Source organism: Gordionus sp. m RMFG-2023, chromosome 2, assembly GCF_954871325.1.
Source record: "Gordionus sp. m RMFG-2023 chromosome 2, tfGorSpeb1-WG-v2, whole genome shotgun sequence".
Taxonomy (NCBI): domain Eukaryota; kingdom Metazoa; phylum Nematomorpha; class Gordioida; order Chordodea; family Parachordodidae; genus Gordionus; species Gordionus sp. m RMFG-2023.
Window position 1 is genome coordinate 50,935,858 of NC_088776.1, and position 72,089 is coordinate 51,007,946.

A 72,089-nucleotide genomic window follows, 5' to 3' on the forward strand; every position below is an offset into this window, starting at 1 on the left:
AATACATCTATAAAGGCCAAATGGAATTTTGTGAAATATATGAAAATATTTTTAGAATGTATCAAGTGGACTGTGAAAAGGGGGTGTATCGTAGCTATCTATATTTACATCATACTTAATTTAATCTAACGTCATATGAGAATCAAATAACTTATTAATGACAAAAATTACCATTGTCAATCATTATTAATTATTATAAATTCCTTTGTTTATTTTAGTGATTTTTATAAAATGTAAAATTTAAATATATATATTAATAATATTTTAATTGTAAAGTATGATATAATATTAATAAAAATGATTTTATCAAGATTATTTATGCAATTTGATGGTATAATATAAATTTTTTTAAATATAATTCTGTTTTTATTTAATGTTAATGGCAAAATATAATATTTACCAGCTTATCATAACTCAAATTTTATTTTTTAATTTTAAAGTACAAATATATATCCAAAAGAGGGCGTTAAATACATAAATATGAAAATATCATATTAAAAACCTCGAATGTATTGGTTAATGTGTATACATGTGTAAAACCTAAAAATTAAAGAAAAAATGATAGGTTTCTTTATATATCCTTTATATTATATAAATCTTTCACCGAATTATTTACCCCAAGCCTAATTCTCTTTTACTACCTTGAAATCAGAATTTAATTATATACTTTATTATTTTTTTTAATTGGCTCAAGCCGAATTAATTATAGAGGACTTGCTTCAACATAACAACTCACAATCGTTTACTCCAAATCCATAGGAAAGTCCGACTTTTCTTATATTTATTTTTTAAAATTTTATTTTTAAATAAAAATTTAATAATTTCTATAAAAATTATCTTAAAAATCCTTATTCTAAAAATTATATCCTATATTAAAAAATTTTCCTATCATGATCCTTAAAATTAAAAAAAAAATGAAAAAAATATTTTTTTAAAAAAATTGTACACTGCGGTGTCGAATTTTTATTTGATTTTTATTTAAAAAATCTAAGATATATAAAAATGGTTTTTTTTACCTCTTAAAATTAGGTGAACTCCGCCTACTTCAGACCTCGCATCATGGCCATGTAACAACAATATTGAAAACCTAGAAATTTTCCCCAAAATATAAAAGAATTACCAAATTTATCCCAGAATAATTAAATGTATATATTTCATAGTCAATCATAAGCTCTTTATTTCAAGTTATGTTCAAATGGTATAAATCAAGACTCTTTTAATTTAATTTATTTATAATTAACATTAATTAAAAATTTAATTGTTTTAGGAAAAAACTCCTATTTTAAATTTAATTTATATGTTGGCAAATTGCGACAATCTTGAAGTAGGTTATTAAAAATCTTGCCTTGCATAATAATGGCGAAATTCATCAGGGATTTACGAAGGACAAAAATAACCTGGGGAAAAGAAAAAGTTATGAGCGAAATTTTTTAAAAAGTATACAAGACTAACAAAAATGCCCTTTAGTGTGGTAACCCGGCCTTAATATAGGGACGGGACTCAAGTGCTAGACTCAACAAAGGACAAGGAAAAAGGTTGAGGAGATAACAACAACAAAATATTTAAATATATGCTTGGGAAATTTAAAAAAAAACATGGGTAATGAAATCAATAAGAAGAGGCGGTTGAAAAGAAGGTTACGTGGGTTTCGTCATACTGAAGGAGGAAAGGTGGGACGAGAATTGAAATCAGAGATGGGCATAAGAGAGGATTAATTGTCCAAGACTGTACATAAAAGCGTGTCTCTTAAGAAATCTAGCGATTTATATCAATAATATTAGATAGGATTATTCTAATAAATTGATTATTTGAGGTTTAGTCGCATGAGAACTAGGTTATTCCATGTTTTAGTTTGTCAAATATGACTATTACATAAATTCGTTTTTTAAAATTTTACTAAACTTTGGAATATAATAATCTGTTTTTTTAAATTTTACTAAACTTTGGAATATTTATAAAATAACTTGAATTATAGTCAATATAAGGTTAACCATCTTTTTGAAAATAATAGAAACTTAAATTTGAAGTAAAATTGTAAAATATGGAGATGAAATAGTCTTATGCTGAGACAGGTTTGTTGAATATAAAGAGGAGAAAGGGAGGACTAAGAATAATATTTTGACCCTAATGCTCAATTGACATAAACTGAAGTTATAACCTTATAATCATCATGCAACAATAATCTTATAAATTTACATTATTCTTTAGTTTTATAAATCAAAATATTCATGTTAATTTGGGTATCTTTCTATTTATTTTTCTATGACAATGACATCTGCAAAATTATAATCACATATAAATATTATTTAAATAATAAATGTAAGACGCCATCTAGAAGATATTATTTTATTAAATATGAGATTCATTTTTAAAAAGCATTTTAATTCTGTTATTTATATATAAAGTAGTGGGGCTTCAGATACTGGTTAAACTGGTATACACCGACGCGTGTGGCTCGCACATAGGCATCTCGTTTTGGGGGATAGATAACTTGTCCGTATTTCCAGGAAGCTTGCTTGCTGTTCAACATACCATCACACGCCATTGAGCATATCAACGCTAAAGACGTACTGGCAGTGGACACTGGAGCCATTGGCGCTGCACAAGGACAGCCAGCCGCCGTTCATCTTCACGGACTCGTCGGTAGATTACCATGTGTATAGGAAAGGAGGATCTAGATCCCCTACTATTGAGATGGTTATTACGCAGGTTCTCCGGAAAATTGAGTTAGCCAATTTCACCGCGGTGTCCCAGAACATCAAATAAGTCCACACAAACGAAAACCAGGCGGATGAGCCCTCAAAGACCTGGATGGCAGCAAGAGAACATATGGATCTCTTCACCGGATAATTCTTAGGAGGATCGATCTTACTATAGAATGAGGAAACCTCACTCTTTGGAGAAGAAACGACTCCGTCTCTTTTAGCAACAACGGTCACGTCCAACAATACGCCCTCCCTCATATCGGGCATTACCAACCTTTCACCCGTGACCGACAATGATACAAAGATCACCGTAAATTAAGAAGTCCTGTCAATCAACTCTCAGGAATTAGGCTAACCGGCAAAAATCGAAACAATAACAAAGAAAATTATGATAATTATAAGAACGATTCATTCGGCAAAATTTATTTATATAAATACATGTATATTACTAATTATTAGCAATTATTGTCTTTGCCAAATATCCGCTTTTGTTATTATAATCTACTATTTGATTTGGATTTTTAAATAAAAGCCGAGGAATACCAAAGCCATAAAGGTCGAGGTATTTGACTATATCCACATCGCAAAATAAAGGGGACGTTCAAGGTTATAGAACCTTGATATCTGGTAAGGGTCATGATTAACTCGATATTAATTTTATTTAACCACAAAAAAATCTAAAATAGACTTTATTAGACACAATTAATTAGAACTATAAATATTTTAAAACTCAAATTTTTATTAAACCTTAATAATAATAGACTTTTATAAAATGCAATTAATAAATTATAAATTTTTATAAAGTAAAATAGAAGATGATGATAAACATAAAAATTAGTCCCTTTTATAGGGAAAATAATAAGCGTAATTATAAATTTGAATAAAATTGGCCTAAAGTGAAAAAAGGAACGTTTTTGCAAAAGGAGTTGTGTTATCTTTATCTTACATATTTGGGGATAAAACCAATCCCCCACTTCTTAGAACTCTAATTGTACCTTCGGTTGCAGGACGATCTCCTGGACCTAACTATCTAATTTATAATTAACGAACACCTTACTAAGGAATCCAAAAGTATGAAAAACTCCCGAAATCTATATGTTTTCATTTACGAATCTATACCTGGTCTAGTGGTCTTTGATAAAAATAATTTAATACAACTTTTTGTTTAATCAAAATACTACGGAATATAAAATAATATCAAATATATATTTATAAATCTTTTAGTAGCCTCTTCCTCAATAAAAAACGACCACATTTTAATATCTTATGACATATAATTTTTAGAAATTAAGAAATCACATGAATTATACTTAATTTTTTTAAATGAGTCTTTAAGGAAATAAATTACAGTACAATACTTTATTTATATTTTACTAAAATTTTTTTTATTTACTTTAGTCATATAATATCAAAATTATCCTATAATTCAAAATTGGGGGGTTTTTCATTAAAAAAAAGCAACCACAAATAAAATTTTTTTTTAAAAAAACATAGTTTTGTCAACAGTTTAATTAATAATCCGAATTCTTGTTAAATGACTCTTGAGAGTCTTTGATGCTATTTTGTGCTATATCTGTTGAAATAATATTTATCTTCAATTCCGCCTTTATACGAGAACAATACTTTAGTAGCTCTCCCTCTCTCTTCATAATTACTTGTATATATATTCTTTTTTAATTTAAGGTCGATGATGAAGACTATTCCAATACGTTTATTCTATTGTCTAAGGATAATTCTTTACCGATTTTCGTGAATGACTGTCTCGCTGCAGAAAATATATAGCACATATATTTATTGATAAAGTAACTAAAAGGGTAATTCTAGCTATTTTAAGGTATAACAAAGCGATTCAGCTAAGCACACAACTCTCTTCTGCACACTTTCAAGTCAATCATCTCAGGACAATTGATTTTATTAGCCCGTTTTTTATTTAAATTCATTTTTTTCTCAATTACATAACTATTACTAGTTAATTTTCTCCTTAATCATATTGAATAGCTAAATACCAGTTGATTCCATTTTTAAAAAATTTCATATCATTATTTTTTGAAGGCTATTGTTTAATGACTTTATAGTTTAAAAAAATATAAATGAATAAAGTCGAAATAATAAAACTGAAGTTTTTACTCTATAAAATGAATAACCCATTTTTATGAATCCTTCTATTACAAATGAAATTTGAGAAAACCTTCTAGAGAATACACACATTTGATATCTCCGAGTCTTTTTCGCCTTTTTTTAAAAAATATTATTTTAACTAAAACCCGATCCAATTTTAAAGGCTTTAATTCGAGATTACTCGCAACTCTCGTTAACAATGTGTAACCAGAGACCTGCAGGCCCCGATCGGGTCACGGGTCAGGCTGTATTTTAATTTTTTTTTAATACACCCGAAAATTTTTTTAAATGCCCAGACAGGGCCTTGTATTCTAAAACCAAATATTTTAAATCACCAATAATATTTATAAAAAGTAAAAATATATATTATATACTTTAAAAAATCAGGGCCAGGCCGTGGAAATGATACTTCTGCAGATCTCGGTGTGTAACTGTGTTATTTGATTCGAATAGCAATTGCAAAAATAAGAATAAAAACTTATATGGAAAATGATACCTCCATAAAATAAATTGAATGGGTTAGCGCTTCTAGATATTCCATAGGGATTTGACATCAACTATTGATGAAATCATTAAATAAATTAGTTAGATCACAAAGAAAATAGCTTTTTTTGGTAAATTACCTTACTGGTTTATACATATTATATTACAATATTTCTTACGATAAAAAAATAGTCATATACATACACAGCATTTATTTATTTTTTTAAATATAATTTATATATTCAAAATAGAACCATTTTTTTTCATCTAATCTGTAATCCTTATAAAATTTGCTTATCTTAAATGCTTATAATTGTAATTACATTTTAGCAGCATAGAAACTCTTTTCAGAAAGTTTTTTAATATTAATGCGAGAGATTTGCACAATCCTTCCCCTACTTATTTTTAAAGTTTAAAAAACCATACCATTTGAAACTGGAATTTTCTACTGTACATATTAAATAGAAAAGAAAATTTTATAAATTTATCCCTAAGATAAATGAATGAATGGATAATTTATGATTTTATTAATCATATTAGATATTTCATTATTGGTATTATTATGAGAAGAGAAATAAATAGAGTTCATTCATCTTCATTTTTATTTTTTTCTGCAAAAGTTTTTTTTTACTACAAATTATTGTTATATCTTAATTGTTATTTTTATTCATAAAAGCCAATTAATATGATTATTTTCGAAAAAAAAATAATCATAGGCTCTATTGAATATTAATTTCTTTTTTTATATATATATAAAAACACAAACCAAACACATTCCCACTTTGATGAATGAATTATTTAAATTGACGAAATTCCTCTCACCCTTCCCCCCCCCCCTCTTTTCTATCTGGATTCATTACATTTCTCTTTTAATTATATATTATTATTAGTTAGATTTTTAACAAAAAAAATACAAAAATGTCAAATTTTTTATTTTCTTCTCTCATCTATATATAATTTTTGACGTTCATTTTTTTAAAAAATAAATTTTTTCTATAAGATAATTTTTTTATTATGATCTATTTAAACCAAAGAGCAGATTCTGACTCTGAGAGCTAATATTTCAAAAATCGGAGCCGAATATTGGAGGGGGGATTCTTCTATAAGGAATCAAATCTACTCGAAAAATTAAACAAAAAGTTATGAACCATCCTTATCCAACCAATCATCTATTCAAATTCGTTATGGAGATTCGGGGTGGGGGGGGGGTGATTAAAGAAAATTATTTTAATTATTCTAGGAGTTATTTAAGAATATATTAAGTTTCAGAAATTTATTAGAACTAATGATTATAAAATATTGACAATTTCTAACACCCAATATTAAATGTAAATGAATGATAAAATATTAAATTATAAAACCGGTCTATGAAACACTATATAATAAATGTCTCGAAAAAAAACTTTTTAAAATTAAGAAATAAGCATTTAAATTTTATTATATAAATTTAAATTATATTTAAAAAGATAACAGAGAAAATATAGATTAATGCACAAAAATATTTTCAAGAATTATTGCACATATATAAAATTGCAAAGTATTTACGGAAAAAAATGGATTAAATAATGGGGGAAAATAAAATTATGAAGTATATATTATAAATTTATTATGTAAAATTCAATTTTCTTTGAGATTTGGATAATCTTTCAATGATTTTATCCGTGCTTGGTATCAACTTTCGATGTAAAGGCCTAAATTTCGGAGCCGGTATTACTCATTTGAAGGATCATTTTATTCTTTTCAAAGAAGAATGTCTTTCATTGGTAGAAGTATACTAATGGGTAGGATACTTTAACATCCTCATAATAAAATACTGCCAAATATTTTATTTTTTCTCTATCAAGATTTGAAAATAGTTGCAAATTTGCTAGTGCTGCCTGATTAATCAAGGACATTTCATTCACTTAAGTTACATAAGTATTCAAGAGGGTGATAGAGAGAATTATTTTATAGTATATTTTTCGATTGACTAATATTAATACGGTGTGCTGGGAGTCGAAATAGACAAATATTAAATTCATAGAGCTATTTCTTTAACTCAACAATGACATCTAATTTGTGAAATTAGCCACCTACGATTTCCCTAATTTCCTTAAGTTCTAATATAATGCTTTCAGCTATTCTCATAGTCTCAATCAAATCCTTGTCATATTTTTTGAAATATTTTAATTACGTTTTGCAGTGAACAGGTCAAATGATTTGGTGAGAAATTTTAAAAGGGTTGATAAATATAATGCGATATAAATTCATAGAATCTGCTGAGAATGTGATAAATAAATATAAATTGAAATATATATGTAATAAGAGGTAGGAATCATTAATTTTCTCATCTGAATTTTTTAGCCTTTGAGGGAGGGATTTGTCCTCCTATGCTTTGATTTTTTTCAAAATCGAAAATCATTTTAAATAAATAAAAAAATCAATATTTATGAAATCAATTTTTTATTCTTTTTTTTAAAAAAAAAAATCGTCCGCTGATGATGACCTCATAAAAATTTGTCATTTTTTTATATTTTCTTTCGCTCTCTTTAAAACATGTTTTTTAAGGAAAAAAAAATAAGAATCATGATCATTTTTAATATAAGTTTGTTTCTATATCTTGAACAAATCTTTAAAAAATAAAATGGAGGTTAAATTATTTTCAATGCCCTGCTGGTAAGGAAGGAAAACCAATGAATACTACAAGATTGGCGATTCATTCATTAAATGCGTTTTAAAAGGGTCCATACATAGGATAGGAGTCACCTGTAGCGCCCTTTTTTGTGGTTTGTATGTCGATTAAATGATAATAGAATTCTTATTTTATATTATTTTTTTAGCAAAATAAGAGTTTTTTTTATTTTCCAATATTTTATAATTATATTAATTTTTTTTTAACAAAACTTGATTTAATTACTGACGAATTAAAAGCTTAGTCCGAAAATTCGATAATATACTATATTATTGATTTTTGAAAAAATATATAAAATAAATGAATAAAAGAAATTGCTGCCCAATATTACCCAGCCTAATACAATATATTTATATATATATTTTTTTTAAAAAAATAAAATGAATGGTGGCTTCCGAAAATCAGAACTCATCCCATTTTTTTTACAATTTTTTTTAAGCATTACTTTAATAATGCCAAAAAAACATATGGTGAAGCATTCTCGACACAGAGCTGTGTCAGCCCGAATCCTCGCCTGAGAGCTTAGAATGTATTTAAAAAATAGGGCCTGACTGTGCTTTTAAGAAAAATATTTGAAGGACTTTCAGCTCAGAAGGTATACTTTGGTTTCAGAAAGGACTAAAATTTTCTCTTATTAGATCAAAAGGTTTGAAAGCTACCTTCCTTATTCAAAAAAAATTGGATAACTTTTTATCATTGCCAAATGAAGAAAACGCCTATTCCATTCGTTTCTTAACAGTTTATTATTTTATATATAGTTGCGGTTTTTAGTGTTATTTGGTTTTAAAGGAACCGACCTAATAAAAAATAATAATTAATGAAAATGAATTTCGGTAATATGCTATATATCGAAATAAAAACATGTGTTTTAAAAAAAAATTGATTTACTTTGGCACCAACAATGACTTTTTGTGGTCACTTTGTGGAGGTTTTTTATTTCCAATTTTAAAATATAACAATAAATAATCATTCTTTTTCTTACTTTTCTTTCAAATTATTTTATATTTATATATTTATTTTTTAAAAAAAAATTATTAATATATAATTCCCATGGAAATGATATTTCATAGAAAAGATCAAAGAAGAAGAATTAGATCAGGAATGTCGACCCAATAAATGGCAAAATAATTTTTTTTTTTGAAACAAAAGAAGAAAAAACATTCCTATTGTCAGCTTTTAACCAATTTCGTATTTCCTGGAGGAATTATTCATTAATTTTTTTCACCAAAAAGAAGAATTCAGTTCAAGTCTGCACGATAAAATCGTCTATACAAAAATCTATCATTGAAGAGGAGTAAAAAAAACAATCAAATATAAATCAATAAAAACTAATTCTGTAAAAAAAACAGATAATTATGCGGGGACAACAATTAAGCCAACGTATAATTTAAAAAAAATAAAATAACTTTATCGAAAACGAATTATAAACTCATTTTTGGCGTTTTTATTCTCCTCGTGCCACAAAAATAGACCGATCGATAAAAAATAATCTAATTGATTTTTAAAAGGAGAAAAAAAAAGGGGTAACAAGAAGAAAAATACCGATGAAAATATGTACATTTTTTTGGATACTTATCGGAGAATTTTATTCTTAATGTGGATCGCTAACAATATTTTTGAAGGTATTTGATAATTAAAGTAAAATAATATGAAAATGTTATTGTTGAAAAGTTACATTTTAGCCTGTCTTTTTTAATTAGAGTAGAGAATAGATCTGCGCTGCCTGGCCTAAAATTCGTAAAATCTTTCTTTTTAAAAAAAAATCTTAATGGGTCTATTATAACCGGGGGGTGGTGATCCATAAATGAAATAACATAATTCTTAAGTACGGCTCGAATTTTTGTTTGCCCTTAGGACCGAGCCAGATTATGGCCGGAAAATTTTAATTTAAAAAAATATATATCAGAGACTTCGGACCGAGCCGAAAATATTTTTAAAAAAAATACCTGGGACGGGCTTGGCCATATATTTTAAAACCAAATATTTTAAATCGCCATTATTAGCTATAAAAATTGAAAATAAATACAATATATTTTTAAAAACATCCGGGCCGGGCCGAGCTGGACCTGAAAATATAAAACCCAAACCATTCTAGGCCGTGCAAAGGGTACCTCAGTAGGTCTCTGATATATAAATTGAAACACATTTTTTAAAGTTTAATTAAAAAAAATTTTTTAAAAAATAACTAAGGGTGTGTCTTGGTTCGACATATTATTAAACAGCTGACTGTTTAGCCGGATATATAGAGAAACAAAAAACAGGCTCTCTTAATTCATAAGTTGTTTAGCCAATATCAAAAATAAGTACAGCTGTCTCCTAATCCCAAAGAAATTTTAATAACCTTGTTCCGGGATTTTTTAGCTTGGGACGAGTTGCGGGTCTATAACTATTTGGGAGGTTTTGAAAATATAAATAAAATGTTTACTATTTATGTAAATCAGAGACTTCTAAGACATGTCCGGATAAACGGGCGGCTGTATTTCAATTTTTTTTAATCATACCCGGGCCAGGCCTAGAAAAAATTTTTTTTTTAATCCCGGGCCGTTAAAACCAATAATTTTAAATCGCCATTATTATATAAATAAAACTAACAAAATATAAATTTTTTAAAAAAAATCCGGACAAGACCTAAAAATATAAAACCTGGGTCGGGCCGAAATTCTTCTTTTTTTAAAAAAATCCGACAGGAATTTTTGTGTTTTTTAATCCATTTATACAGATAGTTGGGAATATCCTAACAGACAGACAATTTAGGAGAATTGGGGGGGGGGGGACTATGATTCGAGTTATTATTTTAAAAATATATATTTGGGGTCAAAGTTGTAATATTTTATCGTCTGAGCTTGAAATAAGATTCGTGTTTTTCCAATTATTTATTAACTATTTGAAACACGTAAAAATTTCACGCTTAAAGAACACAACACAGGAGGAGAAATATCATATGTTTGTAAAATTTAACAATTGTTTTTTATAATATTTCTTTCTTTGAATTTTATGTTTTAAAAATCGTTTGGTTTTAAATAAAAACAACAAGATCAGAAATTGATATATGTGGTGGATAAATGGAAATGAAATGATTTAGTTCGATCTCATATTTTATTGTTTGTTTAGTTAACTAATCTTGTAGGGAATGATAATAAGAATAACAAGAAAAGAAGGAAAAGTAAATTTAAATGGAAAAAAAGGGAAATAGAAGAGATTAGGAAGAAAATACATAAGAAACCGGCTGACCAGTAATAAGAAAAATAAAGTGCTAATCTGGTGAGGGCTGAATTTTTTTTTTTAAACATTAACAGGGTCCAATATAATAAATTAGAATTATGTGTTAATTGAAAAATTCACCGATACCGTGGAATCTTCCTTTTTTATTAAAAAAACTAAAATCATATCTAGATCTCGTGGGTGAGGTTTCTTTAATAAAAAATAGTATTCTTGTATTTGATATTAAGATCTCGACTTTTAAAAGATTCTTTTCTAAAAAAAAATACTCTAATATCTGGGATTTGAAAAAAAATAAAGAGTTAGACCATGATAATTTAAATTAGATTAATTAAATAGAACAGATGTCGTAGCTTTTATTTTAAATTTTAAAATTCGAATTAAAAGATTAATATAATGACTATTTAAGATTTTATTTATTTTTTTCCCTTTACTTTCCTTCCCTTGCTTTTCTTCCTCTCTATTCTCCACCCACCCCCATCTTTACTCCCTTTCTATAGTTTAACAAAAATTCTAATTTTTATTTTTTATATTCATTAAGTACGATCATCAGAGGACGAAGAGAGATTAGTCAAGGATCTTTTTCGAAGCTACAATAAATTGATTAGACCTGTCATGAATAAAACTGATCACATGATTGTTAAATTTGGAATGGCACTCATTCAACTGATCAACGTCGTGAGTAGATTTTAAAAAAAACCAATAATGCATCTTTCTTTAGAATGAATGCTTAGGGCTCAAAATCGAAAGCCTTTCAATCACCTGATTTATACCTAATTTCAATGGGTTTTACCACCTTCTTAAGCTGATTTGTTTTTCGTTTGCACCGGGAAACTTTTCATCACAATTCATCATTGCTTACGAAAAGTTAATCCCCTTTGGACGTATCAGGCTATAAAAAAAAATAGGCACAGGTTCAGATATCTCTCGTCCAATAAAAATTATTTAAAGTGCATTCCTTGTTTTGCATTATCCATATAATACGTCCTAGTAGTGATGTTAAACGGCTCGATTTGGGCCAATGTTTAAAAACGGCTAATTCAATCTTTCCGCCAGAAAAATTGAAAACACCGTCACTAATAGATGTCCAAACCTTTGTTCCATCTATGACTAAAACTTTCAGGCTTGCGTAATATTATTGTGGATAAAACATTGAGTTAAGTCTTTTTTGAAAATCGGCTCAAATTAAGCCGTTAAACAACAACGTACTGGCAATCAATTGCGAAAAGAAATCACGCAATTATTTTTCTTTTGCCACCTGCTAAACTAAAATAATATTACGCAAGCCTCGAGATTTCGTTAAAAGATGCCCAAACCTTTCCGCCATCTTATGAATATAATCTCCAGGCGTTCGAGCCGTTTAACAAAACTAGCCAAGAAGACGTAAACTAAATGAATGCGCACGAATAATAAAATGGAAAGCCTAATTTTTTTTAAACCGATTTTTACAATTGTGTATTATAAATGAAAAAGAAAAAAGGAAAAATATTATGCTTTTAAGAAATAAAATATTTTTTAGATTAATAGTCATAAATATTTATGAGGAGACCTGAAGGTGATTTATTTTAAAAACCACATGAAAGAAAGTTATAGATAAAAGAAAAATAATAAAATCCCAATTGGTTATCAAATCAAAAAAAAGAAATAATGTAGGAAGGAAGGAAAGGAATGAAAGGAAAGGAAAGGAAAGGAAAGGAAAGGAAAGGAAAGGAAAGGAAAGGAAAGGAAAGGAAAGGAAAGGAAAGGAAAGGAAAGGAAAGGAAAGGAAAGGAAAGGAAAGGAAAGGAAAGGAAAGGAAAGGAAAGGAAAGGAAAGGAAAGGAAAGGAAAGGAAAGGAAAGGAAAGGAAAGGAAAGGAAAGGAAAGGAAAGGAAAGGAAAGGAAAGGAAAGAAAGAAAGAAAGAAAGAAAGAAAGAAAGAAAGAAAGAAAGAAAGAAAGAAAGAAAGAAAGAAAGAAAGAAAGAAAGAAAGAAAGAAAGAAGGAAAGAAAGAAAGAAAAACCCATTATAATATAAATTTCTATATATTCTTTATAATATATTGCTCTGGCTTAGCTATAGATTTATATTTTTTTTATAAATTTTTTTGAATTAATTTTTTTAGATAATATTTTTGTATAGTTTAAAAAAAATCTAACAGCCTTCAAAGCCTTGATTTAAAAAAAACAAATCCATATAAAATGATTGGGACACATCCGGTCGGATCAGTCAAAGCCAATCCAGGAATTATTTTAAATATCATACGTTAAATCACCTAAATTTGGCCAATTCTAAAACGGCATTGCCAATCCTTAAATATTTTATCTCAATATTTAAATTCAGGCTCAACTTCAAGGTTTATTAAATAACTTTTTTAGGTTAAATTCTAGGCTAAGCCCTATTGGATTTTATAAAAGTTAGACGATTTAAGAAGAAATAGATTTTTATAATTTGATAAAATTGATATATAATTTTTATATAATTTTGCTGAGTGTTATTGCTTATATAGTATAATTTTTATATAATTTTGCTGAGTGTTATTGCTTATATAGTATAATTTTTATTTCTTGTCAATTGATATACTTAGGACTAAACCAACATTTAACAGGGTGATGACTAATTTTTATTTCTTATTTTATACTAGTTTGACCGATTTTAAGAGCCACAAATTTGACTTATTTTTTCGGCAGGTCGGAAGTTTAAAACGAGAGGAGTGTATAGTTATACGGAGTATAACGAGATATGCAATCTAAATTAACTCTGAATCTCTCAATTTTAAATTTATTTATTAGGAGTGATTTTTAAATTTGAAAATCCTTTACCGGTATAGAGTACACACGAATGTTGTTAAACGGCCCGATTAAGATTTTGTCCAGGTAGCCTAGAAGTTGGCAAATAGAGATCCAAAACCTTTCTGTCACCTATGAGCAAAATCTTCAAGCTTACATAATATTATTTTAATAAAAATCTTAAAGAGCCGTTATTAAAAATCGAACTGAATCGGGGTGTTTAACATCACTAGACACACACTGAGTATTTCAGATAATAATTTTAGGTGTAAAACCTTGTACTACTTCTTTCAACTCATATTTCTTTTAGATTTTCTATATAAATTATTATTTTTTTTGAAATTACAAAAATATTTTATCGGCCAATTGAAAATCGCCCCAAGTATAATTCGAGATTGGGAAATTCCGGAATCCCATGGATTTTATATCCAACATACAAGAAGCATATTTGGCATTTTATTTGTTTAGAAAAGTTTTAACAATGGCTTCGAAAGTTATCGTTGCTCATAACTCTTCAATTTAGTTGAGTCCGTCATAGCGTTATTTAAAAGGCCCGATTCGGAGCTATTTTTAAAACGGCCAGATTAAAATTACAATCAAAACAATTTTATGTGAGCCTGGAGATTTTGCTCATAGTTGACAGGAAGGTGAGTATATTTACCAAATCTCTAGGCTTACATTATATGATTTTGGCTAAAATCTTAATCTGGCCATTTTTAAAATGGACCCAAATCTGGCTTTTTAACATTACTACCTTTTAAATTAATTAACATTTGATCAACGCTAGAGCCCTCTATGACCTTTAAACTCCCCCCTACCTGACTAAGATATGGAATGATTTATTTAATGGATTATTGACTATGAATTAAAGTTAGAAAGATTTTTTCAAGAAGTTTCCTCATGGAAAAATTTTTTTTAATGCATAAAAATCACAAAAGGTTTGTATATAAAAAAATGTTAAAATTTTATCAATAATTTTCTTTGAGAATTCTTAAAAAAAAAATTTAGAGATGTAAAAATCTTTTTGTACCCACTGTTACCCTGTATTTACAGTTACAAAAAGACATCAACTATGATGAGGGCTAGAGAGTTCTGATCAAAGCGTTTTGACTATTCTTTTTTCTTTTTTAGCACGAGGACATTAATATTTATTTTAGAAATAAAAAATATTAAATGCCGCTCTCTGGTCTCATAAAAAAAAGTAGTTTTTATTTGACCACATTCTTAAATCTAAAGAAGAAGAAAATATAACAATATGTTATTTATTTTATATTTAACTTTTAAAAAGAACGAATTGGAACAGGTTCTGAAGACAAACGTATGGCTTAGATTGGTAAAATATAATTATTATTTATTATATTGTAGTAAAATATAAAATTTAGATACGATCCCTAGGAAGTTGTATTGTTAAACAGCCTGGTTTGGGCCGATTTTTAAAAATGGCCGAATTATTTTTTTAGCCAAAATAATATTATGCAAACCTGGAGATTTAACAAATATTGGTCCTAACCTTTCTGCGATATAAGAGCAAAATCTCCTGGCTTAATATTATTTTGGCTAAATTCTTGATCGGGCCATTTTTTTAAAATTGACCAAGCCGTTTAACACTACTAACAAGTAATTAACAAATTTTTTTAAAATTCGCACTAAAAAATTTTTTGTAGCGAAAATTGATTAGATTTTGTTGCTAAATAAAAAAAAATGATTTTCGAGATAAATTGCCCACTTTAACATTTTCTATACACTTTTCCACGAGGATATAGTTTTTTCCTTCCTATATTAGCATATTTACAAATATAACATTTACACGATAACCTAAATGGATATTTAATTTATTTATAAGATATGGTACGATTATCAACTCATTTGGGATCCGAGCGATTATGGTAATATAAAAAACATTAGAATTTCTTACCACAAGATATGGACACCGGATATCGTATTATTTAACAAGTTATTATGCTATTATCTTAATTTCCTTTTCTTCTTTTATTCAAATCATTTTTGTCATGTGAATACTCATAATACATATTACTAAAATACAAGTGTATACATCGGGAAGAGAGAAGCAATCTGCCTCAATATGTCTCTCAGGAAGGGGGGGGGGAGGGGGGGGTTGGAGATTAACAAATATTTTGGGTAGGGGGTGAAACAGGAAATGGAATGCTTGTCTTGATATTTTTTGAAAATGCTAACTATATACATAATTTTAAATGCTTAGTTTACCCCTCATAATTTTTTTTCTTTCTTTCACAAAGCCATGACTTGTTGTTTTTCATGTTCACAATTTTATTCGTCAAAAATTTATTTTTCGTTTCCTTTCTCCAGTGCCGACGGCAAATACGAAGTAAGTACCAAATGCAACTTAGTTCTACACCACGATGGTCAAGTGTTATGGGTGCCACCTTCCATATACAAATCTACTTGTATAATGGACGTAAGGTATTTCCCCTTCGATCAACAATTTTGTGATATGAAATTCGGTTCATGGACATTCAATGGGGATGAGGTCGGGCTGGCCTTTTACGATGATAAGGATTACGTAGATCTCAACGATTATTCAATCAGTGGCACTTGGGATATTATCAACGTTCAAGGCTCATTGAATGTTCGTAATAGGTGAGGTGTAAAAATTTTCAATATTATTCTAAAATAAACTATTATACCATAATTAAATATGTTAAAACATTCTTAGTTGAGAAGTTGGGGAGGGTTGGGGGGGGGGGGGTTGATAAAATCGATAATATAGCAATCTATGATTGATTATTTAGTTTAAATAAATTAGAAAACAGAGAAATGGCAATAAAAATTTGAAACCCTATTTGAATAAACGCAGTATAGTGGTGTAACTTTGTATTTTAATTGATTTGTATATTTTATATAATTTAAAAAAATTTACGCGTATATTTAGTACTCATTTATATCACTCAAATATTTCGTATTTAGAAGCTTGGGCCGAGAGAGGCCCACAAAAACGGATATAACTTTTCACTTACACATTCGCCGTAAATCTCTATTCTACACCGTTAATCTGCTTGCCCCGTGTATCATGATGTCCTTCATGAGTGTCATGGTATTTTACTTACCACCAGATGGCAACGAAAAGATAACATTGGGTATTTCAATCCTCCTAGCCATTGTGCTGTTTCAATTAGTCGTAGCTAAAATCTTGCCTCCTACATCCGTGTGCATTCCTCTGATATCTATATACCTCCTATTCACTTTTATAGTAAATTTAATTTGTGTCCTATTTACACTTATCATAGTAAATTGGAACTTCAGGGAAGGCAGTATTCAACCAATCCCTTCCTTCATTCGCTCCTTATTCGTGGAGTGCCTGCCCAAGTACGTAGGAATGAAGAGACCAACTATGCTAAGACCTTCCCAATCTAAAAATCTTCTCAAATCCCTATCTTCTTCCCGGTTTAATGCGGCAACATCGATATCTCAAGAAAATATAATCGATGAAGGAGATATTAAGGGGTGTTGTAAGAAGTTTTCTTTAACTTTTTGGTGGCCAGGAAGACGCAAGAGTGCTAAACGATCTTATGCGAAAGAAATTATTAAACCGTATTCCCCTTCGATGCCTTCCACATTGCCCCAAATAAAGAAAGGGATTAAAAGTGAATCTCAAATAACTATATACGACAAATTTGAGAGAAGCCATTCCTCCAATATCTGCTCCTCATCTGTAGAAGCCGATCGCAATTATTTGAATTACGCTTTAGTGCATGATGAGAGACCCACCAATCAAAAGTTACAAATGATGAGGGCTAGTAGGCAGCAAAGAGAAATGGTTTACCACGATAAAAGTAAAAATCCATAAATTACACAACTGGGTTTCCCTTTATTTAACTGATAATAAACCTTTTCCCCTCACTTTTTGCCAATTAGTTCTATATAAATACGAGTCGAATAATTAAATTATTTGTATTTGAATTAAACACTTCGAATTTATACGAATAATAAAACCATTATTCAATTAGATTCGTGGAATATTCAATTCGAAAATTTAATTTTATAAAATATTTTTAAATGAGGGGGAAAAAATGGAATATTAAATTTTTAAAAAAACGAATGTAAAGTTTAAGAAAAATATGCCTAATAGGAAATTAGATTTAACTTATTTTTAATTTTTAGGATGATAAAAATTAATTAAAAATTAGTATGATTAATATATTTCATGCATATAATGATGTTAAAAATCTCTATTTATCCTTTAAAGGTAAATCAAGATTTTAGCTAAACATAATATTACCTAAGCCCCGAGTTTTCGCCTAATCATGGCAGAAAATTTTGGCCCTCTTTCGGACAAATCTCGAGGTGTAGGTAATATTCGTTTTGCTAAAAATTTTGATTTCGCCGTTTTTTTATAAAAATGTCTAAATCAAGGTTTTTAACAGTCTCACATACCATAATAAATTCAGAATTGAAAGCCAATATAATTTCACTAGGCATACTATTTTAATTATCGCTAAAATTATCTATACTCTTTCATATTCAGATAACTGCTCAAATAAATCTTATATCAATACACAAGATGGTATAACACCATCGACGCATTCAGTGGTATCTTTTAAGGAGCGGTGTGTTATTTCTCAAAACGACCCGTCAGCGAATTTTAGAATTCAATTAACTCATACTTTGCGAAAATCCGAAACTAATATAAAACAAGCAAAGGATAATATTTATCCGCCACCTAAATTCACCCCTACAAAACTTAAAGCGGATTCCCAGAAAAACATATTTAGAGGCAGCGATAAAAATTTAAGGAGTTTTAAGTACGATGAAGGAGGTATTATAGATGATGATTACCTCATAAAGTTGCAAATGACGCGCAAACGTGAAAAAGAAAGAGAGATGTTATCCGCTCAAAATATCGGAAACCGTTATCTACAAGGTCAATTTGACGCTGCCATTCCGATGCGTGAAGTTATTGTTTTGATATTATATTTAATAATATTACAATTTTTCTTCTTCTCTATATGATCTTCTTTATTTGTAATACGAATAAAGAATCATAGCGAGAATAAAATCAAGCTTGTAAAGAAAAAAGTTCTAGTCAACTCGGCTTACGCTCTTCGAGTTCCGCTATGTAGTGACGAGGTGGGGTTTTTGAGCACATCGGAGATTTTAAACTCGTTAATTTATTACGATTAACGTGTAGACTATTTTTGACCTGTTTTTTTATATCCTCTTAAATTTATGCCAAAATATTTTTGCAAAAATTTTTCTTTTATTTTTAAATTTCGAAGGAAAAATTTACATATTGATTCTCGTAATTTAAAAAGAAAATATCTAGTTCTAAGGCTGGAAATTAAAAAATTATATACATCGTTTTAGGATGTGAAATCCATGTCATTCGGAATCTCTCGATCTTAAATCTCTTACCGAGGGCGATTTAAAAATATTTTTAAATCCGATTTAACCGGAAATGTATTTAGCATATGTAGAGTATCTATCCTATAAATTTCAGCCAATTTCCGCCATAGACATTTTAGTATTTTTTTAATTTATATGAAAAATCCATATAAAAATTTAATATAAATTAGGAGTAGTTCTAAAGTTCATAGCAAAATTGTTAAAATCTACAGTTTGAGTACTCTATACATTTTGAAATACAATTCCTGTCAAATCAGATTTTTAAGATTTAAAAATGACCCTTAGTAAACGATTCAAAATCAAAAGATTCCAAATTCCCTTGGATTCCATATCCCAATACCATATGTTAATAACCCTAATCGGCCTTGATTATTTAAAATTTTGAACATTTTTATTTAGGCAGTACATTTTAAATGGAAATTGAAAATGTGAGACAAATCATTCTTAAGATGATCAAATTACATGAGTTTACAACTAGTTAATTGATAAAATTTGATTATAAAAAATTTAGATAGGTCGGGGTTTTCTGGCCCGACCCGGATAAGCAATTCTGACCTGAATATTTCAAATCATATTATTTTACGAGCGGGATTCTGAGCCCGCAATAATTATTAGAAATTTTGCTATATATCGTCGTCTGAAAATTAGATTATTCCATCTCCACTTTTTGTAATTTTACAGGAGAGCACTTTTAATTATGAAGTTTCTATATATATTCAATATTATGGTATAACACCCTATATTGTTATCATTAAACTTATTTTAGAAATATTTCAAATTTTCTAATGTAAATAAATTATTATATAATTATAAAAAAATTGATTTATTTTTTTTAAAAAAGGACATTTTTGACAAAAGGTAGACATGGAATAACCATAGGCTTATATTAACATTTACTGGTCAATTTTCAAATTGTTAATGAATTAAAACATCATTCTTTTGGGCGCCTTCTTTGAAACATCAGGTCTTCATTATCATATGTAGTGTTGTTAAATAGTTGAGTTCATTCGACTCAGAGTCGGTAGTCGTTAGCCAATTTAGTCAACTATAATTCACGATTATGAACTCGTTGGATGATTAGTTCATAATTCTTAAATTAAGAAATAATCATTCATTTTTCTATTCATTTTTTATAGAAATTAAAAAAAAATATTAATGTGGGAAGGCTCACCTAACTAATTCTTTGGTAAAAATTACAGTTTTTCTTTATAAATCTCTTTATAAATGACATTTTTATCTTAAAAACCTTGATTTTTTATTATGAACTCGAGTAGTTTAATTCAGTAATCAAATAAAAATATCTAAATAATTTACATTTAGCATCTTTATTTAACCAATCATTTTGCTTTGCCCCAAATATAAAAATATTGTTATTTTTATTTTACCCTATATAAATATTGGGAAGCAAATATAGATGTCCAAGCTAGTGTAAAACAGCTAACTCAGTATTAAACTCAGAAAAATATTGCATAAGCCTCGAGATTTCGCTAATATATAATCAAACCTTTGTGCTATCTATGAGCAAAATCATGAGGCGTGCATAAAACTTTTATGATTAAAATATTGAGTTAGCAGTTTTTAAATCAAACTGGTCGATCCGTTCAACAAAACTAAATTAATTGTCAAAGTTGTTACATTTTAAATAATTTTGTTATATGGAATATTCATTAATAACTCAAGAATAAACATTGTAAAACTTTACCCATAGCCACCTAACTACAAGGAGATGTCTATTATACAAATCATTATTGCTTGACTTCTAGATTAGCATATAAAATAAATCCAATAACTTATATTTTAGCTTAGAATTTAAGGAATATAAAAATTATCAAAATCTACTCATAATATTACAATCGGCACTTGTTTGATGTTCTTTAAATATGGTTTTTTGGTATAGGTGATGGGTAATTATCACAAGCCTTATCTTAAACCGGCAAATTCACGTTTGCCTTACATATATTTTCTTTAATAAATATTATTGTTTTTAAAAATATCAAGAATAAATTTATTAGGACTAATAACTATTTCTAATACACAATTTTTTAATGTGATTATAAAAAAATTATATGTAAAGAATCACTTAAATGACCCAAAATAGAAATTTGAATTTTTTGAGCCTTTACACAAAAAGGTTTCTTAAGGAATAATTGCATTTTGTATGTTATATATTTACAATGTAAAATTCAATCTTCGTTGTGATTGAGCTAATTTTTCAATTATCTCATCCTTGCATGTCGTCAAATGCCTATGAATATTAAAAAGATCCAAACCTTTGAATCTACTTTCAGATGTTGTACTTCTTGGTATGTTTTTCAGAGACCTGCAGGCCCGGCCCCCGGGCCGGTCAGTATTTTAATTTTTTAAATATACCAGGGCCGGGCCCGAAATTTTTTTAAAAAAGCCCAAGCCGGGCCTGAATTATTTTTAAAAAACACCCAATCCGGGCTGTATTTTTTAAAACAGTCTATATTTGATATCGTTATTATTAGCTATAAAAATCAAAAATAAATATAATTTATTTTTAAAAAAGCCGGGCCAGGTCTGAAAATTTTTTTAAAAAAGCCGAGTCGGGCCAAAAAGTTTTTTAAAAAAAGCCGAGACGGGCTTAAAAAATTTTCTAAAAAAAGCCGGACCGGGCCTGAAAATTTTTGAAAAAAACCCAGGCCGGGCTGTAAATAATCTTTAAAAAAATACGGGCCGTGCCTTGCAAATGGTACTTCTGCAGGCCTCTGTTATTCTTCTTAAAAAAGAGAATGTTCTCTCATTAGTTTACTAATGGGAAGAGTTTATAAACCCTTTAATACATTGGGAATTTAATCTAAAATGTGTTTGAAATAATGCAGAGCATTTTTGCGACTATATCAACTATAGTTAATCTTATAAACATAGTTATTCAGCTAGTAAGGCATCATAAGATACTTTAACATCTTCATAATAAAAATCTAACAAATATATTTTTTTCCACCATCTGAAAAAGGTTGAGAAGGCTTTTGTGGAAGTAATATTTGCAGATTAGTAAGTGCTGCATGATGAATTAAAAATTCATTTATTTGGGTTATAAATGTAAGTATATTTAAGATATACTCTTCTACTCATCATATATTAATGTTTTAACGATGAGCTTGCCTTGCTACAAGTCGAGGGAGACAAATATTAAACATGTATAGCCCTGCTTTTGACTCAACAATAAAATATAAAATATGAAATCCTTCATCAACATTAGTCTTAATTTCCTTGAGTTCTGATAATATGCTCTCCGCTATTCTCATCTTCTTAATCAAGTCAATGTCATGTTTTGAAAAGTATTACTTAAAATAGTTATATAATTAAATAATACATTCTAATGAGAAATAAAATTTGGAATAAGCATTGAATCCAATAATTTTCTTGCTTCTGAGGAAATATTTCTTACAGACCATTGTGATATTTCAGTAATAGCAAATATAAGCTCTTCTAACTCCTTAAAAGCTGTTACTGTTTGATGGCGGAGACTCTATCTCGTTAGACAAGGTTGCAATTTCTTTTTCCCTTTTGGACAAGAAGTTTCAGAAATAATTATTATTTGACTAGAAATTTGAAAATGGTAGATAAATATTACGCCACAAAAAATTTGAAAATAATAAATAAATATTACGCCGGAAAACTTGAAATAGAAATTAATTGATAAAATAACTTAGTAGATAAATGTGATTAAATGTAATTAATTATATATTTAATATGAGATATGAATAAATATTAACAAATATAAATTAATATAAACAATAATATTTTTGAAAAATATATCCGGCATCTGCATTTTTTGGCTTTGGGAGGGGGGGGGGATATGTTCCCCTGCCCCCCCCCCACTGCGTACGCCAATGGTATATAAAAATATAAAGATAATATTCTCGAGGTTAATTTACAATTCATCTGAATATTATATTATATAGAAGCAAGGGAAGCATATTTTCTTAGAAATTTTTAATTAAAATTAATATAATCTTCATGCTGCATTAAAAAAAATCATTACTATCTTCCAGAATTGCGTATTTGACTGGTCTCTGATTCAGTCTACTGATATTTGGTGGGTAAATATGGTCAAATTCAAATAAATGTTTTTAAGAAAATAATACTCATATTTCGTATATAATAGTAAATAATATTAATTTTATGATATTTTTTTTAATTCATTGTCATTCAATAATATTTTTCCGTGGCAGAGTATTGTTCTTATTCAAATTCAATATTATCATTCTCTTTAATATTTCTTAATCAATTTTCCTGTTGTCGAGATCTTCAATCAATTTCTGCTTTAGTAAGATTACTAACCCAAATGATAAATTATTACTGAAGAAGTAGAAATAGGAATTACTCATAAAATGTCATTTCTATTAAATGACAGGTTGAGCAAATTCCATTTTACTAACTTGAGGCCGAAATCTGATACTTACTTATAGAAGTTACAGCTTTCCACATATTTTGCTCTTAAACATGGCGCTTTTAAGTTATAAGTTTAACACTTGAAATATTTTGATCATCACCACCTTGTAAAACGTCTAATTCTTGTATTATATCACATACTTCATTAAATTCGCTTCTAATGAGATGCTCCCCTTTTTGGGGGACTCAATAAATAAGCAGCATTGATCACATGTATTTATATCGTTTTTTCTTTTTTCAAACATAATAATTTTTCAGATTTTTTATTTGACCATATTTGACTAGATCAAATACTCCTCAATTGACATGTCGTCGGTCAATTGACCGACTAGCCAACCCTTTTAGTAGGTTATTATTTTATTGCATTATTAATATTTTACTAACTTAACAAATTAATGAGAAAAGTAAATTTAAATTAATTTTTTTTTTGTAATAAATAAAAAGAAAATCATGCAAAATAGGTGTTGGGGAAGCTAATATAAAATTGCTTTTTTATTTTAAATAAATAAAAATGAAAGAAAAATTTTTATATTTTAATTTTACCTTTTCTTTAAATAAAAAATTTCTTCTTTTTTGCTGAAATTTGATATAAATTATCAAGTAATTGATTTTCAAAAAAAGATCAACATCAATTTTACAGAATTTGAAAAAGAAATCAAAACTTTTTAACCTAACTTTGGCTTCAACAGCCAAAAGTTCTTCGTCGGGATTTTAATATTTAAAAATAAAATTTTATCGATTATCCAATCTATCTCCATAAAAAAAATTGTTAAAAAGTTTAAAATCTAAAAACTTTAAGAATTTTACTCAAAAACTAATTCCGCTCTTATAAATCTAAATATTTTGTATGGTTTGATTAATAAAAATAATAGCTTCCCTAGTAGTAAACATAACGCTTCGACACTAGAATAAGTTAAAATATAGTAAGTAAATGTATGAATGTATAGATAACTGTCAAATGACCTGCGTTATATAAATCAAATATTTTAACATATTATTATTCTAAAAACAGTTTAATAGATATTATAAACTCGCTACGATTCATAAAAATATAAATTTTTATATATCATATCTTTTTAAAACATGTTATATTTCTAAATTCATAAATAATATGAGATTTAAATATACCAAAAAAGTAGGTCATTAAGTTGGGATCTTATCTGTTCTGTTAGAAGAAGAATATACGAAAAGTTTGATTAGTATATAATGCGAATTTCGTTTTCTTATGAACGCTGTAAATAATTTAATTCCCTATGCTTATGTTTTGTAATGTAGGTAATTATTTTTATTATAAATGATATATAGGGCTACGCTATTAAATAAGACATTTTAAATTTACTTGTGAATTATGCATGTCTATTATTTATAAGGAGTATAGTAAATAATAAAAATAATAAATCCTCTAATTTTCAGTCAGTATTTCTTTATGATCTCCAAACCCTGGACAAGGACCTGAACCCTTTTTAAAATTTTTATTCCTGAACCCTGACCTGGAACCTTTTTTTTGTTTGTCGAAGGGTTCACATCCCTGCCTATGAATAAACGAAACTACCGGTAGGAGCAGTTTTAAAAATCGTTTGTGCGCCGTATTTTAGCCGACATCAACATGTGGTGAGTTGACATAATTTTTTATAACATATATTTTTTAATATTATTTTTAATCGTTGAGCAGTTTATGTTAATATAAATCAATGAATGGGAATAACCTAATTCTCAGGTGGCAATATTTAATATTTTTTACCAAGAAAATTTTATTAAATCTTGACCCGTTAAATATAAATTACTAACCCTCCAGTTCTGGTGGCATGATAAAAATATAACCACTACTTCTATCAGGGCTCTGATTATATAAATATTTATAAGGAATCCATATAAAATTGTTATCAAGTTTAATAGAATCCCATCACCTTTAAAGTATGATCAAATCAATACGAAGCACACAATGGGTAATTTTATGTCTATATCCCTAGATCATTTGCATGCATTATATTAATATAACTATTAATATACTTTGATTTATGGTCAAATAGGGAAACGCACCTGGGGAACCAGTTCAACCAACCAGAAGAAGGAAAAAGGATATGGTGCTAAAATCTTCGACCGAATCAGCTGAGGATTCTTTATATCATCAACAAAATAAAGAGATCAAAAGACAAAAAATTTCTTTCGACATTTCCACCAATGACTCAAATAGTACGAGCAGTAACAGCAATAAAATAGAACACAAGGAAAAAGGAAAATACGGAGATAGAAAGGACCAATCGCATTCAAGAGCATTAGACTGCGAATTACGGGAGAGAATGATACAAAGCGTGGCCAAAAATGTTACCTTTATCGCCAATCATATAAGGAAAGAAGACGAAAGCGCTATAGTTATATAATTTTGTTTCCCCATAATTTATAACTTACCATTTATTTTCTCTAGCAGTCCTATTCTAATAAGAGTGACTAATTATCATTATAGTGAATGAATGATACAGATAAGGTGGAAAAAATATGTGGCTAATTATTTCCCTCCAATAAAAACGTGATTATATAAAATACTAGAATTAGCCATATTATCCACAGCCCCTCCCATTCTTGTACTATTATATCCTGGGGGAAAACACTTAGGAATAAAAAATTGCGCAAAAAAAAACTTTAAGCAATAAAAAAACTTAAAAATATATAACTGTGGATAAAACTTTCTTTCTTTCTCTATTATTAAAAAGATAATGTAATAAAGCATGCAACAAAAAATACTATCTTAAAGTAGAAACGGCCTTCATAACCATCAATATTTATAATACAATTTTTAATTAATTATAATCTGAATTTTAAAAAGAGAATTTTTGGTTATAATAAGTAAAAGAAACCATTATTAAAAAACAATTTTTCAATAAAAAGTTTTTTTAAATAAATTTTATCCCCATGAGTAAAAGAGGTTAGTATTGTCCATTTATTCTCTATACTTATTTTAGATATACTAATATTCCTGACGTAGTTTGGAGTGCTTTGTTCAACAGAGCTGCGCTTATTACTCATTTATATCTGACTAGAAAAAGTTATGTTGAGTGAAAAATTAAAAATAAGTAGCCCCCACTACAATTTTATGAGCAAGCCATATGTATTTTTGCGTATAACAGTCCGAAAATCTGTCATTTAGCGTCTATAGGGTGAGATAAAAAAATTTGGGCAAAGAGAAAGCCTATACCCGAAAATTGCACATATATTTAATTATTTAATTACTTCATGAGGCAGGGCAAGAGCTGCTTTTATTAAATGTGTATATTAAATAAGTATATTCTGTTGGTGTTAATGTGTATTATAAATAAATTGAAAGTCTCTTTATCACGCTGACCATCTAGAACATATATAATTAAATATATAACTCTTGTCCATCGCATCTTATCTTCTCGTTTACATAAAGTTAACCTTGTTGTTTTATTGTATTTCCATTTCATTATTTTACACCCGACCAACCCCCCCCCCATTAATGTTAAAACTCTGACTTTATTAAAAAATAAATAATCATTTACATCATAATATTCAATTTAAACTTATCAGCAAAATGATTTCTCTACTTTGTTAAAAGATAGAATTTTTTTATGTCATGTTTAATAATATTTTCTTTTTAATAATGTTTTTTTCTCAATAGTTTTTTATTTTTAAGTTATTTTTCCTTGAAATTTTTGATTCCTAGATTTTTTTTGCCATTGCCATTAATGCATTTTTTTTATATTATATTTATACTACCCACCGTAATATTTCTGAAACCGAACCATAAAAATTTGGAAGAAAAAAATTTATATAGCCTATAAATATATTTTTTATTACATTATGGAAGTAATTTTTTATTTTTAAGTTATTTTTCCTTGAAATTTTTGATTCCTAGATTTTTTTTGCCATTGCCATTAATGCATTTTTTTTATATTATATTTATACTTCCCACCGTAATATTTCTGAAACCGAACCCAAAGATTTGGAAGAAAAAAATTTATATAGCCTATAAATATATTTTTTATTACATTATGGAAGTAACTTAATCATAGGCATAGCCTGGGGGGGGGGGGCCCTTCGTTCTCGCAAGTATCATTTTAAGCTAATAAAAATTTTCACCCTACCCTCTTCCTCAAAAATGTGTCTAATATCACTATAAAGAATAATTGGTAAATTTTAAAAACGACGACTATAATTCATAATTTTTAGGGTAAAAAGCATTTTTTATATTAAAGCGCTGATTCATTTACATATTTAAGTGATTACACGTATTAATTCCACAACTCCCCAGTTCCTCACTAATACAAATAGCTAGTATTTTTTTTTATTTAACTTGACATTAAATCTTAGTAATTATGGGTAAATGAAAATCGATGTCATAATTAGACACTGGATTCGGGTGAAAATATTCCGAATTTGTTATAAGCTCTTTATTCATCGAAAACCATTCGTTCAACATTTATAATTTGATCAAATACAGGGTTAAATACTTCAACACTATAGAGACAACATTGCGGGGGTACATACGTGTGTGCGTCATTGTGCATCCTCATCCTTGTTCGACTTCTATTTTTTTTTAAATTTCATATGCTATCTGGCAACTATTAAATCAGAAACGTTTATTTAAATTTTTAGCCATTTTTATAGCTTTATTATGAATGGTTTACACAAGTTAAGCTAAACAAATCAATTAATTATCCTTTAATTAATAAAAGATGCATTATAAGATGACTAAATTAATGATTTTTATACCTAGGATTTTATATCAGCAACAGGATTTACAATATTGAAAACTATTTCTATAATGAATTATAAACCATATAATATAGCTAAATGGCAATCCTCTAGAATGTATTGATAAGTAAAGACCTGCAGGCCTGGCCCTAAGCCCGGATACAAGGACCAGGTCATATTCTAATTTTTTTTAGATATAACCATGCCGGGCAGGACCTAAAATTTTTTTTTTAAATCGCCATTATATATAAAAATTAATATATATTTTTAAAAAAATCCGGCCAATTTTTCTTTTAAACCCAGGCCGTGTAAATGGTGTCTCTGCAGTTTCTGATAAATATCATAGTATTTATAGTATGAATATAAATTATCAATATATCAAAATAAACTAACATATCTGAAACTAAATGCTAAAAAACATGAGAAACAATTTTTAATATATAAAATATGAATAAAACTTGATTATATCAGGCTGTGGCCTAAATATCTAAAATTAAACTTGAATCGTAACTTTAACGAATAGAAGAAATAAGTTATTTTTAAATATAAAAATAAAACATGTCCTAAAAAAATTCTAGAAAATTTCAGAATTAAAACATATTATTTGATGAAAATTTAAAAACTTCTGATTCTGAAAGTTTATTTAAGACACAGCCTTATAAAAAATATATAATTGATGGGCCTCTATTTTCTTTCTCGTGGCTACGTGAGCAAACCCAATTGATCTTATGGTCAGTCCAGCTCACCATAATCATAAGTCTTTAAATATAACCATTATATAAATCACGTTTAAAATACAGTGCAATAATTTCCATTCCAATATAGTAATTATTAATTAATATTTAATGAGACAGCAGAACATTAATTCTTAAAAATCCTTCATTTAAATTATATTTCAATCAATTAAATACTCTATTTTTATTCAAATTTTTATATTTAATCATATATAATGATAATATATGGCATTTATAAAATTATTTTAAAAAAAACTAAAACAATGTTACATTTAAGGTAACATTCGTGGTAAGATTTTTTTCCGAGGGAGGGGGTGGCACTAATATACTTATTTTTAATTTTGTGAAAATTTTGTATTCAAATTAAAAATAACTTAGGAGAAAGAAGACTGGAAATACATAGCTATAGTAATAGACCGCCTGCTACTCTACATTTTCGTGATCGTAAGTCTGGCCGGAACCATTGGCATTATTATAAGTGCACCTCACATATTCGAATTTGTGGACCAAGCAGAAAGAATACAATTTTTAACTGGCAAAAGAGCTGAATGATGGAGCAGGAGACTGTAATTACCACCTTATTCCATTTGAGAAACGAATATTTTGAATTTAAATGACAATTTCAAGAAAAATGTTTATGCCTAAAAAGCAAAAATCATAACAAAACCTAACTAAAATAATTATATTAAGCTAAATAAATTTGCAACCAGGATTTGATCTATACAAATATTTAACAATTTTTTAAACAAAATTATTGCATGATTTACAAAAAAATTATAGATTTTGTAAAAAAAAAAATTTATTCCTCTTAGGTGAAATGATTTATTTATCATAATGAAATAAAATATTGCAAATAATGTATTTTAGTAATTAAGATTATAAATTGAGATAAAATATTAAAAATAATATCAAGATGATAATAAAAAGAAATTGATTTAAAATTTATTACTCATATGATTTCATAGTGAATTTATATTACAAATAATTTAATATATATTACATAAAAATCATCCATTATCTTTCCAACAACCATATTCAATAATAGTATTATGTGAAAATTTAGCTTTATAAATCTCCTTCTTCCAAATAGGTACCCGCTGTTTCAAACTTTCAATTGCATATTCAACCGCTTTGATAGCAAATTTTCTGTGAGGTGATGAGACTCCTATACAAACACTTGTTTCACCCACATTAACCTTACCCAGCCTGTGTAAAATAGCAATATTCCCTATTTCATTAGAAATATTATTTATAGTTAATTGATCTGTAAATTCTGATATTGAACTATCTATTTTGGATAAATTGGTATCAATTATATTATGTTTATTTATTGAATGGTTAAAATTATTATAATCTATTTCTGAACATATAGCATTCATTACTTTAAGAGCCATTGGCTCAAAGGCTTCATATAATAAATAGTGAGTACTGAAAATGGTATCTGGTTTAATCAAATCAATATCAAAATTTTTGCCCTCTGATTCTGGATGAAAAACAGATAAATTATCATTGTTAGTGTTGTTATATTTGATGTTTTGATAAGTGATTTTATCTTCCCTGGTGGTGCCAATAAATAAGGATATGGCACCATTTTCTGGTTCTGTGAGGAATTTTAAAATATTATTCACATCTAGAGGCTCATTTGATAAAGCAATTAAATTTTTCATATTTATTGATTTACACTTTTATATTTTATAAATTGAACATTAAATATATATTAGGCAATCCAAACTTATTCATCAGGATATATATTAAGATGATTCAATTTTATAGATTTAGAACTAACCTTTCTAGGTAAATCTTCAGATTTATTTTCAGCATCTTCTATATCATCCTCTAAATATAAAATTTTACGTTTGGGTTGTTTGGATAAAGATATTTTTTTAACAGTTGTTAGTTTGCTAAATTTATGAGTTTGATGAGCTAGATCTATTGAATCATCCATATTTTCATCATCAGTTTTATGTTTTAATGATTCAATAAAAGAAAGTGCTGAACTATTATTATCAGCATCTGTAGATAATGGAGTGTCACTTAAATCATATTTAACCCATTTTGTTAAAGATGGTGTCTTGTTAAGATTGTCCATAGAAGAATCAGAACTATGATATATAGTTTCATTGTCAATAGAATCCTGATTAAATTCATTTTCTTGTATTGTGACTAAATTGTCGTTAATAGGATTATCATTATAGTTGATATTTTGTATTGTGTTTACATTCTCATTAACAATATCTATTTGGTCAGTGATTTCTATAATGCTTATATTTTTGTTTGCAGATATTGGTTGATAATTTGATTTTGTTTTAATTTTAAGTATTGATTTGATATTTATGTCATTTTGAATAACTTTAATATTTTTGTTGGAATCTTCATCATCACTAAGATCCTCTTTTAGAATATTTTTTTTGAGGGTGGAATTACTCAAATTAGCAAAAATATCATTACATCTGCTTTTAAAATGAGAATTATCAGTTGAAGACAGATTAATCAAAGTAAATGGCTTATTATTAGGCTCTGGTAATGAATCCATATATATTAATTATATCAAAGTTTTAGCCTCCACCAATTGGAGTTATGAGAGCAATTTCATCATTGTCTTTTAAAATTATGCTATAATTCTCATTTATATATTCTAGATTCTTAGCTATTCTGAATTTTTTGTTTAAGATTTTAAGAGGGGTCAAATTTTCTTCAATAGAGCTAATTAAATGATCTAAAATAATTATATATTTAACTTAATCCCATAAATATTCATACCATAAGATAATTTGCAAGGGATTGATATGTATTCGTACTCTTTTCCTATAAGTTCTCTGCTCTGAGCAAAAAATATAATTTTTATTTTTGCAAGATTCGATTTTTGCATAAATTATTTGCAATCTAACAGACGCGTAAACTAATTGATTCTCCTTATCAATCATATGACATCCGTCAAAAAGCTAAGTTGAGCTCAATAATATAATTTTTTTATTCCAATAAATATATTGTCTCCCATTTTTTACGATAATATCGTGAATTCCCAGAAATAGATTTTATCTATATCTTATTTGCTTTATTTCAAAGTAAGACTTTATAACACGAATTTAAATTTTATTAAATGAAATTGAATACTACGAAATAATATTATCCTATGAAAATTAAAAAAAATACGTTAAACTATCATATTTATTTCATAAGATAACAACCAAAATTTCATCTGCTAGTACATTGTTAATCATTTAATATATTACACTTATTTAAGGAGCACCCTACCAATACAATTACATGAAGATCTATTCAGGTAAATCTGGTATAACACTCAATATATTTGATTGAGAGTCCACATGTTTTAGATCTACCGATGTTATAGTCATATTACTCCGGAATCGACTACTTTGAGCCATTCTCTCCGATAATCTTGATATAGCTTTTGTAATAGTGCCGTTCTCATTTTAGAATATCTGCTGCCCTATTGTCTTAACTTCAATATCTAATCTTACTGACTGGTTTCTAATGGACCTAATGACAATTCTTCTCTAATTGGATCTTAATTAATATTATTTAACAAGTCTGCCTCAATTGTTGTATCTTTAACTTCCAATCTTCAACTCTTGACCTTGGGAATGAGTGGTCAAGGTTATTCAATTCTCTTTGGTTATATCTTCTATATTTAGGGATATAGTTATCCTCTGGCTATTTTTCCTAGACTAATTGCAATTGCTAAATAAGCTGACTCGACTGTTAGCTTGATCCAACTTCCAGGTGGTACTGCAAACCCATTGTAACTATAAAAAATCTAAAAAGTTTAAAAATACTGATTCTTACTTTTCTATATTATATCTGAATGAAATATTAATTTAACATGTTTATAATATTTTTTTTTACCCATTTGTTTCAAAAATGGTAAAAGTTTTAAAATAAAGATTATGACAATTGTAATTTTTGATGATAAATCTTCTTTGATATCTTTGTCTAACATTTTACAATATAGATGCTTAAAGGTGATCGTGACAATTGTTAGTCTCTTCTACACATTGGCTATATTTTAGGCATCAAGAACATTACTCGGTAATATTATCCTATAGATTTAAAAGTTTATTTAATATTTATCGAGGCTGGCTATCATCAATAAAGCTATTATAAAAAATTTTCTACTTTATAATATCTTGAGGGCAGCTTTGATAAATTAAATGAATCTAAATATTCTGTCACTTCTACCAAAGCTAATGCTATTTTTGTTAGAATAGAAAATTTTGATTTTCATTTTATCACTTTGTGTTTTGGATAAAATATTGTTGATAATAAGCTGGCTTGTACAAAATTGCAAACCAATTCTAAGGATATAGGGTTTGCAATAAATCAAATTCAATTAGCAAAAGATTGCCTGATTAATTTGAGAAGCATAATTTAAATGATTGTTTTGTATTATTTTTTTTAATCCTAATAGATAATAACACTGAATTTGTGAAAGTTTATTTATAGGCACAAGATTTTATGAATGGGGTATATCTGCTTTTTGATTTTGAAAGATCTAAATTTCAAACATTACAATCCAAAAAGGAAAGGTGTATATACTTTCATTATCAAATATAATATTTTATTACAATCCAAAAAGGAGAGGTTATATACATTCATTATTAAATATAATATTTTATTTTAGCTATAAAACCAGTTTATTTTGCATTTGATTTGATATCATGCAGTTTAATGAAAGATTCAATTACGAATCGATAAATTTTTTTAATCAAACATCATTTTTTAAGCCATAGGAATGACGGAAAAGATGATATAAGGATATTTGTGAATTTTACCAAATAAATTCAAGTCAAGTTTTTGAAAAAATGTCTAAGATTCGAAATATTTATATTATGGCTAAAACGAGGGATGTAATTATTACACATGATCTAGAGGTTAAAGAATCTAGAATTGTCAGATATAGTGATGTGTTAAATCGCCTACCTTTGGCTAACTCTAATATGGCGTGATCAAGAATATTCACTAAAAAAATTGACTTAAACTTCTAAGTTTAGCCTCAACTTAATGATAGAGACTATTTTTTTAGAATAAAAACTTAGCTAAGCTGTTTTAGAGCTGGCCAGAGTTAGATGGTTTAACAACATTAGTCAGATTCTGAGAATTGAAAATTAATTTTATTATTTATATTAATACATTATTTAGCTTCATCTTCCTTCTGATGATTCTGAGACTTATGATTCAGATTGAAAAAATTATTCGTTTATTTTACCTTATCGTTTACTTTAAAAAATTTCTGCTTCCCCTAATTATCAATTTTATATAAATATTTTTTAATCATTCCTACTTACCTCATGTACTGCAATGTGACAAAAAATAATTAACTGTTTTTTCGAGGAGAGGGGGGGTTATGGGTATTTTGTTTTCGTCGATCAAAAAGTGTAGGGGCCACTGTACTCCTAAGATAGGTTTTTATTCTCATTAATGACGAAAAAATTATTTCATTGCTTACTGGTAATGCTGCCAAAATATATAATAGTTAAAATATATTTAGAAAAAACTCTAAAATATATTTTAAACAATGCTTCCTTTGCGTTTCTCGAAATATTATCTAGTAGAATTAATCTTTAGTAGCAACATTTAAAATCAGAAATCAATTGACCTTCCGAAACATTAATCCCCTGAATAAAATTCAACCAAACATTTAATTTTTTTGAGGTCAAGATTTAATATTTCTACTGAAGGATTTATTGATAATAAAATTTGTAATTTAGATAGTGCCATTTGGTGAACCACAAATTCATGAAAACAACTATTATTTAATAATAATCCTCAATTGATTTATAATTTGGCTCTCCTCAACAATCACAAAAATTTCAGAAATTCATGGTCAATGTTATTTCATAGTTTTTGAAGTTGAAATATAATAATATTGGTGATTCTCATAGTCTCCATCAAATTCATATTATTCTTTTTTTATATATTGCACAAAATTGTTGTGTAATTAAATAATTTTTTTATCCATTCCAATGCAAAATAAAATAGGTTGTCTTGATTCAGTTGAAATATTTAGTTCAGACCAATCCCATATTTCTTCAAGGGCACTCAAAATAAGCTCTTCTACGTCAAAAATGAGGACGCCAGATGTCGTGGGCTCCATCTGGTCGCGCATGCCTTTTACAGTTTCTTTCTTCTTGTAGCACAAGAAGTCACAGAAATAATTCTATCAAGCAAATTTTGTCTCTGAATATGTGACATTTCGTACACTCTAGAAATTTTGTTTAATCATATTTATTATTAGTATACGCACAAGTGATCGTTTTAGCTAAAAGAAATTCGTTATTTTTATTATAGATATACGTTTAACGGTGAATTAAGTTGATAATATTTAGCAAAATATTAGGTTGTTGAGTAACCAAAATCTTCATAAAGAGAAACGGCTTTCATCATTAGAAAATTCATACCGCAATCGAGCTCATTTAGAGATCGGATTTTTATTTGGAATTAAAAGATACAAGAAATAGTTATTGTATAAGAGATCTTTATTACAAGAGATGGTTATTGTTACAAAAGATTGGTACCGTTAGGATCGTGACAAAGTCAGTATCGTTATAAAAGAGCGTTATCGTTATAAGCAATCTTTATCGTAGATATGATGAGACAAAAGTGATGCTTTCGTGAAAGATGGGGATTAACTCAATGTTCAAGCTGTAATCGGACACGAACGGTTTTTAGAAATAAGAATACTAAGCAAAAGACAGCTGTAGTTATAAATTAGATACATTAAAGTTTAAGAAGAATAGAGTTGGAGGCTATACAAGGCTAAGTCGAAATCGAAAGAAAGTTGTTCATTTGCAGAAGGGTGGATCCAACATAAGTGGAAGGGTGTTGTAATAATTAGAATATTATTATTTGTATTTAATTAAATAGTGGTTTATATAAATTTGAATAGTTACGAAAAATAGTTTTTTTTATATATAAAGTTAAATATTAAAATTTGAATAAGAATATGAATACGACGAGATTATATGATGTTAATTTTAGTAGCATTAAATATAGCGATAAAAAATAAGAAGAAATTTTTATAAATTTTAGTAGACTTTAATTTTTATTTTGCTTTTTAATTTTTTTTATGTTAATTATAATTTATTTAATTACAATTAATATTATAAATAAAGTAATTAGTATTTAATTTTTTTTATTCTATTTTATTTGTATTCTCAAAATTCTAATATCAAACAATTAGATATAAATTAAATAGAATTATACTTAAGCAATATTTTATACACAGCAGTGAACAGGAATAAGATATGATGTCTCATATTGTAATAAGGAATACTCAGTTATTATATTTTATGTAACTATTATTGGGGTGTATATATTTTTTATATAAAATTATTTTACTTTTAGGTCTTTTTTGTTGTTAAAATTTTTTTTACATCCATCAGTGTTTAAAAAAATGCAAAAATTATGCCTTAAATTTTCGGGATAAAATATTAATACACAAGGAAAAATAATATTTGAAATAAAAACTAAACAAAATTCATGTAAGCCTTTCATATTTTTTCAACATTAAATTAATTTACAATCTGCATTTTGTTATGGATGGCTGCAGAGTGGGGGGGGGGGGGATTTCTCTCCCTCTCCACCGTCTGGCTACGTGCCTGCAGCTGCTACATCGGCGCATTCAAGATTTTAATGAAATGAAACACTATTAGGCGGGGTGCATAAATTTTATTGGAGGTCTAAAAGTTCATTTATTGCAGGCTTTTGGATATATTAGAGTTTATTAAAATAATTTTGGGTTTTCCCTTTTATTTATTAAAAAGCTTATACAATTCTGAATTTTAATAATTTATTTTAAATAATTATTAAATTTTACTTATTTTTTAAAAAATTACTGTTTATAGTGAGAAATAATATGTATTTTTAATGAGAGTGGGATATGGGTTGGTATGGGAATTTTTTAATTTATTTAATGATTTACGAAAACAAGGAAATTTTTGAAGGGGAAACCTCACCAATTCACTCCCCCCCCCCTCCCCCCATCTTTCCCCTATGCTCCTCTATATTAGAACTTTACTGAAATAATAATTTTACCTGATTACAATATGTATTTTAACTAGTGCTATAATACTATCGCATTACAAAAACAAATCCATTTCAAACTGTGATATCTCTTCCAAAAAATCCCCCTGACAGCGACCAAAGATAGTAACGAACTAAATTAATTAATTATTTTTTATGTCACTCATCTTTATTAAAACCTTAAACAATTTCCAAACATTTAAATCTTGTTTATTTTATATACTAATTTCTGCCATCCTCGACACCCATTAAACGGGTATTCAGTTCAGTAATCCTGCATTCATAGTTAGCCCGAATTAGGCAAGTATATAAAAATACACGAAAATATAGTTGCCCCGACTTTGAATGAGGAGAAAGCAGTATTGAGGTAGTTTATCGAATATAAACTTTGAAAAACAAACTATTAAAATTAATTAAACTTTCTTTCTTTCTTTCTTTCTTTCTTTCTTTCTTTCTTTCTTTCTTTTTTTTAAAAAAAATAGCAATAAAATCTGTGTAATTATTTCTTTGAATTTTGGGATTTGTATGATAAATTTAAATATAACAATTGATGAAATTAAAGAATGCAATTTATGAAATCCTTATAAGTAACAAATATTTTTATAGATTAATGCGCAATGTATACCTACTTTTATGAGTAGCTTTGACAACTTTAATTTTAACCCATTAGATTCAAAAAAAATTTAAAATGTCGATTTATAAAATTTCAACTTAATAAGTTAAAAATATTTACATGTCAATATCACGAAAATTTTAGCGCGATCGCAAATTCATTACCTCTAGTGTACATTACCGCGAAAAGTTATTATAGCAAATTCATTAATGTCAATATAATATCGCGAATTAATTACCGCGAATACATTATAGAGAATATATTACCGCAAAAATATTATAGCGAATGAAATACCACGAATGTAATACTGCAAAAGTATTATCACAAATGTATTACCTCGAAAAAAGATTCATAGCGAATGTATTGCATCAAATGTTTTATAGCGAATACATTATCGCGAATGCATTATAGCAAAAATATTATAGAGAATTCATTATCGGGAATGTATTATCTCAAATAAATTATACCTAATGCAATATCGGGAATGGAGTTTGATGAAAATTGCATTTTTACGTTTATCGACCTTTAATTGAACCTGAAAAAAGCTAAAGTTGAACTTGAGGCTAAGAACAATTTTTTTTAGGCTTAATCTTTTTAACTCAAGATATAATAAAAAATATTCTAAGCATAGATTTCACTAGGATTAGGGACCCAAAACCAACTTATTATAATATTTTATTATGAATATTTTGCTCTCATATTTTTATGTAGGATGAATATTTTAATATTAGCATAGAAATAATAATCTATAATAATATTATATTCCTTTTTTTATAAATTGTTCTCTTCTTATAATCTGAAAATATTGTATAATTTTTACTTTACATTAGCAACTCGAGTTGTGATCATGAACCCTATTTAAAACTAGAGGACGAGTAGTTCAATATTCACATAGAAATAGTTATCGTATTAAATAAAGAATATAATAGATTCCTTTTTTTTATAAAATGTTCTTATCTTGTTTATGTGGGCTAGGTGTAGAATAAATCTAAGAATCCAATAATAAAAATTTACTAAGGGAGACCGGGGTTATATTTATCCATAAAAAATTTAAGTGCTATAAAAAATAGATTAAGCAATTTTTTCAAAATATTCAAAAGTAGTTTTTTTCTTTACATATCTTTATGTTTGATTAATATCTAAGAAAAATGTTGCGGGATAAAATCTCTATTGAACTTCGGCATATTGATATAAAAATACAGAATTATATTAGATAAGATATCTCCATTTTTTTAAGACAAAATATAATTTTTTTTAATATTTCTAATTAATTATCTTTATATAAAAAAATTGTTTTGTAAAAAATCACGGTTTGTCCTTGCAAGAATTTCAAATATATCAATTTATTGAAAAAATGTAATATCATATTTAAAAATTTAAACCCGACCCGTCCCGAAATTAAAGATTTTCAAATATTGTATAGTTATCTCTGTAGAATTTAAATTCTGAGCAACAGATTTTAACTCAAAAACAAAAAAAAATATAATAATAATAAAGGAATTAGTGATTAAAATAAGATTTTCTATATCATGGAAAAGAGAAATCAAAGAAGCTTTATAACTAAAAACAATTTCCATAAATTCACCTAATTTTCATTTAAAAAAATCTATTGTCAATACTCGAATTTACAGATTACGTTATTTGCCTATAACATATTTTCTATATTCATTGAGTATCATGGAATTCCACAAGAGCGGGGAACTTTTCGGTAGTTTATTTTTCACCATAAATTCTTTTGGACTTTTTTTTAGGTTTTTGAAAATCTTTTAGATAACATTTTTTTAAATATAATTTTGGTTTTGCACTTTTTTTCTTAATAATTTTAATTATACAGTGTTGTGCAGATTTAATTTAAAACATTTCCATGCAAAAAATTGTTAAAATAACATATTTATATATTCTTATCAATAATTTTATTTACAAACGAAATTAAAAAATATGAAAATGTTTCAAATTAATATATGAAAATGTTTCAAATTAATATATGAAAATGTTTCAAATTAATAACACTGTAGTCATTATATTTAAGAATTACTAACTTTCAATTAGTTTTACACATTTTCGGAGGAAAATGGAGGGGGGAGGGGGAGTAGGGAATTTTTTTATTAGCTTATAAAATAATATTAACATAAACTGGCAAATTTACTAAAGGGGTAGGTTTCACAAATGACTACATATCATATGACCTAGATCATATTTTAATGATTATTTGTATTAAAATGTAACCCATAATTTTTAAGATGATGACACGTGTCGTTACCAAGAATACATATTTATTTTTTTATATAATGTATTTTTTGTTTTGTCATGTTTTCTTAAATTTGAAAGAACTACAAAGGACAAAGATTACAAGTTGGAAATAATATGATTATATTATGTGTTATAATTTTACCTTACTTTTACAATCGTTGACTATTTTTGTATATCTATATTAAGCCAAACAAATATGGTATTATATTAACAAAAAAATAAAAAATTATTTTAATTTATTTTATCTTTTCTGATTTCTCAATCGTTTCGACTTGCGCCTTTAAAGGAAGAAGAAGAAAACCACGCCACACTGTACAAAAGAGTTGTATTAAAAAAAAAATAAGCTTGATCTCATGACCGTTATTTTTCTTCCTTTTTTACATTCATAAATGAATAAAAATATTATTAAAATTGATACCATACCGCAAATCGTGACATTATAAATATGTTATATAATTCACTTTTGAAAATAAAATTAAACATAAAGGTAAAGTAAAAATTGTATGAACCTTTTTATCCCCAAAATATTATTGTAATACGAATGCAGACGGAATCGCAAAAATAGTATTATTTAGAAAACATGTTTAACATTTTGACGGGAATAATCAATATTATCAGCCATAAATATATAAAATTGGCCTATCCCGTTTAAAACTAATCATCAGATTATATTTTATAAGTAGGCAAACAACATGATTTACAATGAATTTCAACCATCTTTGGAGCATAAGAAATTTTGTATGCTAGTCTCAAATGAGCTCATTATTTAATAGTTATAGAAAATGACCCTGGCGCTCACATGCCTAAGATATATATATAATCAAATAATAGTCAGTCTCATCTGAATTGTGCAAGAGGTATAATTTCTTTAATTTTGGTTTAGATTAATGGGCAATTAATAATTATATTAACTTTTTTTTATAATAAATATGTGCTAAATTTGTTAATTTCTTGTCTAAATAATTTTTTTAAAAAATCTAGCGTATATTTTTTATTGATAAAAGAAAAATGAAGAAGAGCGAATGAAGTACAATCACATAAAATATTTTGCATAATGTAGGGTTGCCATTGATAAATCGGGACAAAATATAGTATCCGATATTTTTGGGACAAAAATATTTTTACCCCTTATTTATTAAACATCACGAAACAAATACTGAAATTTTTTTATTATTAATTGATTTCTCTTGGGTATATTATGCCCGTTACCTGAATAGCATCTGAGAATAGAAAGACCCTCTCCAAGTCCTCTTAGAACCCCAAACATATGGTGTGAGTACAGCTCAAAGTATTTCCCACGAGCCTTCGCATTTACCTACATCAAGTAGAAAATAAATAAAATGAAACCTCAACTCAACTCGTGAAAAGGAGTATCATAAGCGCTATAAACAAAAAGACACAATGTGAACTGGCGGGATAGAGACGGTAAAGTAAACTACTTATTGCATGCTAGGTAGAGCTGGCGAGATAGTGAAAGCACTAATCAAATGAGAGTATATATATTGCATACAAGAGACTAGTTGAAAAGTAAAAGGTACAAGCATGATTAATGGGACTTAAGTCGGTCTAAATGATGAAGAGTAGTATTTATATTTTGGGAGAGACTGCTATATACGATGTCAGACATGCCTCATGAGGAGGGGATTATGCTCAACTATTTATAGATATATTGTTAAATATATTGACATGAAGGATAAGAAGAGTTCAAGTGACTCTAATCTTTAGTGTAATAAATAGAAGAGAGAGAATATTAGATATTGGTGATACCATTAATAGTAGTATGTTACAAGAAATTGGAAGACACAGGGGAATAAAGATGTTTACAAAGTGCTAAGACGATGGGTGTGAAATAAAAGAACTAAAAGGTGTCAATTAACAATTATATAAATATTATCAGGAAGAAAACATATGATGAAAGGGGACAAGATGTAGTGATCTTTCAATGCGTTAAAAATGGCGATTTTGATTGATAGCAAATGATTTAAGTAAACTTGAGAAGTATAGGAAAAATTGCAAAATGTACTTATCATATCGACATGGTGCCAAGAAATTTACCTGGAGGACATGATGGGAACTTTTATATGCTGATTATTTTGCTGTTGGTAACAATTGAAACAATAAGTATTGAGGAAAGGTTAAAAGCAAATGAAAGAATTAAGGAGGTAATAATTGCAGGCAAATAATCGATAGATCAGGAAGAAACATGCACTTGGCCATGTGATAAATATAGAAAAGGTTACATATTTAGTCTAGCGCACCAGCTTCGTTTGCATGAAAGATGTGGTGATGATAATAAAGGAAGCCTGAAAAGAGCAAATATAATATTCATCTGTTAAACATGTGTGAAGGGGTCCTTGATTGTGATTTAGATCGGGGTATTCATTCTGGTTGTTGAAAGACCAAATACGCGGGGAAGAAGAAATAGGTGGCATCTATTCGAACAAATAAAAACGTCTCTGACATAATAAGGGATTTGTTGACATATGGTGAAAAGCAGGAGCTTAGTTGAACTTTTACAAAAGGGAGTGCTAAAGTTACTAATTTATTTTTAGAAAATTTATAAAACTATTTACACTATTTATATATACTTTTCTTGGGGGCTTGCCTCCCATACCCCATTTAGAGGGCCTTCGGTCCGATTTTGCCCCACCTTCGGCCGGTTATTATATATACTGCAATGAATTATAATATACAAGTATTACCCGATCAAAATAATTACAAATGTAAAATCTAACTGAAATGCTTTATCCTCATAACCAATTAAAAAAATGCTAAATTACCTTAAATATTTAAAAAAAATAGAAAATATATTTTAAAATTGTTTTTGTATATTAAAAAATCAGCCAAAAATGAATATATATTGAATTTAAACAATCTTAACTATACGTATTAGGGTTCATTTCAATTTGTTGTGTAGGATCCATTTAATAAAATAATAATTATAAATAGATTTTTGTTTTTGCTTAAGCGAAAGAATAAAGAAAATTATCTGCCACATGGAAAAATGTATTTATTTAAAATACGCCCTAAATTTCGTAAGATTGCCATTTAATGGGTGGTTAAATATTTTAAAACGTCTGCAAATTTTTTTAATGAGTGCTAAGCTAATCCATATTTAAAAATAGGTCATTAGCACCCATAGTACATTGCTAACGAGGTCCCTGGTGAAAAGCTCTATATGAAAGCAACACATGAAGTTAAATGGAAAAGAATGAAAATGGGAATAGGTTGATGAGTTTGTGGGGTATCTCAGGGAGAAAGAAAAACAAGAAAGGATTAAGTGAAGGGTTTGAAATAGAAACGATTGAGAAGAAATAGGTTGAGAAGGTATAGCCATGTTGAACGAAGGATGATTGGATGAGGAGATATACCTTGATGCACGTAATAGGATCAAGGTCTCGAGAACCCAAGGTGATATGGGTAAACAGGATAAGGGATAACATGAAGTGAATCTTACAAATAGTGATGCGTAAGCCTATATAAAGTGGGAAAAGAGGGTTCGCGAGGAAACTCACACATAAAAACCGTCATAAAACGGAGAAGAAAATTATTAATTCGCGCTTTTACTTAAAACATCGTTATAAATTTGGTTTCATTTAATATTATTAATATTGAATTAACATGAACTCACCCGGATCATTTCTACGTCGTCGGGAATTATATTTTGGAAATCTCAGAAATATTTTCCTGAATTTTAAGTTAATGGGCCTTCTTTTTTATGACATTTGATATTGCAAAAATAACGTTAAGAGTATGTCCTGATTCGACCTGTTTTTGATACATATTTTTGTTTAGCCTAAGCTAAACGACCATTGAGCTAGGACACCCTATTTTGGTTTGTTTTGTGTGTTTAATGGCATTGTTATATTTTTCCTATTTTTTTTTCTCATTTTTTTTCTCTTACTTATTAGTCTGTTTAGTTGAAGATATATAGCCGTCGAAACAGTCAGTTGTTTAATAATAAGTCAAACCAGGATACACCCTTAAGAATGTTTAAAAAATAATAATAATTACTACAATCAAATCCACCCAGAACCCAATTATAGTAGAATCCTATATATATATGCATTTTTTAAAAAAATATACGTATTGTTTGTGATTAGGTTTAAGAAAGATGCTTCTCTAAAAATATTAATCGTTATTAAAATTTTTATGACTAACTTTTATTTTCCCCAATTTATCGTTTCCAAATCCACAATACCATTATTTTAATATAATATCATTTCTTTCCTCGATCTCAATAATATATTTATAAATTATAGTAAATTGATATAAGGTTATTTTTTTATGACTTTAGAGAAGACACACAAAAAGGAGTTGTAAATTTTATAGAGCTATTAAAAAAAAAATTGGGAGGAAAAAATATCTAAAATATAAACATTTTGGTACATATTTTTTCAAACAAAAATAACACGACTAGTGAATTAACTTTTAAACATCTTAATCTATTTTTTCTTTCGAAAAAAAATTTATTAAATTAAAATTAAAAAAATATTTAACAAAAGAAGTCATAAAAATCAAATAAAAGTGTCGAACTTAATATTGGAGGGAGAAAAAAAATATAAATTTATTTGATAATATAATAAAAAAATATTTTTTTAAAAAAAGCCTATCAAATAAACTATTATTTATATAGTATAAAGATTTATATATTTTTTATTTTATTATCTCCTAACTAAATAATTGAATTATCGGGAAAGGGGGGGGGGGGGGGGTTTAGAAAATAAAATGTTGATTGAGAAAAAAATATATCATTTTTGGTGGGAATTGGGATATATAATAATTCTTAAATCATCTTCTATTTCGCTCTTACCCTTTCATGAATCATTCATCCATTATTATATCGTTCTATTAAATTTTTCCCCACTTTTTTGTTTTTCGCTTAATGTCTATAAAGCCCCCTAACACAAGGAGGGCGTACGAATTAATTGAGTCTAAAATCATAATTGGGAGTGGGCGCTATTAGGTTGAGTTTCCCCCCTTAATATTATTGGACCTCCCTAGGTCCATTTAGTGCAGACCTTTGGTTTTTATTATCCTAAAATCATATCTACGAAAACATACGAATGTCGAAGGGGTAAAACGTCCCCACGCACCCCTCTCCCTTTATTTCACCTATGCTCTTGTTAATAATGGTATATAAATGAAATGAAATTAAACCATTTAAAGTGGTTGCTTCTTCTATAAAATTAATTATATTTAATATAAATTTTTTATAGTATAAAAATTTACATGTTTCTAATACTAGTTTCTCGATATAAAAATGGTTAAAGTTCAAGAATGGGATTTAAGTGTCTATTTACAATTTTGCCAAAGTTTTTTTTTGTTTTATTAGAAACTAAGTTTCTGATAAGTTTGACGGTAATTTTAAGTATAGTTGATTTTATTTAGATTCATCGTCGGTCCAGATAATTTACATTATACTGCATTTTGATTTTATCAAATAGGTTGCTCATATAAATTTCTGGGAAAAAAATTTTTCAAGGTAATATTAAAAATTACTATGAATTACCTTTCATATTTTTCCTTAAATTGATGAATAAGTTTTTCTTAGATTTGAATCTAAACTTTATAATTTTTTCTCTCAGTGTCAAAAATTATATTCACGGATGACACTACAATACTAAGTTCATTTATCGGATCTTAATGAATTTTAGTGTATAGAAGAGAACCCAAAATAGCTTTACGTTGAAGTCATTAATAGAATTTTCATATTGCGATCACCATTGTTTAAACTGATAGTATATAAGATTAATTTGTGTAAATTTTTGTTTTGAATATATTTTGAATTCTACAAAATTGAGAATCTCGAGTTTTGCTGGAGTTGAACTGAAGTGAGTTATTTAACAAAAATTATCACTAATAAAAAATGCAAGGTGTAGCTTGAAGCCCATATCTGGGAGCATAAGGGTAATTTAAAAGAGGAATTAGGAATGGGTCAAGATGTATAATCTGTTATGAATATATGCCTGCGTATTCTTGCTTGTAAGACACCGGTTGAAATTTAAAATTTATGGATTATCGTTGATTAGAACCTTGATGAGTGATTTTGATTCTATAAGTAAACATTAAGTTTTATGCATTTGTTGTTGAGTACTTCGTAATGCGTTTTGACGTGTAAACTTGTTCTTTATATATTCCTAAAGATAGTTGTTTGATTTACACAAAGTATCGCATTTTCACCTATATTATTAAAGATATATAGTTTAAAGAACATTTTACTGAACACTAAACTTTAATTAAAAGGCTACATAGTACATACCGTCAGGGGTGGACTGGATAGTAAGCCTAGCAGGAAAATCTTCCACAAGATCTCGAGATTTTAAAAATTTGAGGATCTTAGGGAAAAAAAAAGAATTTTTTAAAAATAATTGGTATATAATCTAAATATGTATTAATACAAAATAATTCTTAAATATTATTAACTTAAACATTTATTAAATATTAAATTAATTTTCTGATGTAATTATAATTGTACTATAAAGAATTTATACTCATTGATTATCACTTAAAAAGAAAACCATTTCCCTATTTTCATAAAATGGGGATCCAATAGAAATTAAATAGGGAAGACATTTTATTCGTATTATTATTATTGTCTTATAATAAATAGCCGCAAGTAAATAGTTAATTAATTTATGCAATATATAGAGTTTATATAAAGAAAATACAAAATTATTATTATAATATAAACATTTAAAACCTTGTACAACCTATAACACAACAAGAAATAATCACATGCCTTAAGCATATGAAAAACAACAAAGCTTGGGGTCCAGACGATATTCCAATAGAAAGCCTTAAAGCACTAGGAGATGATGGAATACATCTCCTCACAAATCTATACAATAAGATACTTGGAAATGAAGAGGTTCCCCAAAAATGGAGGCAGAGCTATCTAGTTCCTATCTTCAAAAATAAAGGGGATCCACAAAATTGTCAAAATTACAGGGGCATAAAACTAATGTCACACTGTCTAAAACTATACGAAAAAATAATAGAAAAAAAATTAAGAGATATAATCGAAATAGGAGAGACTCAGTTTGGCTTTATGCCTGGAAGATCAACAACCGATGCTATCCACGCAATTAGGCGAATGAGTGAAAAATACAGGGAAAAGAACAAAAAGCTACACATAGTCTTTCTCGATCTAGAAAAGGCCTTTGATAGAATCCCAAGAAAACTTATCTGGTGGGCGCTACGCCACAAAAATGTTCCCGAAAAATATATAAGAATAATACAGGATATGTATATGGGCCATACAACAATGGTCCGTAGCACAACAGGTACTTCAGCAGGCTTCACAATAGCCGAAGGTGTTCATCAAGGGTCGGCTCTCAGCCCACTTCTCTTCATTACAGTAAAAGATGTATTAGCACAGTCTATATCTCAAACAGTCCCGTGGAATATGATATTTGCAGATGATATTGTGATACTTGCCGAATCTAAGGATGAAATGAAAGAAAGACTAGTGAGTTGGATAAATATACTAGAAACGCACGGATTAAAAGTAAATAGAGAAAAGACGGAGTATATGGTGATAGGAGGAGATGAAACAGAGAGTATATTGATATAAATGAATGGCAGATATCGGCAATTGAAAGCTGCAAATATTTGGGATCCACTATACAAACAAACGGCACAATAGAAAAAGAGATAAAGAGTAAGATTAATCAAGGGTGGCTAAAGTGGAGATCTTTATCTGGAGTGCTATTTGATAAAAGAATCCCACACAAATTAAAGGGAAAAATTTACAGTTCCATAATACAACCAACTATTCTATATAGTTCGGAAACATGGCCAACCAAAGAATCAGACGAGAGAAGTGTACAAACCATAGAGATGAGAATGCTAAGGATGATTGCTGGGGTAAAAAGAAAGGATAAAGTGCGCAGTACAAGAATACTAAGTAGTTTAAAGGTAGTGCCCATTAAGACTAAGTTAATGGTAAACAGACTTAGGTGGTATGGGCACACAATGAGAAGGCCTATGAACTACATAGGAAATAAAGTTAAGAGTTTGGAAGTGATGGGCAAACGTAAAAGAGGAAGGCCAAAACTTCAATGGGGCCATAAAGTTAGAGCCAATATAAAGAAGTATAAATTAGATAAGAGAGATTGTATTAATAACATAAAGTGGAGGGAGATGTTGAAGGAGCTTACCACCAGAAAAGGTGAAAGCTAAAGAGAAAAAAAAATTTTATTGGGAATGGACCGAACTAAAAATAATAAACAACGCAAGCATAACCAAACCCCGTAAAAATTATTATATTAATATTAAATTTCTTTATGTATGATTTATATAAGATAAGATGGATTTTTAATATAAAAAAATTAAGTTTCTTATTCACTCTAATTTTGCCACAGAAATAAAATATTATAATTTTGCAAAACATTTATCTTAAGTTAAAATGAAAATTAACTATTCTAGCCCAGATAATGAAAATTAACTATTCTAGCCCAGATAACTTTACCCTGTTCCTGCTTTAAAAACTGGTTAGTTAAATTATTTTTACATGTGCATTAAGTATAAGTATTAAAAAATTTATAATCCACTTCCCACCCCCCCACCTCTTTTAATTAAAATGAACCATATTTGTTAAATTCACAAACATAATGTTAAAGGATTTGGTAGAGTGGAATGTTTACTTAAAATATATTGATTATAAATCTTTTCATTTAACATGACACCAACATTTTATAGATCATTAAATATTTAGTCTCCCAGTCGACCCCTGTATACCGATTATCGATTGTTTGCGCATGTCGAAACAGCCAATATATTGCAGATAAAACAATTTGCCGCAAAGCATTTTCAGCTAATATATCATCGCTGAAACATTTAGCAAAAGGAATAGATTTAGTATAATATTAGCATATAAGAGAAAAAATTACACGCTTACTTATATTCAACGCGGCTTATAAAATGTCGGTGGTTTACCAAATTTAGGGATATATTTACCTGGGATTTTAGATATTTTTTAAAACTTAAATAAGTTATAACGCGCGTTTTTGTAATTTTGAAAGAAATTGTTTTAGAGTTTTTTTATTCCAGCCTGTATAGAGTATATATTTTGTGATTTTAGATATTTTCATGAATAATTGTATTTATTAATCCTCCAATAAAATTTATGGGAGAAAGCAACCAAAAAAAGCCCTTCCCCCACTCCCTTTTAAAAAAATCCTGAACAATATGCCTATTCGATACCCCTAGTGTTCTTAAAACTTAGACTTAATCAAATAAAAGTTTAAAGTATCTATATTAATAGTTCAAAAAATATTAGTCTATGTTCTCAAATTAAATAGAGGAGTGATATCACTATCGCCATGATTTGATGATGCAAAAAATATTTCCATACTTTTTACTACACTCATATATTAATATTATTAGCATAAATGAAAATAATGTTAGATTTTAGACAGATGATCTCTTCGATATAAAAAAAAATATCCAAAATATAAAGTTTAACTTATAGGAATATTTGTGACATTTCAATTAAACATTATATTATTTTTCTGATAAATATTACTTAACTTTTTGTAAAAAAAATCCATTAACATGTCCTGTTAAATAATTAATATATATTTTTAAAATTTTTTTTTTTTATGAATACATTTCTTATCAAGGTATAAAATTTATTTTTATTGCCATTTAACCAGGGATATTCACGATTATAAGTGAAAAGCATTCTATACCTTTTTTTATGTCTTTTGTGGCTAATTTTTATCTTAGTATGGAATGAAAAAAATAATAATTTGTGACAACAAACATATGCTGTATGGCATAAATTTAATTATATTATATAATATAGTATATACTATATAAAAATTTCAAGTTTTGTATTAAAACTATAACATTTTTTTAAGCAAATAGCCAAAAATAATTGGGCAAAAAAAGAAGAAAGAAAAAAGAAAATTCCGTAGGAAATAAATAAATAACAGAATTATATGATTTATTAATCTTTGCACTCTAATTAGCGGTCGTTGATGCTTTTGTGTTTCACTTACTAAATAATACGAAAAATGTATGACCAATTATTGGTAATATATAAATCATTCTTCATCTCCAACATAGTGTAGTCACCATGTCGCAAAATATCTAAAATTATATCCCCAAAAAACAAACAAAATTGACATTTTTTTGATATTTTAGATGGGTTCATAAATCACCTTAAAAAAAGGCAGGTTAATATCTAGGTATGTATAAATTACACGAATCTACTTTCTCCCTTCTACTTTTATATTATATTTAATTGAAAACAAACATTCTCTTTATTCCAATTACTTTAAAAATTATATAGCTGCTTTCAAAACCTTTGGTTCGGTTCGTAAAAATCTATCGCTGAACGATAAATTTTAAGCTTGTGTGTCATAAATATATTTCGATAAAATCAATGAACATGTAGTAAAATGTGTGCATATATGTTTAAATCAGCTATAATCATTGCCACATGGTTGTAATCGACGCCGACATTTCGTCTAAACGTCTTTCAATGGCGGAGATTGCGTTTTAATAACTTACGTCAAAAAAAAGATAGCACCCTCCAACACCAAGGGTGATATAGTTATATATTCGAGATCCGACCCCTCTTAAGCCACTGAAGCCGAAGCCTCTTTGATAACTAAAATATATAATGATTAGATTATAAATTGATGCTGACTACGAATTTTTTTATTAAGAGGGTGCCAGGTAACCCCAGTCTTCCCCACCGATATTTCACTTGCAATTGATTTGCCAGCACTAGAGGTCCCTATAGAGGTCTTCGAAACAGAGCGAAGTAAACCAGGTCCTCTACGCAAGGCGCTGTCTAAATCACATATAGAATCGGTATCCGAGTCCCGCCCCTACCATATGATAAATAAAACTATTATTATAAAGGAGGATTTTTATCTATTTGCAATTTTCATTATTTTCTAGGAACCTTAAAAAAAATATTTAAAAAATTCGAATTATAAAATGAAAATACTTTTATTTGATTAAATTACATAATTTGTTTTTTAATTAATAATTAATTAAATTTGGTAATTAATTATAAATTTTATTGTTGCAACAGTAAAAATATATTAATTTGTTTAAATTTTTGTATTTAAATTAAATATATAGAAATTATATTTTGGTGAAACATTCCAGGGGAAGAAAAAAGGGGGTATTTAACTTCTCTTTTTTAAACTATAATTTTTTTGTTTGGTTATAAAAATTTAAATTAGAAATGGAAATACAAAAAAAAATTTATAATGTTTTTTATTCGGCTATAAAAAATATTTAAACTCTTTTAAAATTTTCGAGTTATTATTTTGGGAATTTTTTTTTCCCTAGATTATTTTATTAGATTTATGAAAATCAATTAATTTCTAAGTGTTATTCCTTCCTAAGTTAAATAAATTTAATAACTTGAAAAGCTTAAAAAAGGCTGTTTAATTATTTTATTCTTAAATCTCTTTTTTTTCAATAAAATATTTAAAAAGATTGTTATATGTTACATCCACTTTGGTATTATGGTTGATATCAGTTTTATTGTTTGGCGATTCAAAGATCATTCACCTAATTCCACTCGGATAATTTATATGAATCAATTTATATATAATAATAATATAATAATTTATTATAAAATAAAATATATACTTCTTTTTACACCCTTTCTTTCTTTCCTTCATTTTTATTTTTACCAATCAGTTTTAATAAAAGTATATATAAAGTATTATAAGTATTAAGTATAAATCATTTAGATTACAATCACATCATAAAAATAAAAGGCATAATTATTAATAAATATGTTTCCAATTTATTGATAATTTATCAATGATAGCTTCTTCTGTATATATATATATATTATTTTATCATTATAATTAAAAGAAAGTAATTTTAGTAACGTTGAACATCATTCTTATTTTATTAAAATTTTAAGAGTGGGACAAAATGTTTTTTGGGAATAGGGCCGAAGAGGATTAAAAAATTTGTTAAAATTATTTATTTTAATCATTTCAAAGGCAGGCCCGTAACCAGGAAGCTCTAGTACAAGGTGGAGGAGAGGGAATAAATTTGACTGTTAGATTTATTGGCTTGGAAAATATAAAAATAGGATGGGGAAAAGGACATTATCATTTAAACTGGAGGAGTTTCAAAAGGTCTCAAGGACTATTCTAGTGCCGGATAAATTAGTTGTTCTTTATTGAACAATAGCATACCAATAAATATTTCTTTATATAAAATTTTATAAAATGTTTATATTATATTATTTTGCCAACGATATATTATTTTAATTGCAGCGAATTTACCGCCAGAGATACAAAAATTGTCACAACTTTATCTGTCAATTTGCCATTTTTTTTATAATATTGCTGATAATACTTTATTTTATATACTGTCAACAAAATGATTGAAGAATCAAAATATAATAATTAAGTACTAAATAGTGGCATGAGTTTTAAGAAATAATGTTTCAAAAGTTTGACCAACTTGACAGTGGCGTAACTTCATGCTATTTTATTTATAACTCTTTTTTTCTGTTGGAGAAATTGATTTAAAGAAGCAATCATTACTAGGAAATAAATAATAGCGTAAAACAGATACTTGGAGTTTTTTATTTTCCATTCTGACTTAATGCCAAATTTTTTCTTCTATTTTGCTAATATCCCTTTTTTCTTCTTCACTTATACTCTCTAGCAAGCGGATGAAAGAAATAGTATCGTTAATTAACAGTTAAATATTAGCATAAGTTTCCGAATTTAATACTTTCAGTGTAAGTGTGAATTTGGCTAAAATATCAGTTTTGCTAATAATTTTTTTCTTTTTACTAGCTACTAAACTGAATAAGACGCAGCCAATTGATAATATCTTCCTCACAAATTATATTCCTTTGCTCCCCTCAAAAATGTTACATTCTTTCTCAGCTTAAAATTGTACCCCTAATCGCCTCCATTTTTATTCAAATTTCGATAGTGTTTATAAAATCCCCCTCAAATTCCAATTAAGAATTTGCATCCCACATCCCCCCAACGGTAATGGAAGTCCCTGCTAACTAATAACGCTGCAAATATTGACTTGGGTATTAGAATTAGTACTTAAAATTTTGTTCAGCAATTGCGGAGCTGGGAAGAGGAGGATTATACATTTTAGGCCACGCTCATTTTATTCGTTAATTAATATGGAAGTTGAGGTTTTTTTTTATTACCAAAAAACTATTTTAGAAGTATTCTATGATTAAAATTTTAATTAATTATATTTTAATTTTTTTAAAAATAACTTAAATTTCAATTAAACTTCTTCTTTTTTTTATCGGTTTCTTTAATGAAATCATAAATCACTTCTATTTAATATGTTCTTATTCCTAAAAATTCAAAAATTATCTTAATTTTTACAAAGATTTAGGACAAAGAACGGGTATTTTAAAATATTAAAATTTTTAAAAAATTGTATAAATTAAATTTTTTTATTATATATCTTGATACTTTTAAATATAAAATTTATAATTGTATAAAAAAATGTAAGAATTTTATTTTTATATTTATAAATTTTTTTTATAAATTTTTATGTTAATATAATTTTAGGTCATGATATTTATATCCTTTAATCACCAATATAATTAATTATGATTATTTTTTTAAAAATCAATAAAATAATAAAATTTTACGATTATGCAAAACTATAAATTCAAAAGTAATATCTCTGATAACAATTAGGGAGTTTTAGGAATATCGCCAAAATTGGTACTAATGACAATTAGAGAGTTTTAATAATTTATTTATATTTTTTTAACCTTTTACCATGATGATTCTCACAAAAATTAATGGATTTAAATTGTCGGAGCATTTACCCCCCCCCCTCCCTACCTTTCCTAAATTTTGAAGGTGTTTTCGAATCCTATTTTTTTCCAAAAAGTTGGGTCAAAAATCAGTAATAATCTTTTTATTTATAAAAATTTTTAGAACTCAATAGGAATTTAGAGATGAGGGTTTTTTAATTGAAAAAAAAATGGAGAGAGGCAGATTACATATTATAATGAGTATTATTATTATAAAACAAAATATATAATTAATTGAGATGAGGTTCTGAGGATAACACTCAGGGCCGTAGCCACAGGGGGCCCAGGGGGCCCAGGGGGGGCATGCTCCCCCCGCCCCCAAACCTGGCCCCTTATAAAAAAAATTTTGGCCCCCAAAAATGGACACCATAAATTTTTCAAAAAATTTATAATTGATTATTTTTATATTTTTATATTTTTAAAATAAATTTTAAATATTTATTCAAATAACATGTCTTGTTTGTAAACTTCTTCCTATCCTGTTTTATTTTTATCCAATAATAAATCATCATTCATTCATATTTTATCATTTCCATGTGTGTTTGTGTATAACATTATATAGGCGCTTAATTATAACGTTTAAATACTTATTTCAATGATAATTATTTGATTCTGTAGAAGCCTCTGGTCTTTTATCTCAATATGTTAATATAAATTAGGTATATGAGCCAGTATAATTTATGAAATATTATTAACAATAGATCCACTATATAAGTATCTACAGTCATTAGGTACTTATCAAGTGGATGCTAAAAATTGTATTGATTCCACGATCAATATATTTAAAAAATATAAGAAGCAATAATTCTATTGATTTGATTAGAATAAAGGCTGAAAACTTTTAGCAAAATTTAATCTCACTCCCCACAAACCATCAAGCTTACGTAAAACGCTTATAAATTTCAAGACTTTTTAGTCGAAACCAAATTACAATTTGATTGCGAAATAAACGCCAATTGGAGTTCTTTAAAATGGAATTATTATGAAATTATTGATTACTTTGTTGATAATTTTTGGATAGATTTACACAAGATGATTATAATCTTCTATCAAGTTTTAATGCATTGTCCCCCTTTGAAAGTGATTATTTTATATGGGACAAAATGGCCAGATTAGAATAATTATTAAACTTAAATATGGAAACTTTACATCATGAAATAAAAATAGCTAAAGGATTATTAGTTGCAGAAGTTAAAGAAACACATAATTTTGAAAATATCCTATATTATGTATGGAAAAAATATCATCATGCATTTAGAGAATTGTATAAATGCTATTCAGCAGCCATCATCATTGGGGTACCAACGGCTTCTTGTGTGGCTTCTTTCTCTTAAAGAGAGTTCTATCGAGCGAGGGTCGATGAAAGATCAAAGTAAACAAAATTTAGTATTGATGGCTTATGAAAAAAAATTAACACAAAATTTATCCTTTAATTCATTTATGTTAAAATTTAAAAATAAAAATCATCTTATTATATTATAGTATTATTTTGTATGTTCATATTATAGTTTTATTTTGTATTCATATAACATTAATAATTTTTTAATAAAAATAGCAAAAAATTTCTATGAATGCTTAATTATTTGTTTTATTTAATAAAAATAGTGCCCCCCCCCCCTAACTAAAAATTCCAGGCTACGGCCCTGATAACATTTCATAAGAAGTCAAAGAAAACCTATAAAATTTAAAAAAGGCATCGTGTATTGTATTCTAATTGGAAAGAAACTCTTAAACATGCGCCAAGATCGCTTAGTTAAACAGTCGAGGATTATATTGTTATATCATTTGTTTTCTGAAGATTAAAGAAATATAATGGATTAGTTCTATTCTATAACATATTTTATTGGTATGACTTATCGAAAATGGAAGCCAACAAATTTTCTAAAAAATAATCATGACTCAGTGATCTGCATCGTGCCTAATTTTTCAAACCCCGCCCTGCCCGAAATTTTTTTAGAAAATATTGTCCGGCCTGCCCGAATTTATTTAAATATAGAAATTAATTTTTATAATTACTCAAAATAAACGATATATGTTATTTGGCGTTTCTTTTTTACATACAAAATTCAACATAAAATTGATAAATTTCGATTTAAATTTGAAAAACACATTGCCGGAAAAAACACATTGACGCTAACATATATTTTCCATCCATGATCTGAGTTAGAGATCTGCAAAAGTAGGCCGGGCCGTACCCGTAAGGCCGACCTGACCCGGTCCGAATTTTCTTACTTTTGGAGATCTCTAACTCAGATCATTGATGGAATATATATGTTAGCGTCAATGTGTTTTTTCCGGCAATGTGTTTTTCAAATTTAAATCAATTTTTGAGAGTATTTTTAAAAAATTAAAGAATCTGATTTTACCTGTTTGGAATAACTAACCTATAAATTTCAGACAATTTTTCCATGAACTTTTGAATTTAATTTAATTAATATTAAATCTTCCATATATTTTTTATATAAATTACAAATGACTCAAAGGTTAAGAGCAAAATTCTCTACAATTCATAAGATAGGTAATCCAAAAATGATAAAATATATTTCCGGTAAAATCCGATCTTTAAATTTAAAAAAACGCGCTCAAAAAATGATTTAAAGTTCTAAAAATGACGCTAATATATATATTTTTTTTAAATAATTGGATATTGGTTCCCTACCTTTTATAATCTCGTGTTCCAACTTTGCGACGTTTACGGACAATCAATTATTCCTGAATTTTTTTATTGGATACTATCTAAAAAAAATTTTAGCATTTTGACTTCCGACTATATCGCCCGCGCAGATATGTAATTCATGGTTCCAAATTCCACTATGGATCTTGAAAAGTATAATAAATATTTATTTTTTTGAAAAATTATTGTTGTGAGCACGATTAAATAGAAGTATTTTTCTCTAGGTCAAGATGATTCCAATAAAAAGGAGACAGATCACAATGAACAATGAATCACAGGAACTGGATATTATTTGGAACAATGACAGAATATATAAAAAGTAAGGAAATTATGCTTCAGCTGACCTAACAGAGTTTATAAAATATCTTTGGGTATACTCCCTTAAATTAATTAGAAAATATTGTAAATATAAATATCAGCAACAATATAAAATGATAATCTTATGTGCCTTTAAATTCAGGTATATATTCTAAAGTCTTTAATAATTTTGTATTCCCGGTGCAATAGATGATATACAGCGAAAACGACCAAATATGGTTTAATATTAATATTTTCAATGTTTTAAAATGATCATCATATATCCAGGCGTTATTCTATTCTAACTCACGTGGCATTTAGGTATAAAAAAAAATAGGAGATTGAACAGTAAGGCTAAGAAGAGAGTTATAGCTCAAAACATTTAAATTTGAAAAAATACCAATTATTTATACATTTGTGAAACTTTATTACTTTTTTCTAATTTGCATTTATATTATTTTTTATCGTTATAATAAATTTAATATATTTAAAAATGTTTGAAAAATATATAATAATACTATTAAAAAAAAGAACGGAGATGGTGTGACGCAGGGAAACAAAAATGAAAAAGGGACGTAAGCGTTGTCTATGATGGCTCTTTGGCTAGAAGGCTACCATAGAAACTGATATAATTAGCTTTGTGAATCGCTATGGATAATCGTTGACGAAGAAAAAAACCCTCTCGTGGTTCTTCTGAGAGTTTGCTGATTTGTGATCCTAAGTTTTTGAAAAATGCTAAGGCGAGTTTGCCGAAGGTGCCAAGAGTGGTTGATATGATTGGGATGAAGCAATGATCGTTTATTATTTCTGTGTATTTAGAAATTTTAAGTTGTTCCTTCTGGTCAAGGATGTTGATGGCGTGGTTGGATGGGGCCAAGGGGTCAATACAGGAATAGTCCCATACCAAAAGTTGGCCTCTCCTCCATGGGATTTGAGAGATCCCATCAGGACGTTTACCGTCAGATCTAAAAAGACCCTGTGGTTCTAACGTGGAAGGAATTTGGGCGGATTTCAGAGCATGTTGGATGATTGTATTACATTGCTTGTGTCTGATGAATCGTCCATTGCAGGAGCGACAATGTAAACTATGTCTACCCTTCGAGTCAACTGGCGAGTTGCACCCTGAGCAGATGTGGGGGTGAGTGATGGAACAATTTAGACGAATGCCGATGGCATGGGTAAATTCATTGTTGGATAGTTGAAGCTGAAGATTGGTAGATGGGATGGCCTCAAGAAACTCATGTCCCGTACCATTGAGCAAGGAAGAGAATAGGGTGCGGTCGGTAGATTGCATGCTAGATAAGAGAGTTTCAACGCAGCGAGCAACCACTGGTGCATCCCAGTCTTTCTGTTTATGGGTTGTGGGGGGATGAGAATCAGCATTGATCCTTGTTTTCCAAATATCCATAGCCACGATTAAGGAAAGGTCTTCTTTAGAATTATGGGCGGAGGTTATTGGCTTTGTCAAGAGACTACTCGATATGAAAGTAGTTGTTGCTAAGTCAAGTGGAGATCTGATGCCGAGACCACCAAATTTGGTTGGAAGAGTTGCTTGGGCCCAAGCAGTTTCGTTGAATCTGATATTTACTATTTTTTCGGTTAAGTCCTTTATTCCTTTTTCGTAAGTTTGGAGAGGAATAGGATATTTAAAAATTGGAGTTGACCGAAGTGCGTAAAGAATCCTTGGTATAAAAAAGAAATTTTTTAGCAAAAAAAAGGACTTGTGTGATGGAAGAAGTGTAAAGATGTCCTCCAGTTTAAGGAGTATGTCAAGTGAGGAATGAAGAAAGGTGCTTATTGCCGCGTGTCCTCCAACAGGCGATCCTAGATGTGTTAATTCAACGCTTGATGTGAATTTGAAATCGTGAGTGTTGGGAGCATTAGAATTTAAAAGTGAGAATTCAGATTTGCTCTGGTTAAGCGAAAGTCCAATGGCTGTGCCCATTTCTTTAATTATGGTGACTGCTTTGGCAATTTCACTACTGGGACCACTCAAGATTCCATCATCAATATACCAAGCGTGGAGCGATAGAGTACATGAAGAGTTTATTGATTTTATCATGTCATTGATTCCAAGACTAAAGAGAAGGGATCCGAGAGGGTCACCTTGTTGGATACCCTCAACAGAAAGTATCTTTTCTTTGTTGAATTGTAAGATTGTTGGTGATTGGTAGCAAGAGAAAAGAAATTTGGTATAAGCTGGGAAATGGAAGCAAGTTGAATGTAGGAACGTGTTGCGCGAAAGAGTGTTGTAGGCGTTAGAGAAGTCAATTTTTACTAGGGATTCGTTTTTTGGGTTATTTTCAAGGTGAATTCTTGTTAAGTGCACAGTAGCTTCACACCCACCAGGTATCCCTACACCAAGTTGATAGGGGCTTAGAATGTGTGCGGCATCGTGTTGGATTCTAGATGCGATTAATTTAGCGACCAATCTACGGTAAGTTGAACCAATGGCGATGGGCCGAATGTCCTTGTTTAGTTTTTGGAGTGCGATGAGTCTGGCATCGAATAGTAAGGGGGTAATAAAGCTGGGTACGTCTCCATTTAGGATTTTGTTGACTAAGTTTGTGATTTTAGTGAGAATTGAAACCTGTGTACAGATCACAGGAGAGGTAATGTCCTGTAAAAAAATTGGTCTAATCCCATCTAGACCATGAGCCGAATCCCGATGAAAAGATAGGATTGCTTTCCTTACTTCTTCCTGTGTGAAATCTGCTGCACAATGGGAGAAGGGTTGGGGCAATATTGGCATAAATGTTGTTGTGGGATGCTTTGATCGAAGCTTAATTAAGGTTTCTAAATTGGATTCCGCCAGAGTGTCATTGGTTGAAATGAGTTTGAGGGCCCCATTGATATTAAGACTGTCAATTTTCTTCGAAATCAATGAGGCTTTTTGTTGAAGTGGGGTTATTATATTATCTGATTATCATCTTCAAAATTATTCAATTAAATTTTTTTTTCGAAATTGTGCTCATTGACTAATTTCCAATAATTTATCCTCAAATTTACTTCATTTAGAGACCCTTGAGACCTTATCCTTAAACCCTATTTAAACCTAATATTATATAATAAATTACAAATTGTTATATCATTCATTCCTTAAAAAATGTTTATGAATGATTCCCAGTTTAAATATTATTTTGTCTTTAATTTTTTGTTTTTAATCTTCTTTTCATTGGGAAGGGACAGAAGACATGATAATTATAAAAAACAGTGTCAAAGACTCATTATGAAATTCGATTTATAACACCAAAAAAAGAGAATTAATTTGTTATGAAATTATATTAAAAAAAATTTTATATATAAAATTAACGATAATAAATTTAAATATTTTTTTTTGAAAAAAAATTTTTTATTTTTTTTTATAGAGACCAAAATTTAAAATCTTTAAAAAATTTTTTATCAATTTATTTAAATATCAGAAATTCCCCTATACACAATTTCCCTTTTCATTAAATCTTTTCCTGTACCATTTCTGGATCTAATATCAACCAATTGGGGTCTATGTGCGGGGGGAGGGAGGGGGTGCCAAAGAAAAAAAATGTTTTATTTTGAATATTTCTAATGAACCTTTTTATAATATTTTTTTTAGCAGTTAATGATAGGATTTATACTTCATTTTGAAATCATTTTATCTTCCTTAGCCAATGTGATCCACATTCTAAATTAAATTCTTTTTTCTATCATATAGTTTCTCTACTAATAAGTTTGAATCCCATCTTACTCTTTCCTTAAATTAAGTTTTTTTTAAAGGAAGGAAAACTTATAATAAAAAAAAAACTTCAGGAAATGTGTGACACAGGAAATGTTTGACAAGGAATTAAATAAGTATATATTTTAATTATCATCCTATATGAATTAAAAATAGAATAACTTATTTCTATAATAACGAATAAATATAACAAACGAACCAGAGTTGATTTAAGTATATATACCACCTCTATTCATTTTCTTTTGGAAAAACGCTGGAGCTAATTTGTTCTAAAGCCACGGGAACTAGCTAATTATTATAGAGAATAAAGACTTCCTTATAAGTTCTGTATCATCTTCATCAGGATATTTTTTATTGGCTGAGCTAAATTATTACTATTTTTTAGTTAGATTAGAATCAGGTTAGAATCAACATTTTTTTTTAAAAAAATGTCCTGATTTTCCTGGACAAACTTGGACTTATCTATGTGAGAATCTTTACTAAAATATAGTATAAAAGTTACTTATTTATTAACTAAAATTAGAAACCTGCAGACAAATCCAGTTGGGTATCAAAATACATTGCAATATTTTTTATATAAAACCCCGATTTTTGAAAAATTAATTTAAATTATATTAATTAATTAGTTGATCAATTGGAAAATGTTTGAAAATCATATAAAAATTTTTTAACTAGTATTGTTAAAAGGCTCGATTCGAGCCAAATTTTTATAAAACAGCGAACTCATTATTTTATCTATAAAAATATTACGCAAGCCTAAAAATTTTGCTAATGGATGGCACAAAGGTTTTAGATATCTATTATATTAGTGAAATCTTAAGGCATATGCATTATTTTTCTGGATAAAATATGAGTTAACCGTGCTCAAATAGAGCCATTTAAACATTAGATTTAAAAATTCATTTATAATTGTTCATATTTTTAATTTCTTTCCCCTTTTGAAACGATCTTACAAAATATACAGCCAGAATTATTAAAAAAACAATTTAAAAAAAAACAATTTTTAAAAAAATTAAAATCCCGGCTGGGTTGTAAATATAATAAATTTTAAAAAAGGCAGGCCTTGAAAACAGGGTTTCTTTTAAATACGATGCTTAGAATTTTGAGGAAAGGTGAATGATTAAATTAAAATAATTATTAAAATAAAATGGAATTTGGTTAATATTTTGATTTTTTTTAAAAAAATTGAATTGGAAGGAATTATTTTATAAAATATATTATAAATTGTACTATGGTTAATAAATAATAAAAATATATAGGAAAGACTTGCCTATACTCATTTTAGAAAAATTTGAAATTTAAAATTAGAGTTTTATTTTTAGCAATAAATTTTCTTTAAAAAAATATTTTTATTTAGGTTTATAACGGCTAATAGAATTTTGTAATAATTTTGGCGCCCAGAGACGAATCTATGGCCTATCTGTGAATCTAAGGGTCTTTAACTTATTTTTTATCAGTTTTTAACCTTATAAATATATGTAGTTATATAAATGTAAAATTTAAAGAAAATATATATTTCAAGTGTTATATTACAATTACAAGGCTAGTATGGTAAGGACAATTCTTTTTATATATTTATTTTGTGACAATTGTCACTCAAAAATATTTTTTTTTTAAAAAAATGAAAAAAAAATTTCTATTATTTCGAAATGTTAAAATTTGTATAATTTAATATAGTAATGAATGTTTAATTAAAAGTTTAATGACACTTTCTAAAATTTCATTTTTTTTAAATAAAAAAACATCACAGTTTAATATTAATAAATTATTTGTAGAATGGATAAAAAATAAAATAAAATTTAAATTAAAATAATTTAATTTTTTAAAAAGAATATTTTTTGTAATAAAAATTGAAAAATAAAAAAAATATGCAAATTAAGTATAATGAGTTAAAACAGGTATAATACAAAAAATATTTATTGGTAAAATCTAATTTTTTATTATATTTTAATTAAATCTAATTGACAAAAAAATGGTAACAAATTATCAATCTTTCGAAGCTTCTTTTACCTTTAAAATTTACATTATATATTGCATGGGAAATATATTTTTGAATAACTTTTAAATACATTAAAAAATTTTATCCATTTTTTTTGCCCTTAAAAAGGCTCTAAATTTTTATGCCAATTTTTTCTATAGTTTCTACATGACTATTAAAAATTAAAACAAAAAGGATGCTATTAAAACTATTAGAGAAGACAGGGAATAAGTGGCCATGTAAGTTGACTGGCCACCCCTTTTACAGTGTTGTAGTGTTAAAAGTGGCGGGGGGGGTGTACGTTATTACTTTAAAAGAATAGTAGGAGGCACCCTAAAATGGACAAAAAAATAGGCGAATTCTTGCTTTTCCAAGAATTTGATGAAAAAATATATTTTGTGTTTATATCAAAGCATTTTTTAAGTTATATAAAAATTGAAATATATTGCAAAAAATATATATTGCATAAAAAATGAGTTAATTTTTTAGAATTCATAATTATCTAAAAATAAATTTATTCTAATATGATGCATAAATAAGATTAGATCAAAAAAAGTGAAAAAAAATTTACAATTCTTCTTTCTTTCTTTCTTTCTTTCTTTCTTTCTTTCTTTCTTTCTTTCTTTCTTTCTTTCTTTCTTTCTTTCTTTCTTTCTTTCTTTCTTTCTTTCTTTCTTTCTTTCTTTCTTTCTTTCTTTCTTTCTTTCTTTCTTTCTTTCTTTCTTTCTTTCTTTCTTTCTTTTTATCTTTCTTTGGTGAAGAGCCCGTTAAATTTTGCAATGTTTCTAGAATTTGTGAATTTTTAGAATGCTTACAGTTTCGTTATTCCAAACTTCCTTAACAATATGAAGACTGCTGAAACCCATCGTTCACCAAGTACCCTTCCAATCTTTAGCAACTGAATAGAGGCTATTTGATTTAATACTTTGATTTTTGTTAGACTCTCTATATAAACTATATAATGCTTTAAAGTGAGTAATGCCTGTGACACTTTTTGTAGAATTGGGAAGGTGCTAATTCTAAACGGTGATTTAAACAATGCTAGGGTAACATCTTTGGGTATAGTGCGCAAAGACACGTTGTTACACTAGATTCCTATCCAATCAATAACTAGCGCCATTGCTAACAATATCCAATTTATAGTTTTAAGAATATCCAATAGTGTATGAACAATCTTCTCTTCATCTTTTAATTCTAGTTCAACCAGATCTAGAAATATAAAAATAGATTCATCAAAAGTGGGACCCCAATACCCATTTTATATAAATAACCAAGGCTTGTTTACTTGACAATTTTGTAGATCATCTTTTTTTTTCTAACAATAGCTAAATTTACCTTTTTTTAAACTAATCCAAAATTACCTATTTTTGAAGTTATATAGAAAAACAAAACTTTGAGGAGTCTCTTCATATTTTTCAGGGGCTTGAACATCTGCGCCCCTCCCCTTAGTGTTACTACTGTTTGGAATCCAAAATATGTCCCATATCTATATCATAGTGCTCTTATAAATCTACTAACGATTCAAAATATACATATTGGCGATTTGCTGTTGCAAGATAATATGCAGTATTAAATATTATCTTGGTTTGTTTATCAACGTGATTAACCATTTTTAATGCTTCATTTGAAAATATTTTTTCTTGTTTGGTTTAATAGTCTTTTTTCAGCAGTTGTGCATCTGAATTAGCATCTTTCCAAATTTTTTTTACCCAAGCATCGTAGTTTATGTGTTCTGTTTTGTAAATGGCTGCTATAAATTATATAATTGCACCATTCACTGATATATGCAGTTCTTGTAGAGAAGCAGGTTACAGCTAGTATGGTTAGTCAAAATGGATACAATGGCATTCCTCTATTTCTACTGGATATTCTTTTTTTAAGAACCAATTAAAACAGGGAAGGGTTAGTTTGTGAATTAAAAATGTACAATTACACTAATATATACTACCATATTGTTTATAAAACATTATATGTTTATTTCATGATAAAAAAGAGTGAAAATATATTAGAATATCATTATAGGTGCCCCTACTTTTTGAAAAATTTCTGGTGGGGGTTAAATTTTTTAAAATTAGTTGGAGCTGCTATCCCCCCCTCCTCCCAACTACATTACTGCCCTTATAACTTCTCATCTATTGAATTAATTTGTCCCAAAATTCCTTTAAATATCTATAGTTTTACCAAAAACATTACCATGCTGTACAAAAATCTTGTTCTATATTTTATTTTGTCTACCGAGAAATTTACGCATTATTTATTTTATATAGAGAAAATACGTATACTAAAAAAATTTGGAACTTTGATCCTTTATTTGCAGGTATAGTGGAGACCGGGGTTATTATGGCGTTCGATTTATTTTTAGAATATAACTAGTGTTGTTAAACGGCTCGATTTGAGCCGATTTTTAAACACTAACTCAACATTATAGCCGGAAAATATTGCCTAAGTATCGAGATCTTGATAATAGATGTTTAATCCCATGTGCCATCTATGAACAAAATCTTTAAGCTTGCATAATATTTTTCTGGATAAAATATTGAGTTAGCCGTTTTTAAAAATCGGCTCAAATTGAGCCGTTTAACAACACTAGTATTAACCTCTAATTGTTATTTTTTTTTATCAAAAATATTACAACTATATTATGTTACGGCTATAAAAGTTTTATTTATATTAGATCGCATATAAACATATTAAGTCAGCATATATTAATTTAACCCTAAAAAGTAACTTTTTCAAAAATATAGAATAATGGAGGTTTTTCTTTTATAAAACAAATCAATAATAAAAAAAAATAGAACTTCATTTTTTAAGTATTTTTATTTATTCTCCTATCATAATGTATAAACAGAGGATTTACCCATGCTTCTAGTTTGAGTGGAGTTGAACTCAAAATCCGGTTAATAGAGGGAAATAAGAAGAACACAAATAATTAAGTAACTGCGAGCTCTCCCTTAACTTTCACATCAAGGTTCCTGGAGAAAAAAATGGAAAAAGCACTTCTTGAGCATATGCTATAAACATGATTAATAATTTAAATATAAAACAAAATCTATAATTATTTTTTTAGCACGCAGAATCAGGGACTTCTACTCCGTCGAGAGGAGGGTATGACATAAGATCGACATTAAAATTGAGGGAAGGGGGAATTTGGATTTCCCTTTTTGCTAATTTTGATTTGATAGAAAGAGGGGTAATTTAGAATTGATGGGGGTAGGGGAAATTTTTTGGAGTAAATAGACCCCAATAGGGTATATATTTTGATGGAAGGTAAATGGTCATTGGTAAGGGATAATAATAAGTCATTGCATAGAATAAAGATTTCACTATTATAAATAATTTTTCCACTATTAAAGATTTGTTTATAAAATATAACACTATCTTTCCAATGTATCAAAGTATCCAATGTGTATAGTGTTATACATCGGGTATCTCAAAAAATTAAGGGGAAATGCATCGTATCAATGGACCTTTTTAGAATTTGTATCGGTTTGGACATGTTATAAAAAGTATAATATCGTTATAGAGTCTTCTATTATACTTCCTAATTGTTTATTATCTTTATCTAAGCGAACTTATATTATCTATTTTTGCTTAGCTCTGCAATTATTCCAAAATATTTTCGCTTATCTATTCTGCGTAAAATTCCATCATTCTGTGTAAACCTTTTTTCTAATTCATCCAATTCTTTCATATTCAATGACCAATCTTTACTCCGTATCTCCCTAAGAAGCACGGTAACTTCTTCAATCGTTTCTTGACTTCATTCTTTTCCGTCCTACATAAAATAATATCAGAAATAAGGTGCTGAGAGGGGTCAAACGTGCTCTCATCACTCATTATTAGTAAAATCTTAGGGGGTAAGAGATATTTTGATTTTATTTTTAAATTCGTTAAGAAAAAGGTTTTTTATTTAGTTTTCACAAATTTTTCACTTTTAAACGTTTTAATTTTCTCAGGAGATATGAAATGCCTGAAAATCAGCCTAAAATATTCTGCATGAGAAACCATTGTTAGACACAAAATATTCGGTATATAAGTCGCTTAAACGCCGTGTCCAAGGAGATTTAAGTTTCAATTTTGGAAGAAATTATTATAATATTTTTTTTTTAAATAAATAATAAATCATTAATTTATTTTAATTCACGAATACTTTTTTGTGCAATATAAAGTATCTTCATCATTTTTCTGAAGTGAATGGGGGGGGGGGGTATAAAATTCTTCATTATTGAAGTCAGAGAAGGAGGAGGAATCTTTAGGGAATTTTGTTAAGCAGTTTAGAGGGTTATTAGGGATCATTAGTCATTAGTCTTTTCCAAAAAGAATATATTTGTAATAACATAGAATTTGAAACTCTTCAATTTTGTTTTTCAGAGATGTAAAAGTGCCTAACAAGAATTTCCATTGCATTTTTTTAGGTCTTAGATTTATATAGATTTTCAGGATAAATTGTCATATCTTAATTTATAGGAAAATAAATTTGTAAACCTGTTTGTGGGTTGGGAGGTAGGAAAATGTTCTATTGTCCTCTTCCCTTCTCAAAATACATCGTTGATTGAACCATTTCCTTTATGTCAGGAAATCCTATGTATGGGAGAGGGGGCTTGGTGTTGATTCTAATTCAGTGAATTTAAAATGCAACTGTTTTGTTCAAATAAAGAGAGTCATCTATAGCTATAATGTGGGTATTCTTGTCAGTAGATATTAGGGACGACTCCTGGTCATTGGAGAACGGATTTTAACATCAATTTTAAGAAATTATTTCGAGACGGGAGGACTTGAACTCTTTATGACAGAGGGGGTCTATCGAAAATAGTTCAACTTAGGTATACTCGTTTTAACAGAAACTATAAGTAATATTCTTAATCAATGTAATGAGATACTAATATTATGATTGATATATCAAAATATGAGACAATTCCAATAAAATTACGGTATACTATTGAATATAGCAAAAGCCTTGAAAAACTTTTTACGTATATTTTACCAGGCAACACAGCTAGGTAGAATAAATTATACGCAAGCCCTTCATCGTGTTAGTTAAAAGTTTAGATGGAACCTTTCATTGAATGGGAGGATTAAGGGTATGGGTATGCAAACACTGGCTAGCGCAATCGTGTCTTAGCCTCATCTGTGTGGTTGCTTATCTCTCCACTATATTTATATCCGTAAAAAGATCATTGAAATACTTTGGGTATGTTATCATGCATTGAAGTCAGATGAGACGCCATTAAAAGGTATTTTGTTTAATTTACCTTCACATTTTTTCCTACAGGCCTTTCAATAGCGGATTTCAATGAATGTATACACCCTTTAAGACATTTTTAGATGAATTGTTTAAGTTAGTAGTTATGTCATTGACATGCAGTTTCGATTAAGTTCAAAAGGCAAAAAGCGACAATTATAGAGTAAATTATTTATAAAATCTAAACGTTTATGTCTTAAGTGCCTGCGTCTTATTAACCTACAACTTTTATGAAATTAAAAGGGGGATATAAACGTCATTGACCTGGGGTCTATGGGGGTCTAGGGTAACTTGGATTTTATATTCGAATTATATTTAGAATTTAATATAATTAACCCAAAATTATTTTAATTTTTTTTAGGATTAGGATTATTTATAAAGTCAAAATTTTCTATTTGGCAAAATAAATCTTTTAATTTTTCAGAAAAAAAAACAAGTCTTTTTCTTCACCGACAAATGGAAAAAAATTTTTTTTAAAAAAAGAGAAATGAGAGATTATTTAATCTGAAATCCAAGTACTTAATCCCACTTATTTATTTTTAAAAAATAAAAATTTTATTTGATTGAAAATTTAATAAAGAAAACTAATTGTAATTGCAAAAAATGATAAAGTAAATATCATTCCTGAAAAAAAAAGAAGAAAACTTTTCCCTAGAAAAAAATATTTATCATAATTTATTCATATTTTTTTTATTAAATCGTTGTCGCAAGTCGCAACTTATTGCTTTAGATATAAACTATAAAGAGAATAATATATTATTTTTTGACTTAAAATTTTCATAAATGAGATTTTATTAATATTACATAATTTTAATCTAATTTTATTTTTAAACCAATTTTGCCAATAAATGTATAGTAATATTATTATTGTATTTTTTTATAATATTATTTTTAAAAAAATAATTAAATAAATTAAATGAATCTAAGAAAATATTAATATCCTCGGTTTTCTTTAAAAAGATATTTTTTATTTGATTACAATTACAACAATGTTTTTTTTATAATTGAGAGAGATCGAGAAAAATAAATTCTCTAATCTAAATATTAGAATGATATTTTATTTATCAATGCATTTGCTATTCCGGACCGGGTCTATTTTTTAAAAAATAATTCCGGTTCGGGCTGGGTCGGGCCTGATATTTTTCAAAAATTTTCGGGCCAGGCCGGGTTGGGTTCAAGTTTGTTCAACATTTTGTCATATAAATTGATGTATATTAATATTCATTTCAAGAAACAATATAATATCTTCATAATACGCTTAAAGATTTTATAAATATCACTCTTCGAATCAGATAGTTTGCATTTAGAAAAGAAAGAAAAAATGCGAACCTGGATCCCACTTAAATGTTAATTTATTTGACCAAAAAATGGAGATGAAACATTTAGATGCCCAAATATCTCGAAACAAAAAAATATTGATAAATGATGACATTTTTTTTTAAAAAAAGTATCTTTTTAAATATTTAAACAGAATAAAATATATCGATTTACAAACAAGTTGAAAATATACTAAACCTTAGAAATGTCCCGATAGACTCCAAAAAATTTCTAAAAGATAACATGTAAAAATAGAGTACATATATTTGCAAAAAGGAACTCTATAATTTTTACAAAAACCATCTTAACTTTAAAAAAAATTGGGATCTTTTTAAGGCTTTGACAAAAACCTCAATCTTGATGATTTCCAAAAGACCCTTAAGAAATTAGTTGTTTTATTTGATAAAATTCCTATAAATTCCTTTGTATGAAACAGACCTTTATATATAAATATTATCATCACCAGAATTGAAAAAGCTTCACTAATATTTATCAATATTTCAAGTTTCAAATAATATATCATTTTAAAGATTTTCGATGATATTACAAGAAGTATTCCCCAATTTTCGTCGATTTTGGTTTTAAAAATGGGGTTCTAGAATCTATAAAAATTTGAAACATTTTTTTAGCGGGGTTTTCCCCATATATTCTAGAATGTTTTCTGAGATTATAAATCCCTCAAAAATATATTATATTATATAGCATATATTTTGTTTTATAAAAAAAAATTATCATCATTTTTAATTTCTCTAAAGAATAGATTTTAAGCTTATTTTATTTTCTATCCAAGAAAAAGTTGACAAACAAGATCAATTTATACTCAGGAATTTGTGAAAGAAAAATCAGTTTTTAAAGTCCTTTACAAGATTTTTCTTTTCTTTTACTAAAGATAAGCTAAGGGATTTATAAATTTTTCTTTATCTATACATTAGAGATTTGCGGGGCTGGGCCTGCATCGACTTAGTGGGATCAGCAGGGTTCTCGCTCCTATTGAAAAAGTTGGAGAAAAAATCTAGTAAAAGAAGAAAAAATATTTGAATCACCAATTAATTAATTCACTTAAGCATTTTTAATTTCTCTATATGAATGAGAGTGGGTGATGAATAAGCCAAACTGTCCCTTTGGCCTCTGATTATAAAAAAAATAATCATTTTTTTAACTTGTTAAAAAAATTTTTGTAATTAATCCAAAATTTTTTTATTTATTTTTGAATTAAAAAATCTCGTTTTAAATTTTTTTTTTAAAACAGCTCAGATTGTAATATTTTATTTTCCATATTTTATAATTACAATATAAATGATAATTATTATAATACCGAAAATGATCATAAATTTATATTATAAGCAACAATTTTAATAATTTTAATAAGTGCAAAATCGTAAAAAAAGAAATTATTTTTGTTAATTTTTAAAAATAAAATCAAGTATATATTTATGGGTTAAAATTGTATTTATTAATAAACTTTTTCTATAAAAATAATTAAAATTATATAAGGAATTTTAATTTAAAAAAAGCAAATAACCCTTTTACAACTTTTTCCTCTCCCCAAAAAATTTTTATTTTTAAAGCATAATTTCTTTTTTTAAATCTTTTATGTTTTATTTTTAAAATTGGAATTGGAATTTGAATTTATTTTTCAAATTTAAAAAAGATTAAATTATTAATTTGCTAAGGGGAAGCATGGCATGGCTAAAAGTAAAATGATAATTAAAATACATAAATTATAAAAATAGAATATTAAGTGCCAAAAATAAAACGAGTAGCATTGACATTTTTTTTCTAGCAATATTTAATCGCTTGACGGGATACATACTAACCTAACCCTAACCTAGTAGGTTTTAATCAGACCTATTCAAAAACGTGTACAAATTATTTTAAATGGCCATTCATTCTTTAATTCTAGCAATATTTAATAGCTCGAAGTGGGTAAATATGAACCATATTTAAAACTAGGCCTTAAAGAATGGGGGTGGGGGGTATTTTAAACATGTTCCATATATTTATCAGATGTCCAAGGAAGTATATTCCCATTAACAAACCTAGCTAGGGTGTGTAAAAAAAAATTTATTACCCAACCCAGTCCAAGTCTCAAAAATTGATATTTAAGGACCGAGCATAATATTCATAAAAAATCAGATATCTTCAACCATACAAATTTGTTAATTATTCCCAGATTTGAAATTTTCCTTTAATGTTAGAGCACGACCCAGCTTTTTCTTAAAAAAAAATAATATTTTCTCCCTAAATCGTCCTCAGGCTTAGTGGGATGAAGAAGTTCGTGGGTCTGATAAAAAGCTGAGATGTTATTATTAATTGAATAATGCATAAGTAGGTTTTTTAATATTTAAAGAAATATTTAATGATAGCTTCTTATACACTATTCCATGTATACTATTGTAATATTTCATCTTTATTAACTAAATTTTAAAAATAATATATTTATAATCCGAGTTAATAGATGGTACATGACCAATCAAAGCATAGCCAGACGTTGACTGGCCTGAAAAGATATAAACTTACACACAAATCATCTAGCTCAAAAACTATTAATTTTATTCATTCAAGTTTAAATTTTATTAACGATTGGCTATATAGATATGTTAGCGTCAATGTGTTTTTTCCGATTTTTTTTAACTTTAAATCAATTTTTTGGGCGCGTTTTTTAAATAAAAATTTGATATACCTGAAATGTATGCCTCATGTTTGGAATATCTACTCTATGAATTCAGACAATTTTTTCATTAACTTTTAAACTCAATTTAAATTAAAATTTCCTTATATTTTTATATAAATTACAAATGACTCAAAGGTTAACCAAAATTGTCTACAATTCATTAGGCATTCCAAACATGATAGAATGTATTTCCGGTAAAATCCGATTTTTAAATTTAAAAAAACACACTTAAAGAATGATTTACAGCTGTAAAAAATAACATATTGCCGAAAAAAACG

General features: G+C 27.7%; 3 protein-coding genes across 7 annotated transcripts; 1 reads left to right on the forward strand and 2 right to left on the reverse strand.

The window, feature by feature from the left end:
• Nucleotides 1–8,951: 8,951 nt before the first annotated feature.
• On the forward strand, nucleotides 8,952–30,027 carry LOC135925525 (acetylcholine receptor subunit beta-like 1). Of its 4 annotated transcripts, XM_065460902.1 has the most exons (10): nucleotides 8,952–9,599; nucleotides 11,738–11,874; nucleotides 15,251–15,295; nucleotides 15,806–15,915; nucleotides 16,291–16,581; nucleotides 16,909–17,774; nucleotides 18,467–18,894; nucleotides 25,794–26,135; nucleotides 28,572–28,648; nucleotides 29,589–29,639. In XM_065460902.1, exons 1-9 carry the CDS (start codon nucleotides 9,530–9,532, stop codon nucleotides 28,605–28,607), a joined length of 2,325 nt encoding a protein of 774 aa, XP_065316974.1. In that variant the 5' UTR covers nucleotides 8,952–9,529; the 3' UTR covers nucleotides 28,608–28,648; nucleotides 29,589–29,639. The 4 variants fall into 4 exon arrangements, with proteins under 4 accessions (XP_065316974.1, XP_065316973.1, XP_065316975.1 ...); XM_065460901.1 differs by lacking the exon at nucleotides 28,572–28,648 and having other exon boundaries at nucleotides 29,589–30,026; XM_065460903.1 differs by lacking the exons at nucleotides 25,794–26,135; nucleotides 28,572–28,648 and having other exon boundaries at nucleotides 29,589–30,027.
• Nucleotides 30,028–30,057: 30 nt separating this feature from the next.
• LOC135925526 (molybdopterin synthase catalytic subunit-like) lies at nucleotides 30,058–32,110 on the reverse strand. 2 transcript variants are annotated; one of them, XM_065460907.1, is made up of 2 exons: nucleotides 31,971–32,110; nucleotides 30,058–31,926 (listed from the first exon to the last, which is right to left on the reverse strand). In XM_065460907.1, the coding sequence occupies exon 2, from the start codon at nucleotides 30,875–30,877 to the stop codon at nucleotides 30,218–30,220; it is 660 nt and encodes a 219-aa protein (XP_065316979.1). In that variant the 5' UTR covers nucleotides 30,878–31,926; nucleotides 31,971–32,110; the 3' UTR covers nucleotides 30,058–30,217. The 2 variants fall into 2 exon arrangements, with proteins under 2 accessions (XP_065316979.1, XP_065316978.1); XM_065460906.1 differs by having other exon boundaries at nucleotides 30,915–31,926.
• An 18,643-nt stretch (nucleotides 32,111–50,753) lies between these two features.
• Nucleotides 50,754–66,415, reverse strand: LOC135924428 (uncharacterized). Its single transcript, XM_065459485.1, has 3 exons — nucleotides 66,280–66,415; nucleotides 57,793–59,777; nucleotides 50,754–50,960 (listed from the first exon to the last, which is right to left on the reverse strand). The coding sequence occupies exons 1-3, from the start codon at nucleotides 66,413–66,415 to the stop codon at nucleotides 50,754–50,756; spliced, it is 2,328 nt and encodes a 775-aa protein (XP_065315557.1).
• Nucleotides 66,416–72,089: the final 5,674 nt, after the last annotated feature.

Bases quoted from the DNA above. Each gene is read 5' to 3' on its own strand.
- LOC135925525 (XM_065460901.1), top strand. From the start codon at position 9,530: ATGTACATTTTTTTGGATACTTATCGGAGAATTTTATTCTTAATGTGG. The intron at 16,582-16,908 runs GTGAGGTGTAAA...TTTCGTATTTAG, and splicing joins TCATTGAATGTTCGTAATAG to AAGCTTGGGCCGAGAGAGGC. The intron at 18,895-25,793 runs GTTATTGTTTTG...ATGGTCAAATAG, and splicing joins CTGCCATTCCGATGCGTGAA to GGAAACGCACCTGGGGAACC.
- LOC135925526 (XM_065460906.1), bottom strand. From the start codon at position 31,743: ATGGATTCATTACCAGAGCCTAATAATAAGCCATTTACTTTGATTAAT.
- LOC135924428 (XM_065459485.1), bottom strand. From the start codon at position 66,415: ATGAGTGATGAGAGCACGTTTGACCCCTCTCAGCACCTTATTTCTGAT. The intron at 59,778-66,279 runs GTCATTGAATAT...TTCAACAAAAAG, and splicing joins GAGATACGGAGTAAAGATTG to CCTCATTGATTTCGAAGAAA. The intron at 50,961-57,792 runs GTATGGGACTAT...ATCATATGGTAG, and splicing joins GGAGGAGAGGCCAACTTTTG to GGGCGGGACTCGGATACCGA.